Below are 55,459 nucleotides of genomic sequence, written 5' to 3'. Positions count from 1 at the left end.
AGTGGAGATGTGTTTTAGGGGAGGACAATAAAGCTGCTACAGAACTTTTTCATATCCATCTAGCAGTTTCTGGCTAAAAAGGGAGTTTTTAATATCCTGGCAAACAAAAGCCTATAAGGAGAGTTAGAGGGCACACATTTAGACACAAAACTTCGATGAAGAGAGAGCACAGGCTGTGCAAAATGCAGAAACCAAAAACTGTGTTATGGGGGCTGGGGTTGTGGCTCAGCAGTAGAGAGCTCATCTAGCATGTGCGAGGCACTGGGTTCAATCCTCAGCACCACATAAAAATAAATAAAATAAAGGCATTGTGTTCAACTACAACTAAAAAAAATATTTAAAACAAAAGAACAAACAAAAAACTGTGTTATGTGTATAGTTGTGGGGTGGGGAGGAGGGTGCAGAAAGGGAATACTGTAATCAGAATGATCTTGCAAGGTGGAAATGGAGGCTGAGTCTCCGTTTTCCACTTGCGCAAATATAGGAGAGAGAAGGAAGTGTATCTGTGGATGTGTTGGTGGATAGAATGGTCTAATATGACTAGAAAGACAAGCTGATCTGATTTAGGGCTTCAGACCTAGCAGCTCATTTTGTCTAGAATAAGGCAGCATCGATCGATCGATCCATCTCACTTTGCCTCAGCAGCTGGGAGCTCTGCTCTATTTAGGAATACCTGCCATGAAGACAAGACTGCTTTATGGGGCAGTGGCCAGTGTGGTGAAGGCCTCAAATCCCTGCCACAGAGATGGGGGAATAGTCCTGGGAAAGAGAAATCTGAGGAGTATGACAGCTCTTTAGGGCCATCTGAAGGGATGCAGTGTGGAAGAGGACTGGCTTGTAGCATCTGACTTCAGAAGGCAGACACTAGCAGAGAACAGACACTAGCAGAGAAACTGTTCAGCTTAGTATTAGGAAGAATGTTTCACCAAGTTATCTACAGTCAGAATGAGTTGCCTGGCTATGACTCTGAAAGTTACGTTGCTTTGGTTGTAAGCAACAGAAACTGACTGGTCAACCTAAGAAAAACAAAAGTTTGTTAGAAAGAAGTGGGAAAGTCACATGGTTTTAAAAAAATGACTGAAGAACAAGGTATGGCCAAGTGCTGTGGTGCATACCTGTAATCCCAGCAATTTAGGAAGCTGAGGCAGAAATATCACAAGTTCAAGGCCAGCCCTTCAACAGGTTAGCGAGGCTCTCAGCAACTTAATGAGACCCTGTCTCAAAATAAAAATATAAAAATGGCTGGGGATATATTAGGTAAGAGGTAAAGCACCCCTGGTTTCAACCTCTGGTATCAGAGAGAAAGAGAAAAGGGAGTGGAGGGGGGAGAGAAAGAGAGAGAGAAGAAGAAGAAGTGGGTGGAGAGGAGGAGGAGGAAGGGAGGGAGGCAGGCATGAAGAGGCATCCTTGGTTGTTATTCAGTATGGTAAAGTACAGAACAGAAGTAGTTCTAAAGACTGAACTTTGTCTCATGTCTGTCCCTTGGCAGAAAGGTCAAGACACCTTGAAGGTAGGCCCAAGGGTATCCCCCAAGACAAATAAACAATTAATAGTGGGAGGGCCAAACCACCACTGTCCTCCACCATGTCCCTTTTCTCTGCCACTCAGGAGATCAAATAGCATTGTGGGTTTTTTGTTTTTGCTTTTTTATTTTAAGAGACCAGGTCTCACTCTGTTGCCTAGGCTGGCCTTGAACTCCAGGCTTCAGCCATCTTCGTGTCTCATCCTCCAAGTAGCTGGGACTACAGGCATTCCAGCGCCCCAGCTGGAGAAGCATTATGATAGTAACAGTCTTCAATGTATTCTAATTTGTCTTTACAAGTGAAAAACGCGCCCATCTGGTTGCTTAATGTTTTTACTAGTAGAACATGTGACAGTCATGACTGAGTGATGAAATGCCAAATGGTGTGAGAACAGGCTTCTCCTAGGCGACAGACAAGCTGATGGACTTGTGCATTCAACAAACAGGTATCAGATGCCTACTATGTGTCGAGCCCTGTTCTAGACACCAAGACTCATTAAGCCGGTGCAAAAATGGAAAGGTTAAATATTTGCGGGTGTAGACGCAAAGGGCATGTGCATTGCATCTGGGTTGCAGTGGGTGGAGCCGGCCAGGGAGGGATTCATTTCAGGCCAAGGCCCGCCCTAGTCCCAGCCGCGAGTCATCTGGCACTCCAGCTGTCCAATCCCTACCACCCCATCCCACGAGGCTCCGCCCTGGGTCCCCAATGCCTGGGTTGTTTGCAGTCCAGTGGCAGGTGGCGCCCCCGTGGTAAGGACATTTCTGTTCGGGGCCAGCAGCTGTCACCTGAGAAAGATTAAGATTCTCCCAACCAGGCGACAAGGCCTGTTGTGCCCCAGACAGGCACAGCTCAGATTCCCTCCCTGAGGCAATTAACCCGGGAAAAAATGTGACAAATCTCCCGGGGCATCCGCCCTCCAGTCCAATGCCGCTCGCTCTGGCCTTTCCTAGACTGGAGCGGAATCTGGAAGAATTTCTGAAAATCGAACTTGGTGGGGGCGTCTCCCCTTTTTTTCCTGGGGTCAGGAGGGAGAATTTAAGATGGGCCCAAGCGGGGGACGACCCGGGGCCCCCAGTCCCTGCCACCCCTGCCCTGGCTAAAAGCAAAAAGCTAAGGTCGCTGCAGAAAGTGGGCACCCACAGCAGGGGTGCGCTGGCCACCACACTCCCGAGGTACTGCGCCCTGAGGTCACCGCTCCGCGTCCGGGGCGGGGCGGGAGGCTGGGTCCCGCTGATCCCAGGAGACGTAGCAGCACGGAGACACTAATCCGATGTTTTTACACATAATCACTTCACACGCGAAGATCACCTACCTCAGATTGCTCTCATAGCTGAAGGGATCTGTCAGTTTTAAAGGCTTTCAGCTCACGTTCTCCAGGTCGATCAGGACAGAGTCTCCCAGGGCGGGACCAGCGGCCTCTCAGAGCCTCTCAGGTTCTAATCTCCCCGTGGCCACTAGCCCTGGATCAGGGCATCTCTTTGGATCTCACCTGTTCAGTGGGTTAAACTGAACCCTATGCATCTCTTTTTTTTTGGGGGGGGGGCTTACTAGGGTTTATTTATTTTGAATACATAAGCTGGAAAACATTCTCAGTCTCTTTGGACACATTTTAGATTCCATAGAACCAGAGAGAAGGATAAATACAAGTGTCTGAAGAGCCATTTTATATTTGGCTTTTGCTGCATATTGGTTCTATGATCAGGAAGAGACATGCCAATCCTTCTGTCTTGACTGTCCCACACCCTCTACTTCCTTACCCATCTGGCTATTTCATCTATTCATCTTTCAAACACAAGCCCAGATGCCCCCTCCTGTGGGAAACAAGTCTTCAGAGTCAGTGAATCACCCTTCCTGGGTGTCTAGTATATCATGTATAGATTCTCAAAATTACCATGGCCAGACTATCCAGAGCTAAGTCTCACCAGCTCTGCTGGCATTATCTGTGTGACCTTGGACAATGTCCTACACCTCTCTGGGCTTCATTATTCTTACCTATAAATAGAAAGAACATATGTACTAACTTCACGAGGGTGTTGTGAAGCTCAGGACGACAGTTCTCATTCAACAGTTCTCACTCTATTAGTATTTAAAAATTAAAATATGGCCCTATGCATCTCTTGAAAGAGAAAAGAGACTTCAAAGTGTGTTTGGAAAGTTAAAGCCTGCCAGGAGTGGAGGGGTCTCTTTGAGCTAGGAATCTCACACCCCTCTCTGGCATGTGAGTTTGCTCACCAAGGGATGCTGATTTCATTTAAAAAAAAATGTTTATAATTGACTAGAAGGAAACCAACCTAATTGCTTATGGGCTGGGGAACGACCACATGGAAGGGCTGCTTATTGGCAGGGATTCCCTCAGGAAATGAAGGAGTGGGAAGGCCTGAGGCCTAGGGGCGACTTCTGTAAAACTTCCTGTGATCAGAACCATCAAATTTGATGATTAGAGAAGGAGATTGGGACTCATTTTGAGCCAACCCCTCTTTTCACAGATAAGGAAACAGGCCCACACAGGGGCAAGTGACCTGCCCAAGGGTATGTTGCTATTGGCCAGAGGCGGCTCTGGAATTTCTTTGAAGCATATTGAACCCAGTTTCCCTGACCTGGACCTCAATCCTGGCTCCCCAAAGCCTCACCCCACATGAAAACAGGTTTAGGGATTCTTGTTTTTCCCCCAGAGAGTTAACAGGATTGTTTCCTGCTTCTAGTGAAGGCACTCTCTGAGATCATTTCTCTCAAGTTGGAGGAGCCAGGGGTTTCAGGGGTTAAAGAGTATTTCACTGGTGTGGGATTTAGCAGAGGTGAGATTTTCATGAGCACTGTGTACTCTATCAGTTTACAACATGCTGTTAATAGAGGCCATTAATCATAGCCAACTGCAGCTGGCTCAGCCTGGTTGGACAAGGACAGCCCGCCATCTTTGGGACAAGTACTGAAGGAAGAGCCTCCTACAGTTACCCCTGACGCCTGAAAATCTGTCCCAGGAGAGAAGAAACATGATGACACTGGCACATATATAGCTGGTGTCTCATTCACTCCTTCCCAGTCCTCCCCTAATGTCCCAACCTGGGTAAAATGCCCAACACGGCGCCGAGTACACATTAGGTGATTAATGAATACTTGAAAAGAGACTAGATTTTGGAAGGCTCTTCCCCCAGACATCAGCAAAGAGGGAGGGAGAGGTTTTGACTGCCAGCTGCTGGGCAGAAACCCAATGCGACTAGTACCCCAACAAAGTAGAATCTGCAACTGGGCATTTAGAGGCAGATCTTTGCTTGCAGGGGGGCAGTGGTGTAGGGGCAGCGGCCAGGTCAGTGGGTTTCAGATGTCAGCTTCATATCTGAGAACTTGCTTCTCTTTCTTTGGTGTCTGATGGGCCCACACTCTCTCAGTCTTGGCTATCCATAATACCTCCAACTTCAGACCCCTGGTTCTCTTGGATCTGTTATGGTCAAGACCATATGGTCAAGATTCTGGTGGACTAACTAGGCTGGTAGGCTTCCAGCAAAATCCTAGACAGCCTATTGCTAAGGAGATTGAAGTCCAGCCACCATGTCTCAGAATATCCCACCCAACATAGTATTGTACTCTCCAGCCGAACGCGGACCATCTGGACCCAACATGCTGTTAGATACCAGAGGAATTATATGTTGTCCTTAGCCATCTCCTTATTTAATCTTGAGCTTAGAGCAAGAGAAAATGAATATAAATTAGGAGGAAAGGTTTAATCACTTGGATGAGTTTAGCAGCCATCATGTATGTGGAACTTACCATCTATCAGCCTCTTTGACATATTATTCAAATATTATCTCATTTAGGACTCAACAACACTATGAAGCAAATATTCTTTTATCCCCATTTTATAAGTATGGAAACAGAAGTGCAGACAGGTTAAGTTCTTTGACTAAAGTCATAAAGCAAGGAAGTGTCAGATCTGTGTTTGCAACCCAGGTCATCTGGTTCCAGTCCATGCTCTAAGCCACCCAGAAAGGATGGGCCTGGGAAGAACTTTTTAATAGTATGGTGTCAGTCTCAGGCTCCCATGCAAAGATGCCCCTCCCTCCAACCAGGTGTGTGCAGCCTTCCTGGAGAAGGGGTGATGCAGTGGACCTTTATAGGCCCTATTAGTTGACAATCCGCCAATTCCCTTGGAGGATTCCCTGCTCTCAGACTTTATTCACTTGCTTCTCTTTCTGCACCATCCAACAGGCTGTTCTGAGCTGCTTGGTTGAGTTCAGCTGTTGCTGAGGAACAAGTAATGTACAAACCCTGAAGGATTACGGTGCTGATGAGGCAGCCATCAGAAAATATCACTTGACAGGGCCTCTCTATTTCACAAGTCACGGGGCTGAGCATGGAGCCCTCTTCTTGTCCTCTAGCAGCCCTGGCCTCTCACAGCCCAGCCCTTCTTATTTCCACCTGAGCCTTCTCCCACAGCTGCTTTGGGTTCATAATATTTGTTAGACCTTCAAAGCCACCCCTCCCTGGTCCCATGTCAGACACTTGATATAGAGACCCGGGAATAAGGGGTCAGCTTCCTTTGCTCTGCAAGGTGCCCCTTGGAGTGCCCACCTGGCAGCTCTTTCTACACAGCTCCACAGGAGGGGTTCTTTGTGTTGCTTGTCCAAAATATCTCAGAGAGGACAATTCATGAAGCCAGTGAGATGGAGTTTCTGGGGGCAAGTTTTCAGGAATTAATTGGGGCCCTCATGAGAATTCAAAGTACACAGTTTAACTGGCCTGTCGTTCTGCAGATTTCTCCTGTGCATGCCCAGATGGTGAATGCTGTACACAGACCACACTCATTTCTGCTGTTGTAACACAAAAGATGCCATTCATGAAACATAAATGAATAGCTATGGAACAGATTTGGCCTATGGGCCACAGTTTGCTAGGCCCTGAGAGAAGCTGGTTTAGGGCTGGGGCCTGGGTGGGAACTCTAGCAGGCAGAGCTGTGCAGCAGGTTCTGTGTAATACCCCAGATGACTGAGGTGCACCCTGACCTGCACAGACAGGGGACACTGACCTGACCCATCCCAGTTCAAGTCATTAGTGGACAGAGGTCTCTGGGAAGCACTGGATAAGGGTGAGGACTGCTCTTGTGGAATGGGGTTGTGGGGTGCTGCCTCAAGAGTGCGTTCAGTCCTCCTCTCCACTCAGACAGCTACCTTGCTAGGGAGGGAGCTCCACACAAAGTTTATCATGGACAAACACCTTCTCTTTGGCTGCTGGGCCATATCAGCTCTCTGTACCCTTTCTAGCAGAGGCAGGAAGGAACCCCAAAGCAAATTCCCACTAGATTGTGTGTTTATTGGATGCTTTTTTGGTCTGGTGCTGATGTTCAGCAGCATCTGGGAAGTCCTATCCTGGGAGTGGGGAGACCTCCAGGAATCATCTCAGATGTTATAGACCTACCTCATTTCCTTGGGGACACCCCTCTCTCTTCTATCCCTAAGCCTCTGCTTATGCTGTTCCTTCTGCCTCTTCCTTCATCTTCTTCTCTTAGCTGAATTCTCCTCATCCTTCCAACTCCTCCAGGAAGCCTCCTAACATTTCTACCCTCCCCATAGTCTTGGCTAATGTCACCATGGGCTCCTATTATGTCCTAATAGTCCTCAACCATAGCCCTTGTTTTGCTTTGTTGTAATACTTATTTGGACTGTACCTCTGCAAAAATGTAAGTTAGATTGAAAACTCCATGAGGAAAAGGACCCCAGTAACTCACAAAAGATTTGGCACACAGAAGTTGCTCAATAAATGGTTATTAAAAGAAGAATTCATCCCATTTACGTCACCAGGCAGAACATTCCTTAACTATTGCAGGAATGAATGTGTCCATCATGTTCCCTATAAATTTCCCAAGATGTTTGAAGAACAAAAGCCTTTCCCTGTGGTTTTATATACAATTTTTCCCTTTCAGCTTTGGATTCTGTTCATTGAAGTACAAGCACACATGTATCATGGGTCCCTAGAGGTGTCTGAATGGAGGCCAAGTTCTTGTCTTAGTGGACTTCATTTAGGGAGGAAAGTGGTAAGAGGAACGTTTTCCTGGACTCCTTCTGGAAGGGAAACTGACTATCCCCCTCTATGCTTGGGTACCTTATTATTTCTCTGTGACTTAGTTTCCCCCTTTAAAAACAGGAAGGTACAGTGTGTGTGGTATGTGTGGGGTGTGTGTGAATGGAACCTCTGTAGAGTGAACATTTCCCTCTCGAGTTTGAGCAGGTTTTCTCTGGAAAGGAGTTTTCTAGCTCTTTGGTGTTCTTTGGAAAACTCCAATTGTAGTTGGGATTAGAATTTCCACACCATGGCAATTTACCTGCACCCCTGCCTGCCACCAGCTCGGGGAACATGGGTCAAGCTCAAGCTTGTGGCCTAGAGATCCTGATAACACCCCTCAGATTCAGCAACTGCATCCCAAAGAGCAAGAAAAACCTTCCAGATACCTCACTGACCTTCCTAATTTCCCCAGAAAGGAAAGGAGGAACAGAGATGGGTCCTGTAGAGCCAGGGACATTGAAGTACAAGTTGAAGTTACCACTGAGAATTTGAATTTGGACAGCGGCCACCTGTGCTGATCTCTGTTCACCCTTTTCTTTGGGGCCTGATGTAAATGGCCAGTTACAGCCCGTGGATGGTACCGGGTCTGTTACTGAGGAGCTGTTGCCTCTTGACTTCAGGGTTTTGTGCCTTTGATGGAGAAACCCTTAAGGTATTCTTGGGGGGCAACTGGAATGAGCCTGCCTGGCAGGCAGTGGGGGCTGCTAGTAAGGAGCAAAGCAGTTCCTAGTCACGAGTACAGTATGTTTATGGGGTAGTAAAAGCAGATTGCAAACAAATATATCATTGTCTTTCTATTCTTGCCTCTGTGCCTGTGACCTGTTGCCCCCTTGGGTGGTCCTTGGGACAGGGACTTATTCACCCTCGTTCCCTTTGACTTCAGATTCCCCGCCTAGGAGATCTGCCTGATAGTTCTAGGTTCTTCTCCCTTCTTTCCTCACCGGAGAGTATCCCTGGTAGAAAAGCTGACAAAGCAACTAACAGACCGGGCAGCTCATTCATTGCTAGGGTAAGAAGTGCTAAATCTTCTCCAACCTGTCAAGGGCAACTGCTTGTAGGTCATTCAGTAGGCAGGTCCCTCTCAAGTTCTGAGACTGGCATCGCTGGGCGAGGAGCTTAACCCCAGCACCTGTAGTTCTGAGCAGCCACTCTCTTACCCCCCTGCCCACCCCCTCCATTCCTTGCACAGCTATTTGATAATCATGTGATGTGCTTAGTGTGTCCCCATCTCTGCCCTTAAAGTTCCTGTCTCCTGGCAAAACACTCTGGGCTGAGTAATTCCTGGACAGAATCCAGGCTGAGGTGCTGTAGGGATAGCAGAGGATGAAGGAGACACTGTCCTCTCCTTGGGGAGCTCATGAATGTTGTGGATGAATTGGGGCAGGGGTGAGGCACACAGGTCCAATCCCCGGGCATCTTCTGTGCATGTGTATAATGCAGGAATGGCAGCAGGTGGAGGGGAAGGAGGAAGAAGATGCTGGGGGCGGGGGGAGCCGAGTCAAGAGATCCTAGCCAGGCAAGGTTTCTGGCAGAGACAGGCTTTCCATAAACTGTCAAGAATGTTGCTTGACAGGAAGAAAGAGATCCAGGTTCAGAGCAGAATAAGTGTCTTAAAAACAGGGCTCAGAGGTAGGAAAGGAGGCATTCTGCAGAAGGACTAGAATAAAGTCCTTGTAGGTATGTCAGGCTAGAATACAGATCCAGCCTCACCAGATTTTTCTCTCTCTAGATCAGACATTTCAGGAGAAGGATGAGATGAGAGAGGCTTCACATTCCAGGGAAGGACTCAAGATCTCAGACTAAATCTTTGAACAGTCAAGGGTGCCGAGTCTGGTACCCAGGTATGTATGCATACGCATTTATGCATGCTAGACAGTCAATATGTGGGGTTTGAGTGAGCGAGCAGCAGGTAAAGCAAGGCGTGTGTGCACTGGTGTGTGAGCAGTGTGTGGGGATGGGGTGAGCTTCAGCAACAGCTGTGGCAGCCCATGAGCATGTGTGAACCCCTGCTGAGGACAGGGGTCGCCAGTGGAGATTGTAGTTTGGTGTAAAAAGATCACTGGCTTAAAAATAGGAAAGAATGGCAAGTCTGTAAGAAGAGCGGCAGCTCTGTTCCTCTTCCCTGTGACCCATGTCTTCTTATTTCTTCAGCCCCAGCAGTGACCCTCTCCCTGGTTCTCCCTGCAGCATATCTGCAGCCCTCCCTTCTCCTCCTCCACCCCTGCTGTCTCACTCATAATCCTCTCCATGCACCCACATCCACTTCTACCCTGTCTTAGAACCTCCAAGCTACAAAAGAGACAGGAAGTCTGATGTAGACTTTTGACCATTAGTGCCCAGAGAAGAGCACAGACCCCTAGCTCCACAGCTTCCAGGGTTTCTGATGTCAAGTCCACCAACACTGTGCCAGTGAAGGATGTCACAGGTGGGCTCATCTCAAGGAAGCATCTGGACCATTAATCATGGTGCTACTATGTAGAAAAGCCCAGACCCCATTTTCTTCTCCTTTGGTCCCAACCCCATCTCCCCGTGACTTGCTCTCCATCGTTTCTCCCTGTCTTTGACTCTTTGGTTCTTTGGGCTTTCTGCTCTGCTTCCATTTCTACTTTCCCACCATTCCCAGAACCCCTCTCTATCTGAGTATGCAACTCTGACCCAGCGTCAGCTCCAGCAAGCTGGAACCTACTGTGGCGTCTGAGAGCTGCTGGATACGGGAGGTAGGCAAGAGGTCTCAGGTTTAGGGACAGCAGACACAACACATCAAGGAGATACTCAGGTTCATTTCTTCCTTCGCTATGATTGTTGAACTGGGCTGAGTGCAGGAAATTCATCAGTGAATAAGATAAACACACTATTCTTGCTTCATAGAGCTCTCAGTCTAATGGAATAGGTAATACTACAAAAAAAATTATCCACTCTCTTTTTTTGTGAGTGTGTGTGTGTTTGTGTATGTGTACTGGGGATTGAACTCAGGGACACTCAACCACTGAGCCACATCCCCAGCCCTATTTTGTATTTTATTTAGAGACAAGATCTCATCGAGTTGCTTAGTGCCTCGCTGTTGCTGAGGTTGGCTTTGAAACTGCAATCCTCCTGCCTCAGTCTCCCCAGCCGCTGGAATTACAGGTATGTACCATGTGCCTGGCTACCACTCATATTTAAAGCAGCACAATTCACAACAGCCAAACTATGGGACCAGCCTAGGTGTCCATCAGTGGATAAATGGATAAAAAGAATGTGGCATATATACACAATGAAGTGTTATAGAGTCATAAAAAAATGAAATTATGTCATCTGAAAGAAAATGGATGAAACTAGAGATCATTATGTGAAGTGAAATAAGACAAGCTCAGAAGTTCAAGGGTCATATGTTTTCTCTCATATGTGGCAGCTGGAGAGGGAAAAGGATAAGAAAGTTGGGGTGGATCTCATGGAAATCAAAGGGAGATAATTAGAGGAAAGGGATCAAGTGGTAGGAAGTGAGGAGGGAGGCGGAAAGTGCTGGGGAGTGAAACTGGCCAAATTATATTGCTATATTGTGTGCATGTAGGCATATGTAATAGCAAATCCAATTAATATGTACACTATAATGCACCAATAAAAATGTGGAAAGAGAAAAAAATAATTACCTAATTATGTAATGATAAACTGTGACATGCCAGCAAATCCTGCAAACTCTAATGGCACACACATCTAGAATCCAATCTTCTCACCATCTCCACTGTGGTCCCTGGTGTCATCCTCTCCCACCTAGATTATTGCAGGGGCTCCTTGTGTGGTCTTCTTCCTTCTACGCATCCTTTCCCCTAGCCCAGCAGCCAGAGTGGTCCTGTAGCAACCTGACTGAGGTCTCGTGACCTGTGCTCAAAACACTACAATGGTTTTCCATACTTTTCAGAGAAAAAGCTGAAGTCAATGCCATAGCCTATGATCCTATGTAACAAGTCCCTTACCTCTCCCTTATAATATCCCTTCACACCCCCTCTGCTCGCAGCCTCACAGTCTCCAGATAGAAAATGTGGAATTTAAACCTGGTTCAGTCTTGTTCCAAAGTCTATGCCCCTTTCACTGATAATATTATCATTCCTTTTCACATAGGAGGTAATAGATGTTCAAGGAGTTTAAGTCACATGGCTAGGAAATGCCACAGCTAAAACTTGAACATAGGTCTGCATAGTTGTAACTCCTGAAGTAGACTCCTTACCACTTCTAGAGGGCCCAAAGGTCCTCTGATATAGATCAAGGACAGTGTCATTGACAGTTCAAGGCACTTCCAACATACCAAGCCCTCCATCATTTGCAATTCTACTTAGCTTGTAATTTGGGTCCGTTTTAGCCCAAGGTGGTTTCACCTGATCTCAGAAAGTCAGTCAGGAAATGAAATTTTTTTCTTTCTTTAAATTCTCATGCTACCCAGAATGGAAGGGCAGTTTTATATCCGCACGTTTTTGTGGCATGGCTCCAGGAGATCTGCTCCCAGACTCCTACAGAGAAGGCACCCAGGGTTAGGGTGAGGAGAAGCCAGTGAGAGAAGTCATCTTATCCTCAGGGAAGCATCATGAGGGGACAGAAGAAAGGCCATCAAGGCAGATTATTCTGGGAGAGAACCATCAGGCTCAGGGCACCATGCCCCACCCTCATGTATCCCATTACACCCATGCATTGAGAGGAAACAGAGAAGGGGGTCCCAGAGAATCTTCTCTCGCATGGAGATGAACACCAGAGTTCCTAATTCTAAGAGGGACACGAGGCTGGAAAATGAATGGACCTCAGGTCTTCAGGTTCTCAATGTCATGTAGTCTGGTGCACTGTCAAGTGGTTCCTGATTGAGTTCCTCTGGGGGGGCGTGTCACCAATCAGGTCACCAGACAGCAAAGCCCTTTTTCACCATGGGCATTAATGAGATCCAGCCGGCTCTGTCAATCTCTCAGGAGCAAGCATCTAATGACCTAGGCTGACAGTGGTCCCCTGGGACATGCTCTGAGTTAGATCAGGGACTGCCTGGGGCACTTTCCAGAATTAACTGCAGGAAGGTGGGAAGCATAGGAAACAAGGACCAAGGAAGAGAGGAAGGAGCACCCTGTGGATTCCTGAAATCACTCACTAATGCAGGCCGGGAATTTGGACAGAATAGTGCCAAACACTGTCATAGAGCTAAACAAACCAAAGGGTTTGTCACTGGTCCCGATAACTTGCACTGATAATATTCTTCCAGTGGTGGAATTTTCAATCTTTTTGTTTTTAAGCACTCATTCTCTTTTTGTTAAATTTTTTTGGGGTACTGTGGATTGAACCCAGAAGTGCTCTACTACTGAGTCACATTCCCAGCCCTTTTTATCTTTTATGTTGAGACAGGGTCTCGCTAAGTTGTCCAGGCTGACCTTGAACTTGAGATCCTCCTGCCTCAACTAACAAAATTGATGGGTTTAGAGATGCACATCACAGCACCTGGCTCTTTTCTTTTTCTTTGATCTTTTCTGGTTCCATAGGAGAAAGTTCTCTAAGGGACCTGAACCAGGTCGCGGGTGAGCAGGCCTGGATTTCATGTGTTTTATAAATGGCAACTGGACAGATTTGGAGAGAAGAGAGTTGTCTTCCCGGCTCCATTCCCAGCTCTGCACCTGCATCAGTCAGGGCAGCTGTCGCCCACATTCACATCCCCTCTGTTGTCTTAAGTTCCCTCTCTTGCAGAAAACAGATAAGAATCTCACCCCACAGGGTGATTGTCACACCTGTAAGAGGCCAGGGAGGCAGCAGCCGCTCAGCCAGGACACTTAGTTCCTGACCTGGCAAAAAGCTTCATGTCCATCTGACCTTGCTGTCATTCACTGGACTCTGACAATGGCACACACTTTCCAGAATGTTAAATTTAAGTTTTGGAAAAGAAACTCAAAATGTATTTGGGCCCATGTTTGAGAAATTAAATAATCAATTACAGTAAAGACATTGGGGAGGGGGGTCAAAGGAAAGCTGTGAACTTAAAACAATAAGACTCACCAGGCCCTTTCTAACAATTTGGCTTCCAGGTTGTGTAATTCTCAGTGAGTCCTATTCCCACCCCAAATCTCCTTGGTCCCTTTTGTGAGGACCCCCTTCCTAACCAGTCTTGCGGTTTCATTGTGCAGAGCCATGATAGACATCTTCTCCACTGTCTTCTAGACATTATAGTTACATATGAGTATCCAAATGTCTCCAGCCATACAATCAAGTAGTGGTGGAGAAACTGTCTTTGTCCCTGCCCCAAATAGTAGTCAGATAACCCGTGTGCAGGTTCTCTCAGACCCTATTCATTCAACAGATAAACGCCAAGTACTATTCTCAACCCAGTGAGCAAAATGTAATTCCTATCTCATGAGCTTACATATTTAAGTGGAGGGAGAACCAATCAACAAACACATCCCTGAGATAGATAAGATCATTTTAGTGACCATAAGACAATTTCAATGACAAGAAGCACAGTTACTAGGTAACTGGATAGTCTAAGGTCACATGGAACCAACATGAAAAGGAGTCATCTAGGCAGAGGCAACTGGAGTACAAATTCCTCCCTATAAACCATGTGGAAATGGTATAATGAAAGGAGATGATTACAGGAGATAATAATACCAGGTGCCTCGAATGCACTGTCAATTTGGGGGTGGGAACAGGACCCACTGGAATTACACAACCTGGAAGCCAAATTGTTAGAAAAGGTCCTGTGGGCTCTTGGTGTTTTAAGTTCACAGTTTTTCTTTGACCACCCGCCTCCCCACATGTCTTTACCATAGTTGATTATTTAATTTCAATCATTTAATTTCTCAAACATGATGCCAAATAAATTTTGAGTTTCTTTTCCAAAAATTAAACTTGACCCACTGCCAGTTTTTAATACATGCTCGTTCCCCTCTCTCTGTGCTATAGAGTAGCTGTCGGAGCTAACCACAGCAGTGAGGGACACTGTTTACTGGACACCTGACAGTGGAGATCATGTCTCCCCAGTCAGCCAGCAGCTCCCTGAGGGCTCTCTGCTTCTGATACCACACATGCAAGGCAGGGGCTGTGTCCCCCATCAGAGGAGGAGCCTCCTGAGGCTAGGCACTGTCTCCTCCCCAGCCCTCAGAGGTCCTGACTTTGGAATTTTAGGCAGAGGATTTTCCTCCCAGTGCAGAGGCTTCCCAAGGACATAAGGGGTCCAGTAAGCCCCAGCCAGCTCCCTGCTCAGCCCTCAGCCTGGCTCCTGTCTGTGGTGGCCTGCAGTGACTGCGTGTTCCAGGGCCACACCACTGGTCAGGGATGGGATTTCAGCCTGATCTTTACCACCAGCTGCATGTGGCTAGGCTGCTGGGAATTTGGAAAGTTGGTGCCAGGGGGAGGCTAGCTGATCCCAGGGAAGGAGCCATGCTGGAGGCAGGGGATTGTCACAGGGTCTCATTCCCAGGATCCTGTTTTCAGTGGGCCAGAGGACTGAAATGTCCCAGGGACAAGTCATATTCTATTTAGGCCTCAATTTCCACCTCAACTGGATCTGTCCACAGCATCGAGCTCTCCCTGGGTTCACATTCAGGTTTCTACACAGAGGTTGCTAGCACCTGCCCCTCCTTTAGGAGCCCCCAGTCTGCTGTGGGAGACACAGCCCCTGCTCTTGGGTGTGCTAGTCTGATGGAAGAAGACGGAGTCCTGCTTTGGATTATTTTTCTGCTCCAATTTAATCAATATACAATACCTCAGGGCTGTTTCTAAAACACACATATTATTTCTCTGCCTGAAAACCTCCCACAGTTCCACATCGACTCCAAAACAAATACGGAACTCCACAGCAAGGTACAAAAGACACTTTATAACCTTGCTGGTGTGAGGCCCACGGGGTGGGTGGGCCTGTTGATGAAGAGCTGTTTCCTGCCTTGGCAAGGAATCTGACCTGCTTGAGGCTCCTTTATGAGAATCTGTGTGTTTGACCGGGACTCTGCTTAAAGGGAACTCCCTCTCGCAGACTCAGGGGAGGGAAAGGGTAGGTACAGCTTCTGACCACCCTCACCTTGGGCACTGTGGGCTCGGGAGAAGCCGCCTTGAGATGAAGATGCACTCTAAGAGTCCTGTCCCAGGGTGTCAGAGCCCCAGAAAGGCGTAAGGGAAGGAGAGGCACATTCTGGCACTAGGACAATTCCTAGGATGTGGAGGAAGATGAAGCATGTCTCTGGGACAGGTTGCTGTCACCGAGGTGAATTAATGCTGTCAGATGAAAATGCCACTTAGTCTGGGGATGATAGGAGGGCAAGGGAAGTTAGCTTTCTAGACTGGAGAGAGAATGAAGCCCGGGGCAGAGGCCAGGTTGCTGAGTGGAAGAGAACTAGGCAAGGAGGTCAGGTGGGAGGGCGCTGGTCGGTGGAAAGGCTTTTCGTGCGTGAAGGTTTAGGTTTACTGTGTGCAGGCTCCTTGCATGAGCCAGATAGTGGCCTCTTGACCCTGGAGGAAAAGATTTCACTCCAAACCCAGCCAGAGGGAACCGATTTCTAACCTGAGTCTGAGTGAGGCTGGTCTGCTGGGGCTTCCGGGGACCAGTTCGTGGACTCAGGGTTCCTGGTTCTCCCACCCCAGTCTGCCTGCAGTGCCCTTTTGGTTCTCCTGGGTCCTCCAGACTGCCTCACTTCTACATATTCAGCATCCCCAGCTTCTTCTGGAGTTTCTCCACCTGAGAAAGCAGCTTTCAATCTTGGGTGCTTGGAGTCACTCGAGCCCCGACTCAGTTGAAGGCTGGGTGAGGATTCCAGAAGACTGTCTAGGTGGTTTCTCCAGCTCCCTCCCCATCTCCTGTCAGAAGAAACCTCTTGCTGCTGTGCTGCCAGGAGAGATGGCAGCAGCATGGTTGCCAGGGTACGCAGCATGACTGCCACGAGGCCAAGGTGGGCTCCACGCCCAACCTCATCACAGCTCTCAGGAGAGATGGGCGGGAGGACGTCTTCTTCCCAAGTGGCTTGCTTCCTTCTTGTTCTGGCCATAAGAGGGGAGAGACCCCCTCCTCAGAACCCCTGGAGACCCTCTGCCCTCCTGGCTTCTGTCTAAGGTGTAGACAACCCAGGGGTGGAAAGGGCATGCTCCTTAAAGGGCTTTAACATCATGTCCCAGTGAATGATCCACAGCATCACTGAAAATCCACTGATGGGAATGGGAGAAGGGGACACATGGCTTGGACATTTATGAATAATGTTCCTTCTCATGCCATGCCACTGGCAGACACCGGGAATTAACCACCATATAAATCCTGTCACCATCTACCAATGCATGATGACTACCGGGCGTTTTGTCCCTATGAACTAAAGTGTTGAGTGGTTTAATGTAAATATTTAAAATAAAGTATCCCATGTTTCATCTCTCATTCTCAAAATTGCAAGTGGTCAGGTCCCTTTCAACTTCTGATAAATCCTAACACATCTTTTGACAATAAGGTTTATGACCAAAATAATGCAGCCACGAAGGTTGCAAAATGGTAGTCCCTTTCTATTTTATTTTTAAGATTCTGAATATCTGGGCCATGAGACACAAGCGTAGTAGAATCAAACTGCCTGCCACTTCCTGCTCCATCATTTACCAGCTGGGTCACAGCAGGGGTGGTACCCATCACTCTTAGCCTCTGCTTCCTTCTCTGCAAAACGGAGACAACATGTTTCTACTTCACAGGTGTTATGTGGGCTGAATGAAGTCACCCATGCAAAGACTGTCACACAGTAGCTGGAGTCCTAGTTAAGTGCTGCAATTTGCTGGGATTATGATGATGAGGCAAGTGTGTGTAAAACAACCAACTACACAAAATGTGACCTTGGCAATTAGAGTAGGTTTGAGCCTGGAGGGGACCATTCACCTCCTTACCCCTTCATAGAGACCTCAAGGGAGCAGATTTCTGGAAGGACTTGGCATTCCAGAATGACCTAGAGAGGTGAATCTGCCTGCTTACCACATCAGTGGGCCTTCCAGCAGGTCTCTGTTCCTTACCAGCTCCCTGCCCATCTTGGAAAAGGAGGGAGCTACATTAGATCCACAGGATACTAGTCATTAAGAGCAAAGGCTTGGCATGGAACTGTTTGGGTCAACATTTTTCCTGTGCCACACACTAGCTGTGTGACCTTGGGCAAGTTGCAAAAATCTCTCTCAGTTTCCCCTTTTGTAAAGTGAAGCTAGTAATCAATTTTACCTTAAGGATTCACTGAGGGATTAAATGGATTAATAAATATAAAGACTTACTCCTCACACTTCAGATAGAGCCCTAATATCCAGAGTATACAAAGAACTCAAAAAAATTAGACAATAAGATAACAAATAACCCAATCAACAAATGGGCCAAGGACCTGAACAGACACTTCTCAGAGGAGGACATACAATCAATCAACAAGTACATGAAAAAATGCTCACCATCTCTAGCAGTCAGAGAAATGCAAATCAAAACCACCCTAAGATACCATCTCACTCCAGTAAGATTAGCAGCCATTATGAAGTCAAACAACAATAAGTGCTGGCGAGGATGTGGGGAAAAGGGTACTCTTGCACATTGCTGGTGGGACTGCAAATTGGTGCGGCCAATTTGGAAAGCAGTATGGAGATTCCTGGGAAAGCTGGGAATGGAACCACCATTTGACCCAGCTATTGCCCTTCTCGGACTATTCCCTGAAGACCTTAAAAGAGCATGCTACAGGGATACTGCCACATCGATGTTCATAGCAGCACAATTCACAATAGCTAGACTGTGGAACCAACCCAGATGCCCTTCAATAGATGAATGGATAAAAAAATGTGGCATTTATACACCATGGAGTATTACGCAGCACTAAAAAATGACAAATCATGGAATTTGCAGGGAAATGGATGGCACTAGAGCAGATTATGCTAAGTGAAGCTAGCCAATCCCTAAAAAACAAATGCCAAATGTCTTCTTTGATATAATGAGAGCAACTAAGAACAGAGCAGGGAGGAAGAGCAGGAGGAAAAGATTAACATTAAACAGAGACATGAGGTGGGAGGGAAAGGGAGAGAAAAGGGAAATTGCATGGAAATGGAAGGAGACCCTCATTGTTATACAAAATTACATATAAGAGGTTGTGAGGGGAATGGGAAAATAAACAAGGAGAGAAATGAATTACAGTAGATGGGGTAGAGAGAGAAGATGGGAGGGGAGGGGAGGGGGGATAGTTGAGGATAGGAAAGGTAGCAGAATACAACAGTCACTAATATGGCATTATGTAAAAATGTGGATGTGTAACCGATGTGATTCTGCAATCTGTATTTGGGGTAAAAATGGGAGTTCACAACCCACTTGAATCTAATGTATGAAATATGATATGTCAAGAGCTTTGTAATGTTTTGAACAATCAATAAAAAATAAATATAAAGACTTATAAGAATGTCTTTGGAACAAGAGCTCTATTAAGGTCAAGTACTATTTTCTTATTTTTTATATTTTATTGTTATTGTGAGATGATCTCAGAGGTCCTGCTCTGCTCTGGTCACCTGTAAAGATCTATACTGCTTTAATAAATCATGCATATGTGGCCTCAGACCTCTTCAAACTGAGGTGGGGCATTCTCCCCAGCCTCTCCTCCCTTGGGGTCCAGAGGACCCTTTCTGTAGCCCTGGGGCTAGCTGGCCTGCTGGCCAAGCCCTCTTCAGATTAGAGGATGGACTCCTGACTCAAGTTTCTCTGTGGCTGAAAGCTGGCTTTGCAAGCATGAAATTGCCCTTGGGGTCTTCAAGGTCTTCATTCCTATGAGGCCACATGGGATTCATTACACTGCAGGTGGGGTGAGAAAGATGTGAGCTAATGCTGGCTGCAGGCTGGACTGGAGACAGGCAGGCACACTAGCCAGGCAGGCAGCTGGGGCGGCAGATGGGTGGATGGTTCTAGCAGGCAGACCTGAGGGCCGCCCTGACAATGGCCCGGGAGAGGGTGCTGTCAACCCCCACCACCCCTCACCACTCAGTCTTCCTGGGTGAGGCTGCTGTTAGAATAGTCTTATGACCTAACCCAGATGTCTGAAGCCAGTTCCAAAGGGCAGCACGTGATTTTCTATCTTTCAGGAGAGTCCAGCTCTTTTGGTAGCAGGGTATGTGTATGTGTGTGTTTGCACGTCTCTGGTTAGACCCGCACTTTACCAACCCATTTCCCCAGGCACAAGGAAATACTATCCCATGGAGAGCTGGAGCAGGGCCATTTTCAAAGGCAATGGTAGCCTGCAAATGAATTCAGACTCTCTCCTTAAACTCCACATTTCTTGCTTTTCAATCTGTGGGACTCAAGAAGTCACAGGATTGTAAGATGTTAATGAGGGCCAGGATCTTGGAGACCCTCCCATCCACCCCATTCGATGGAGAGCAAGGAGGCCCCAGAGGAAGACTTCATGGGGCCTGAGCCTCTTGCTCCCTATCATAAAATACATTTCCTCTTGTGCAAAAGGGAGAGTTTTAACATATAGTAACCATCTCTCCCCAAAGTCACTGAGCCCTTGCTGTCAGGCTTTGAGGAAGAATGAATAACGCAAATCTCCTGCTCTGAGCTCTGTCCAGAACTTGCTTTTTATATGCCAAAGGAAAAGTCTAACAGATGTTATAAGGCTTTGCTCACGTGGAGAGGTGACAGAGAAATTTGACCACTGGTTAAACTCTGGGCACCAGGAAAGATCACTGGGAGAGGGTCACAATGCCTCATCTGTTGGCTTGAGGGCTAGCCAGGAAATTCTCAGCAGGGACTGGGCACCGCCTTCCACCCCTTTCTCACTGCCAATCACAGTAATCACCACCAGTGGCTAGGACAGGACCTTCTGAACCAAAGATTCTCACCCTCACGTGGATGCTGGATACCCAGGCATAGCTACATATGATTGGGCATTGCATCTGATAGAGGATAAAGGCAGTGAAAAGTATCTCCCCATCTCTGTTCCTTGGAATCCTAAGATTTCTATCTTATTGCAATGAGAGAGATCCAAGTGTGATATGCAGTGATATCCAAGTGCAGAGATGAGAATCACCCCAAACTTTGCTCCTCTTAAAACCTGGGAAATAGAGACCAGGCTATAGTGGACTCTCTGACTCATAGGTCTATTGTTCATTCCCATCTACTCCCTGGGGTCCAAGAGAGGGTCTAAGTTGCTATAGGCCCTCTGTATTTGGCCACACCTGCAGCTTCCCTCTCCCCCATCCCCAAATGCTGCAGCACTGTGGCTCCTGAGATTCCCTGGAGCACAGTGCTTGCCATAAGCAAGAGTACCTCGGGGTAAATGGACTGCCCTCCTGGGAGCCAGACTCCTGCCTCTCATGGCCACCATTCTCCAGTCCCTTCTTCTGCCACCAGAGCAAGCTTTTAAAAATTGCAAATTGAATCCTGTCACCCTTCCTGAGTACACAAACCTCAACAGCCCTTACCAGAGAGAACAAAATGCCCCAATGGTTTCCAAAGCCTACCTGTCCAAACTCACTTGGTGCTGCTCTCTCCCTGGTTTCCAAGCTTCCGCTCCCTGACTCTCTAGGTCCTTCAGAGCCTCTAGTGCAGTTGGTAATGGGGAACCTAGCATCTGTCTGTCCCACTGAATGGTAAACTTCATGAAGGGAGGGCCCTGGAGTTTGCTTCCCCTTGAGTTCCCAGGGCCAAACCTGACCCAGGGCCCAACACCACGTAGGTGTTCAACACATATTTGTTGAGTAATGCAAGACTGGCCCGACACTCAGAAACACACAGAGGGGAAACACACACACAAATGCACGTCACAAAGAGGTTGAAACTTCCCCTCTCAGATCTCAGGCAGAGGGAGCTCCTGTGGAATTAGCAAGGTACTAAGGAATGTGTGGGAATATCCAGTGACACTCCCCATCCCCGTGATGGAAACATACACCCACTTCTCTTCTACTTCACCCAAACCCACCTTTTTTTGCAGTGCTGGAGATGGAACCAGATCTCATGCCTGCTAGGCAAATGCACTGCCGCCTCCCCACTCCTCCAATCCTCTCACCCACCCACTTTTTATGGAGATGGTTCTCAGGTCTTATGATGTTGCCCTGGCTAGGCAAACTTGACTGAAGCAGTCTCCCTGCCTTAGTCTCCCAAGTAGCTGGGATGACAGGCACCAGCTGGATAGGAACAGTCTCCCGCTGCTCACCTGAATCCTTGACCACACCTTGCTTGTAGGAGCCAATAAACCAGCTTTCTGTCCTTAAGGTAAGAGCAGGTGGCTCTTCCAAAGCAGACCTCATCCCCTCATCTCCTGGGCCTTGCCTATCCTCCTGATGCCCGAGAACATCTACTGCCAGTGAGCCTGTTTCCAATTTTCACTTTTCATCCATGCATCCTTCAACTCATTCATCTCGCCCCAGGGGTGGAGCAAGCCTGTAACCCCAGCTATGAAGGAGGCTGAGGCAGAAGAATCGCAAGTTCAAGGGCAGCCTGGGAAATTTAGCAAGACATTTTAAAATAATAATAATAATAATAATAGTAAAAAAGGACTGGGGATATAGTTCAATTGTAAAGAGGCCCTGGGTTCAATACCAAAAAACAAAACAAAACCCATCCATTTGCCCCACTGGCTTCTGCCTCCATCCAGCTGGGCAGGCCTCCTCTTCAATTCCTTAAAAACATCCTGGGCAAGCTCACCTTCTCTGGAAGATCTCCTGGCTTTATGGTTCTCAGGTGTCCCCTTTCCCTTCTGCTCTCAGGTGGAGCCTTCAGGATGGCCCCTTCTGCCTATTTGGGACAGCAACTAGTTTGCAAAGTTTGTCAACTGTTTGATTCCACTTTAGGGTGTGATTCTCAAAAGGACAGCAGCTTTTTATATCTGTGTGACTTATGATGTCAAGGGTTCCAAGGGATGAGTTTAGCTGAAAATTTAAGGATTTGGACTGAAGACACCCCTGCTAACAGGGATCAGATAAACCAGGTACTGTGGGGGCAAACATGCTCAGGCAATCTGGTTAAGGGCTAAAAGTGCTGCAAAACCAGGAGCTGGATGGGCACATGTCACAGGACCCTTCCATCTCTGACCTCCTCCCAGGCAAGAGTGTTAGCTCCAGGGTCAGGAGTAGGGGGCCCGGCCCTGCCAAGCCTGGCCAGAGGAGGAGGGAGGCGGGGTGAGTGGGAGGGGCGAGGGAGCCCAGGCGCCTGCAGTGACCTACATCTGCTCCAGCACTGTCTGTCCAGCACCAGAAGGTTCAGAGGCTCTGGTGAGGAGCAGCAGCTGGAAACAGGGAGGAGGGAGTGGACAGAAGGAGGAAGGCCAGTGGTGCACCCAGGTAAGTGGGCTCTGCACATCTGGCTGTTCACCCAGTCCAGGGACAGTAGAGGTGCTGACAGTGGCCTGTCCTCTAACTTTTCTACTTAGAAAGGGTCAGACAGTGGGCATGAGATCAGCCCCAGCAACATTCTCTGGCTTATGGATCAAACACTGGGGTGCATACACATTGCCTTCAGTCAACCCCAGGATATTTGGAAGAAAGAATTTCAGTGAGTCCTGACTGGGTGATTCTGCCCTGGCTCTGATTTTCTGGGCACTGCTTGGTTTAGAGTATGAAATGACAGCCAGATTAAAATCTCACCAGCAGTCCAGAATGGGGACCTTGGGGCTGGGACTTGTAACATCTTAATTAATAACATGGTCAAGAAGTTGAGAGAAACTGTCTGGCTCTTCCTGCCCGTGGAGAAGTTGGAGGTGGCAGGAACCTGGATCTGCAGAATGGAATAGCAGCTGGGGCAGAGGGTGGGAGAGTGTGGGTCCTGGGGACAGGCCAGGGAGACACAGCCCCGGGGGACCAGGCTGAGAGCCTTGTTGTTCTGAAGTGAGGGCACAAGTCACTGCTTTTGCTCAGGAGAATTAGGATTTTTCTCAAAAGTGGGATTGAATCATGGAGGGAAGACTTCCTTTCCTTCTCTGTTCCCTCCAACTGAGTCAACATTCCCCTGATCTCCAACCACACAGATGTCTTACCCACGTGTCATTGACCTTGTACCTGATCTAACTTATTCCTGAAGAGGACAGTGATCTAGCAGGCGGGGTGGTTTACCCTCAGACCCCTAAGCTCCCCAGGGTCTTGCTTCTCTGATTTTCCACTAAACCTGTAGCCAGGAGACTAAGGGAGGGGGGCCGGCACCTGCATGATAATTCATGTGTGACAAATAGCCAAGTAATCAGCTGATAGATGGTGGTGGTGATGATGAAGATGGTGACGAAGATAGCTGTGTTGAACTCAGACTACTCCAGTGTGGGGGTCATGGGCAGGTGCCAGTGCACGCACCTCTACAAGACAGCTGTCCTGGGGAAAGGGTGGTATAGAGGCCCAGGCACCCCACAGTGAGGCCTGGCCTGCTGGGTCCTCCTCATTGGCGGCTCTCTCCCCGCCCTCCCTCATGATTCCCCTCTGAGCTGCGACTGTGATGTGACGGCGCCTGTGGTGCCTGTGACCGCTCCAGAACGCGCGCACTTGGCGCACCGTGGCATTCCAGCACACTGGGGGACAGCGGCCGGACTGCAGAGTTGAAGCTGAGGCCAGAAGTGCCAGTGGGTGGGCATTCGTGAAATGGAAATGAGGAGTTTGCTGTCATGGGCAATTCCAGATGGATGGCTCTTTGGGCAGGAAATGGAATTTCCAAAAGGGAACCGCTTGTTAGCCAACCACCCAGGAGGTGGGCTTGCTGGAGAATTCTTTGAAGACTCCCCCAATTCACTCATCGCTCCACCCCATCCCAGAATCAACCCACCCCTTCCCCTGTGTGGAACACGGCATTGGCCTTAACAGATGGATTCAGTGGAGAGGAAATCAGAGGAATTGTGGTGGTGGAGGTTGGGAGAGGCTGGGAAACACTTGTGATCACATGACACTATAATTCATGGCCTCAGAGGGGAGCAGATGGATTTATGGCGATCCCACTGGCTGGGCATAGAAGAAGCTTAAGACTCGCCAAGTCAGGGACACTCCTCGGCAGACCTTGAAGGATTCCAGATTGGTTGAGGGTGGGAGGTAAAGGGCTGCTGGACTCTTAGAAAATCTCAGAATTGGGGGAGAAACCTGGAGGCTGGAGAATGTCCTGGAGGATTCACATTCCAAAGTCAAGAGAGAAAGGCCATTGCCATTAAACAGATGGTAGAATCTCAGATAAGTGTGATTCTTCAGGTTTGGGAAAGTGTGTCTCACCCTCTCAGAGGTCATGGGTCTAGACCCCACCACGGTAGGCAGGTTCAGTGTTGTGCTTTCCTTTACCTGGGAAAGGTACTGATTGGGCAGCAATCTGTCCTCCCTGGTGTCTCAGAAGTTAGTTTGCTAGAGACAGAATTGGACAAAACCAAACAGCAGCTGGGCACGGTAGCACATGCCTATAATCCCAGCAATTTGGGTGGCTGAGGCAGGAGGACCACAAGTTCAAGGCGAGCCTCAGCAACTTGTGAGGTCTAAGCAACTTAGAGAGACCCTGTCTCAAAGTGAAAGATAAAAAGGCCTGGCGATTGGCTCAGTGATAAAGTGCCCTGGGTTCAATCTTCACGTACCAAAAAAGAAAAGAAAACCAAATGGCATCTAGTTGGGGTTAGACTAACTCTTGGGGGTGGCAGCTTCTCCTAACTTCCTCCCCAGATATGGGTTGATGTACTGATGGTGTGAGATGGGCTGAGGTGAGACCAGCCTGGGCCTCTGATAAGTAATTCATCTTCTACCCTCAGATATCAATTTCTACCCTCAGAAGAACCTAAAAGGAGCCAGAGCTATGGCAGGTGAGAGAACTTACCTCCCCACCTCCCCTCCCAGCCCCAACCCCTGGTTGGCACTCCTCAGGGCAGAGGCGGGAAGGAAGAGAGGCAGGAGATTTGGGGAACTCTCCTGTCTCTTTGCTTTTTTCAGTGTTGGCTTGGCTTTGCTTTCCTGAGTGAAGGGTGCAGAGCCTCCCACATGAGCCCTTGCTTCCTAAGAAGGAACCCTTCCCATTCTCCCTTCCCCAGCTTTTCTCTAGTGACATGCTTGGGACCTTCTTAGGGTACTCCGAGCCACATTCTAGGGGCTGGAGGGCCACCACTGTATTTCCACTAGAAAGTTAAAAAGCACTGGTCACAGGGAGGTGGGCCACACAACCGTGCCCAAGATGGAAGGGAGAAGGGGCCTTGTTCCTTGTCTGAGAGGTTGGATGTTTCAGTCTGCTGAAGGGCACCTGAGAACGGGAAAGGGCAGGCCCATCTCCCCCTCTCCTACCTTCTCCAGGGAAGCTCGTGAAGAAGTCCTCCATCCCCGGGGTGAGCATCCGGCAGCTGGTGGAGGAGATCCCTGAAGGTTGCAGCACACCGGACTTTGAGCGGAAGCCCATCACCTTGGCTCTGCAGGAGGGTGAGGCCCGAGGGTGCTGCCCAGGGGAGGCACGATGCCTGCTCTTCCACCTCTCATCATGCACAGGGGAGAAGACTTGGGTGCCCACTTTCCTGAGCACCCAGTCCCTGTGTCTGTCACCAGGCCATCTGTCTCCCTCCTGTACTCGAGGGATGTCTGCCTGCCTGGATTCCCTAGAAGGGACAAAGAGTCTTGGGGAGAAGAGTGGGTAAAGGGAATAAATTGAGGCCATCCTGTGCTGATGGAGAAGCTGCAGCCTCATTTTCCTCTTCCCCTTCTGGCCTTGAAGTCACTGCTGCAGAGAGTCAGTGTCAAAACCCCTCTACCCAACAATTGTCTCCTGACAGCCATGTGCCCTCTGGCTCTCAGGCTAGGCTCAGGAAAGCCATGCTAGAAGACCACAGGAGAAAAATGCCCAAGAAGGTGGTGGGAAGGGGTGGGAATGGCACTGTCCCCAGCACAGTTCCCTGCCATGGATTTCAGTTCGTGAGATTCTGGCGTGAGGGCGGGTCTTCTGCTCTCTCGCTTCCTTTTCCTCTCTTGGCCGCGTTCTTTCTACTACACAAAGGATGTTTTGTACAAGCCTACGTCAGGGATGACAGACAGACAACACAAAGGGCACATCCTATCTCAGACAGGTTTTATTTGGCGGGCATGGCACTTGAAGTTTTCGGAATTAGTTGCCAGCTTGTAGTAATTGCAAGTTAGATGCTTGTTGAGAAAGCTGATCTAGTCCCTCCGTTAGTTATGCTTATAATTGGTTTGCCAGAAATTCTTACCAAGAGCCGCCCAAGGAACAATGGTACCATGCTTAATATTTCTAGATCCAAAACAAGGTGGTGAGAAACTGGGGAGGGCCCTGGGGGCTTCAGTCAGAATGCTTTTCCCTGAGATGTTCCGGGGGGGAGGCCTAGGGGATGGTTAGACTCTCTTGCTTCCCAGGCTCTCTTGCCTGCCATAGAGGTTGGGTCTTTTCTGAGGCTGGGGTCCTGTGTCTTAGGTCTGGCTCCTCTGGGCACCAAACAAACAGCCACTTCTTTCTAATTCTTTTCTGAAACACTCAGAATTTCATCTCCTTCCCAGTCTTGTGGGGATCCTTACACATCCACTCTCAAACAGCCCTGCTCGCCTTCCCTTCTCACCATGGACAGTCCAGTTGCCTCTTTCCTTCATGAAGCACAGGCCAGCACTGCTCTGGGTGCCTGGAAATTGCTGCTTTCCACCTGACATCCTGGGTCCTGGGTCATAGGGACCAAGGCCTGGCACCCTTCTTGCAACAGGCAGTTGAAATACCTAGAGTGGGGAGGATGATATAAATTAAAATCTCAACAAACTCTCCTGTCATTCCACCCCAAATTATCAGTCTCCCTACTGGCCTTTTCCTGCCACAGGGAAAAATGCCATCTTTCGGGCTGTGGTCTGTGGAGAGCCCAGACCCGAGGTGCGTTGGCAGAGCACCAAAGGAGACCTCAGCAACTCTAGCAAGTACCAGATCTCCTCCACCCCTGGCAGCAAGGAGCACGTGCTGCAGGTAAGCACCACAGTTCTCCTCTGACCAGAGTCTATGCCATATTCCTGTCCCCTTTGTGGCTGCAATCTCCAAACAAGTAAAAGATGAATTACTAGTCGAACTTGGGTCCATTCAATTCATTCCATGGCTCAAGGCTTCCTGAGCCACGGATATCTCTGCTGACAGCCTTGGCTGGAGCGGAAGTCTCAAACCATGGGGTCAAACTACCTGGGTAAAAATCTCAGGCCTACCACCTTGGCTTTGGGAAGTTACCACTTTCCACCTCTGTTTTCTCATCTGTGCAATGGGATAATCATAATACCTACTTTAAGTTGTTAATGAGGATGAAAGGTTTACATAAAGGTCTAGCCAGAGTCTTGCCTGAAGTGAGTACACAATCTTTGGCTTATGATTTGACTTATGATTTTTTTTTTACTTCATCATGATAAACTGCAAAAGTGATGTGCAATTTAAGTAGAGGCTAGACTTCAAAATTTGTCCTTTGCATTTTGATCTTTTCCTGGGCTACTAATGTGCAGTACTGTACTCTTGTCCTAGGCAGAGGCAGAGAACCACACCTCCCCTACACCTGTGTGACTCCCATTGGGAGTGGGCAAACAGCTCATAATGTATATTGTATTGTAGTCAATGAATTACATGATATATCCAACACTGTACAATAAAATAGGCTTGAGTTAGATAATTTTGCCTGACTGTAGGCTAATTTCAGTGTTCTAAGCACACATAAGGTGATCTAGGCTAAGCTAGGATGCTCCATAGGTTAAGTGTATTGAATGCATTTTCTTTATTTTGCGGGGTGTATGTACTGGGGATTGAACTCAGGAGCACTCAATCACTAAGCCACATCCCCAGCTCTATTTTGTATTTTATTTAGAGACAGGGTGTCACTGAGTTGCTTAGCACCTTGCTTTTGCTGAGGCTGGCTTTGAACTCACAATCCTCCTGCCTCAGACTACCAGGCCGCTGGGATGACAACCATGTACCACCAGGTCTGGCTGAATGCGTTTTTAATTTGTGATATTTTCAATTTAGAGTGTGCTTATTGGGATGTAACTACGGTAAGTCAGGGGATATCTGTGCTCAATCAACCTTGGTTAGTATTAGTACTACTATAGACATTAACCATGGCACACCTACTATGTGCCAGGCCCTGAGCTAAACATATGATATTGATTAGATGATTTAATCCTGACCATTCATTACTTTTTGAGGTATTATGATCTCTATTTTACAAGTAAAGAAACTGAAGTTCAGAGAGATTAGGTAACTTGCCCAAGGTTCCACAGCTAGTAACATAGGACAAGATGGTTTTCAACCCCAGATCTATCTGACCTCCGAAGTGAGTTTTTCTGCTATTTCACATTTTTTTTCTGATGGCAAAGACATCTACCCGCTGAACAGGTTTTTGTTTTGATGTCTATATTTTCTGATAAAGACTGAGCTCCATGAGGACAAAGACTGTGTCCTATCCATCTTTCTACACCCAACATACTGTCACGTCTAGGCCATGGAGGAAGAGAAGTGATAGTCCTGTTCCCCTGCCCTTGGTTCTCTGCAGATCAACAAGCTGACAGGCGAGGACACGGACCTGTACCGCTGCATAGCAGTGAACACGTATGGAGAGGCCACATGCTCAGCAAGGCTCACTGTCATTGAAGGTGGGCTTGACCCCAGAGCCACTTCCACACTAAATCTGCATGCAAGTAAAATCTGTACTCTTGGCAGTAGACAGCCTGCTGTGGTTGCTCGGAAAGATGCCCTTTTTGTCCAGTGGAACCAGGCCACGACCTGGAATTTGGTTTCTAGTCCTGGGTCTTCTGCTCATTCACTTCCTTTTCCTCTCTGGGTCTCAGTTTCTCCACTGTACAAAGAATGTTTTGTTCAGGCCTACATCAGGGGTGACTGGCAATCCAGAGGGCAAATTCTATCTCAGACAGGTTTTGTTTGATGTGCATGGTGCTTGAATTTTTTGAAATCAATTGTTCATTTGTAATAATTGGAAGGTAATTGAGAAAGCTGATCTAGCCTCTTGATTAATCATGCTTACCATTGGTTGGCCTACAAGTACCAGAAATTCTTATTAAGAACAGCCCAAGAAATAAAGGTCATTACTTCACACAGTTAGAAGTCCTGAGATGGGAGTCCAGGGCTCACTGCACAGCGCAGCTGGAGAGCTGGATTCCTCTGTCTCACTGCTCTCCATCCCTAGCAGGTTGGTTTATCACCTTGTAGTCACAGATGGCTGCTGCAGGTCCAAACTTAATCCATGTCCAAGGCAGGAAGAAGGGGAAGGAAGTGGTCCCAGGTACACCTGACTCTCTTATCAAGGAAGCAAAAGGTTTCTCAAGAACTTCTGAGTCTTTTGCTTCCATTTCATTGACCAGAATGGTGTCCTGTAGCCACACTGCTAGTTGCAAAGAAAGCTGGGAAGGCAAGTATTTAGCTTTTCCAGGCTCTCCAATGGAAGCAGATGAAGAGGCTAATGGATGACTATGGAGCAGTGTCTGACATTTGGCTATTGGGCCCATACCTTGAAATGGCAACTCTCAGACACGAACACCAGCTGACCCTTTAGATGCCCAGTTTACTGTTGTTGTCTGTGGTCACTTCACTCATTTATGCCACCTCCTTGACCATGTGGACATGTGAGCAAGCTTCCCTGCCTGAGGAAGTACTCAGGCAGGCCTTCCCAGGTCAGGTTAAGGTTCTGGGTTCAAAGCTCATGCAAGATGGATCTCCACCTGCTCCATGCCTCAAGCTGGGATGTTGCTATGCTTTAGAGGACAGCAGGGTGTTGGTGGTCAGGGCTTTTGGACTGAGCAGTTTATTAGGAAGACCATAAATGTGTCTTGCCTTTCTCTGCCTGTCTACATCGATGCCCTCCATTTCTCCCTGGATGGTCCAGTTGGCTTTCGGAAGAACCGGAAAAGGCAAAAGGAACCACAGGAGGGTAGGTGGATTTGATAGAAATCGTCTTGGAGGCTCAAATCCCCACGCACACCTGTGGGTTATCACCAATCCCCAGGAGAGCCTCTTCTAAAAGCTTGGTTGTCAGCCCTGGACCACATAGACAAGCCTAGTCCCTTGGCCTCTCACCTGGGAGTGGAGTCTCATCCTTTCTACTTTTATAGACCTCAGGAAGGAGTTGATGGACTTCCGGAACATGCTGAAAAAGAGGTGGGTCTGGGCCTGCCCAGGGGGATTCAGAAGCTCCCATGGTACCCACCCCCTTCTCCCTTCTATCACAAGCTGGGCTCAGCCTCTGCCTGCACCTTCAGCAGGCAGCTAGACTGCTGCTACCAGTGAGAGGCTAGAAAGAGCACTGCACTGGAAATTCTGGGTATAGCTTGGTCCTTGCCTACATCCTTGAGTTAGTCATCTCTCCTCGCTGGGTCCTAGCCTCCTCACTTGCAAAATGGGGTAGCTTACTAAAACTATAATTTTCTAAAATGTTTACAGCAAAAGAATGATTCTACCCCACCCTGACCCCACCCAATGACATCTTACTCAGAAATCAACAATACAAGTAGTTAGAAGCTGAGTTTCTCTGAAAGCTAGAGCTACTGAGTGTAGCTCAGCCCTTCTGGGTCCTTCTAGCCCAGACAGCAATCAGTCTCAGAGATTTGAATCCCTTTGCTGTTTCCTCAAGTGCACGTAGGGAAGCTTCTCTGGACCTCTCTGAGTGCCAGGACCAGGTGGTCAACACCCAGGGCTCCTCCAACCTCTGACCTGCTGGCTCTGCTCCCCAGGGCCCCTCCTCCAGCTCCAGAAAAAAAGATGGAGACTGAGCAGGTGTGGCAGCTGCTGATGACAGCAGACCGGAAGGACTACGAGAAGATCTGCATGAAGTATGGCATCGTTGACTTCCGGGGCATGCTGCGCAAACTGCAGGAGATGAAGAAAGAGCGGGAGGACAAGATGGCCCAGGTACCCTCACCCTGCCCCACTCTACACAGATAGAGCACAGGGGCCTAGAGGGGCCTCACGCCTGGAATTGGGCTTGGAGGTGGGCCTTGGGAAACCCAATATTATCAAGGGCCTGCCTCCATCTGGTTCCCAATAAAGTATCCTGCTAAGGACCCGAGCTCCAAGCTGGTACCCAGGCTGTAAAATCCAATACTTGCTAAACTGGAGTTTTGAAAAAGTGGGGCCCTCTGTGACTTGGTGTCCTCATGGGAATCATAGTTATAACTACTGTCAAGGGCACAGCTCAGCTCTGCCATGGCAGTGGCATAGGTTGCTGAGAGACCAAAGAAAACACCCAGAGGCAGTATAGGGGGCATAAGGCTTCCTTGAGAAATGCTTATGAGGGAAGGTCCAGTACTATAGGCTGACAGAGAGCACCGCCATCCTTCAGGGTGCTTCTCCAAGCAGTGTCCCCTCCCCCTCATGATGTTTTGTCCAGTGGCAGCCTGCTGGACAAGTGACACCTATTCTTTCCACAATGTCCTCAGTCACCACTGAGGACACAGGTACAGTGTGTACACTGTACACATTCTGTACACACTGTTTCCACAATGTACCAGTCACCACTGAGAGGCGGGGTTTATATATTAGGCTGCAGAAAAAGTGACATTATCAGCTTGAACTTGCTTACTTTGCTTGTATGACCAGAATTATAAGGAGCACCTGTCCTGGTGTACATGCAAGAGGTAGTTTTCTACAGATAACAAAAACTTCCCCTAATTCCCAGCGTACACGAGAGAGAGTCAGTGTCCTAGTTTATCTAGCATTCCTGGCCCAAGCCTGCTCTTTCTTCCCTTGACTTGACCAGGTTAGGGCATTTCAGGGATATGGTATCTTACTGTCCTCTTTTTCTTTAAGGATGATGTACCTACCTCATGGGGTTATTGAAAGCATGAAATAAGAGGTTGTATTTAAAGCAATTAGTCTAGTGCCTGGTGCATGGTAAAGACCTAGTGTCAGCTGTCATCATCATCACCAGACATGGGGAACCTGCCTTTTTAAAAAAGATTTCCAGGGAAGGGAATTTATCAGTTGCCATTAGCACTCTGATTCCAGCATCTTATAAACTATGTAGAAAGTTTTTTTTTTTCCTGCAGCTAACTTAACTGTAGTATATGTCTAATTTTTCTTTTGGAAGTGGAAATCAAGTACTTTTAGTTATCATGAAAATAGTATTTCATCACTTGGAAAATGGTATTTTATCACTTAAACATCCCACCTGGGACTTCAGCTTTCTCTCCTCCAAGCTTTCCCATCTGCTTTAACACAGGACTCAGCACAGAGATTTGCATGCAGCAGATGCTCAACGGATGTTGATTAGCTGGAAGAACAGATAAATGGAAAAGCCCTAGAATGTTTTTAGAGCACCTGAACACCTTGTTTGCCTTTCTGACCTGATTTCTTGGAGATTTTCCTTCCTTGAGGACTTAAGTCTCCCCACTTAAAAAATGAGCAAATGCTTTCTCAACTGGGGCATTGTGGGCCAGGGATGGAATCAGGGATTATAAGGGTTGGAAGTGCTCCGAAGATTGAGTTTGAGACATTCTCCTGATTGATTTGTCTCCCCTTTAGTACATCAATGCCATCTCCAACTTGAGACACATCAAGGTCTCCAAGGATGGGGTCGCTTCATTTGCCCTGGAGCTGGATCTCAAGGACTTTGAGAGCAAGATTTACTTGTATAAGGTGAGGCTGGAGGGCCCATGGCAGAGGAAACTGGCAGAGATGTCACAGGTCCTGGGAAGGGAAGCAATTGATCCCATGGGGCCCCTGTGGGAACAACCAGAGCACACAAGTGGTAAAACCCTCATCCCTTGGAGTTCCTGGTTAGGGTTAGGTCAAATCCTGGTGTAGACAGCCCACAGCCAGGCTCTCCACAGACACTCCTAGCTGTGTCTAATTCCACAGCAGGGGGTGAGCAGAGAGATCTGAGAGAGGGCACTCTTCTCCATCTGACCCCTGCCCCAGAGACTTGCCACATCCTTACAGGGGCTCCAAAAGAAATAACCTATCAACGCACTAGAGATTGGGGCGGAAGTGTGTGGTTTGGGGAGCATAACATTACTTCTGTAGCCAAATTCATTCCGGCTCCATCACATCACTCAGACAAGGTACATTTTATCTTCCTAGAGACTCAGTTTCCTAATTGGTGAAATGAGTGTGATACAGGGCTGTCTTATGCACAATGAAATGCCCCTCCCCCATCTCTCCCCTTCCTCCTGCCCCTCTTCCCCTGCTGCTGTGCCAGTTTGCTCTCTGGACTAGTCCATTCCTTTGCTCCAGCTGCTCCCTGTGCCTGGTCTGCTCTTCCCCAACATCTATAGGCTAACTCCCTTCCCTGCAGGGACACTTCTCTTGACCCTAACCACCTCATGTACCCCCTAATGTTCCACCCAGTATCTTTTATTTTCCTCTGTTTTTCCTAGTTCTGTTTTATTTTTCCTAACATGAATAATTACTTATTTATACTGTTTATTATTTGTATCCTTCAGGATTTTAGCACTCTGAGGGCAGAAATCTTTTTTTTTTTTTTTTAATTGATGTGTCCCAAACATCATTGTGTGCTTGGCACACAATGGGCATCTGTTAAGTGCTATTATTAATATTCAGCAAATAGCAAATCTATGGAAGGCTTAGTAAAAGGAGGTGTATGTATGTAAATTACTTGGTTTTATAGAGCCTTAAAGATGTTCCTTAATGTTCCCCTTGATGAATGGAGGCATTCCCTGCCCTGGGGCCCCAAGTCTGCCTGAATGCCTCCCCTGCTAACCATGGGGCTGTTTTGGTAGTAACTCTCCTCCCAGCTTGAGCTGGGTCAGCAGTCTAGTGCCTCTGCATCCTCTTGTCAATCTCCCTTCTGTGGTAAGGAGTGTAGCATTCCTAGCCTGGTATTCCCATCTGCTTGTTTAATGCCCTCCAGGCCCATCATGCCCTTTATAGCTTCAGGACCAGGTTTTCTGTGGCCTGGGCCAGAAGGAGAAAACTGCTAGTTGTAGCCGAGTGGAGCAGGAGGTTCTGGGGACCTACTGAGTCCCTGAACCACCCCCTTCCTTTTCTGGTGGCAGGATGGTGAGATGATCCCCTATGGCTTTGACAACCAGACCAAGCACTGTCTGCGGCGGCTGGGGAAGCGCTACCAATTCCAGATCCTGGACCTGCGGCCTGAGGACGCTGGCCTTTACCAGGTCAAGGTGGAGGATGCCGTGGTCTTCTCAACAGAACTGGAGGCCAGTGGTGAGTTGTCTACACTGCAGAAATTTGAATAGGGGACATCATTTAAGAATGGGCTCCATTTCAGGGCCCTTGGTGAGGGGATAGATGTGACAGGGCCTAATGCAAAGACAATTGGGGAGTGGGATGCAGAGTCAGGTACCTAAATGATGATGCTCAGCCTTGGTCCATGCTGTCCTCTGTTGGTACTGAGCTGGCTCTACCAAGTTACAGTCATGGACACAGAACAGAAGTGTCATGCCCCTAACTACAAACCTTCTACCACAGTTGATTATTTTCAGATTACACCCAAACTGATTTCACATCCTCTTGCCATAACTTTACTTCAGTGGGATGCATGTCCTCATCTCTCACAATTCCCTAGCAAGAATCTCCACCTGGGGTAGGTGCCCTTGTGTCCTACATAGATCTCTTCCTTTCCTGCTTCCCATACCCCCACCCCCACAATCTGGGTGCTGCCCCACCTTCCTCATTAAACCTTGTTCCATACCTGCGAGGACTCATGTCCCTATCACTGCATAGCACCTAGCAGCTCTGGAGGGCTCTTGGAAGGACAAACAGGCCTGGGGAAGGAAGCTTTGGGTAGATAGACCATAAAGAACATGGCTGAAAAAAGGCCAAGGAAAGAGAAGGAAGTGAGGCACCACTTCTGAAAACAGCCTCAGAGGATCCCAATCTAATTATATCCCCATATTTTATGTGTGTGGAGGGCTGATTCCATGGGTAAGGAAGTGACCCATCCCAAGGTGTCACAGGAGTTTGTAGCCAAACTGGTCTGAACCTGGGTTCTGAACTCCCAGGTTTGTAGCCAAGCTGGTCTGAACTTGGGTTTCTGAACTCCCAGCCACTCTGTATCAGGTCACACCATGTCATGCTGCCAAGCTGACACTCCAACTCCTGTTTCCTCTGTAGCCATCCCCCCCAGAGTGGTGGTCCCACTGGCCGAGGCCCGCTGTGAAGAACACGGTGATGCAGTCTTTGAATGTACTCTCTCCAACCCCTGTCCCAATGCTGCCTGGCATTTCAAGCACCGGCCCCTCCGACTCAGTGACAAATATGAAGTATCTGTGTCCCCTGATGGTCTGACCCACCGGCTGGTGGTGAGAGGGGCCCGGTTCTCAGACAGGGGCCTCTATTCGCTGGATACCGGGCTCCATGCTTCTAGCGCCTGGCTGGTGGTTGAAGGTGAGTGGTCATACCTCTGTCTTTCCCTGCCTCCACCAAGGCAAGGACTCACGGTCAGGGTCAGGGCAACGGGGTTTCCTTTGGTCAGTCATTTACTTTCGAATCATTCCCTCACTCACAATAAGGAAGGGTCCTTAGAGCTCTTCTTTTTAAAAATTGATTTGCCTAAAGCAACTGTTTTAGGTCCATCCCTCACCCACCATGTCTACTAATGCCAGATGTAGTCTATCCTGTGTCTGTGTGGGCGTGCGCATGCATGCATGTTTCCCTACTGGGGATCAAACCCAGGCACATTTTACCACTGAGCTACATACATCCCCAGTCATTTTTATTTTAGGGCAGTGTCTTGCTAAGTTTGCTTGGAGCCTTACCACGTTGCTAAGACTGTCTTCAAATTTGCAATTCTTCTGCCTCAGCCTCCTGAGTTGCTGGAATTATAGGCATGTGCCACCACACTGTGGGGTACAATCTACTGCTTTATTTTTTCTTTCCCTTCTTCCTCCTCCTCCTTCACCTTTTTTTTTTTTTTTTTTTTTTTGGTGCTGGGGATGGAATCCATGGCCTCCTACACGCTTAGTGAGCACTCTGCCACTGAGCCACCCACACCCCAGCCCTCTTTAGATCCATTCTTGCTCCACTGCAATACAGTCTTCTCATGGCCATTCCTGTTCTCCTCCACGGCCTCTGTCCTACTGGCTCTCTTGGAACTACTCTGGTAACAGAGATCCAAAATGGCCCTAGGGCTCTACATAGGGCTTGAAATATTGGCCCAGGTTCAGTGTAGATAAGGAGACTCTAGGCCAGGCCAGAGAGAACTCTTATATCTCCCTTGGAACTGGAATCTGGAAAATTATAAATCGGACAGATGTAAGGCAGGGGATAGGGCAAGGGAATCTTTTAAATATCATGCAACTTCTTCTGGCAGTTTGATAAGCAAATGACTTTGGCTTATGTACTTATGTGTCAAAATCCTCCTGAAGCATGTGGGGTGGAATGTGGGTACAGGGTGGGGGAAATGGAGATGGGATTTAGCCACCAATCTCTGGAACATCTTGGCTTCCTTCTTAGATGGGCAGCTTGTTTTCTACTGGGGAAACTGAAAGTCAGGCAAAAGAGTTGGGTCAGGCAGGTGCTTTGGTCTGATTTAACAGAAGTTTTGGTCTTTCCTCTTGTCTCTCTATGGGCCCATTGACCTCCCATGTACATAATATCTCACAGAAGCTGGGAAGGATAAAGGCCTGCAGACTACAAGAGCTGACCACCAGCTGCAGACACCAGGAGCTCAAGCCTCAGATGCAGAAGACTCCAGGGACATCAGTGGCCAGGGAGGGAAGCCCAGGGAACTGGGCACCATGGGTGACTTCCTAGAAGGGGCAGGGCCTGCTTCTGGGCTCCAGCTCACAGCAGGCCCAGACAGGGATGGCCTTGGTAGGCAGGGCTACTCCTTGATGGGAGATAAAGGGACAGGTGACTCAGCCTGGGGCCTTGGACAGGACAGGAAGGGCTTTCTAGAAGCAGAGGAAGGCAGAGTCACTCTTCTCAGGGACAGTCAGCCCCATTTAGAGGGAGACTGGGGCAGAAGCTTTCCAGGGAGATCTCATCTACAGGGAGAAGGCCCAGAATCAGGGTTGTACTTCATGGAAAGACAAATTGAAGGTCATGGCAGAGATGGTGATGGGGACAGAAACTGGAGAACAGCAGGAGGCTGGGAGGCTGGGTCCACTCATTCTCAGGCTGGAGGACTGGGGAGCATCGGGGGAGGAAAGGAGCCCAGAGAGGTCAATGGCAGTCAGCTGGACATACATGGCCAAGAACAACTCTGGGACACTCATCAGGGACCTGGAACAGGAAAGAAGGCCCTGTGGGGACCCCAATCTGATCATGAGGGGTCTTGGCTAAAAGGGGAGGGAAGGGAGAAAATTTTGGCTGGAGATTACCTGGATGAGATGGAGGGAGGAGATGGTTTGAGTAGGGAAAGGGGGACAGCAGCAGCCAGGGCAGCGTGGGCTGGCAGAACTGGCCTGGGGGATGCTGGAGACAATGGGACAGGAGGCCCTGGTGCCCTAGAATTTCCTGGAGGAAGAAGTTTTAGCTCCAAGGCAGGCATGGGCCCTGAATCTTGGGGCTCCCAGGGAAGTGGAGATGCTGACCATCAGGAAGCTGGGGGCTATTGGGAGTCAGGGGAGTATCCAGGAAAGATATCCGGTGACAAGCACCCCCAAGAACCATCACTACCTGGAGGCAGAAAATCTATTCTGGGGGGCAGGAGTCCTGAGGCCAAAGCTGAGGGCTCACTATGGGAGGCAGGTGATCCAAGGCTAGGGAGGACTGGGGATGTGGGAAGGAGCTACCGAACTGGCCCTGGAGGCCCAGGAGATCTTGGAGACTGGGAAAGTAGCCAACATGAACTCCAGGGAAGGGGTGGCCAGTTCACAGATGGGGCCTTGAGCAGGGCAGGGGATGGCTCCAGAAGGTCCCAGTCTCCCCATAGCTGGACAGAAGGGCAGAAGGAAGCAGGGGACCCCAGCAGAACACAGTCTGAGGGCACAGGTTTCTGGGATGACACAGGGTCCAGTCTCAGAAAGACTGGGACCCACCTTGGACCTAAAGTAGTGGGGTCCAGTGGAGGGGAAAAGGGTATGGTTGGTGCCTGGGGAGCTGGGCCAACTGAGTCTGGTCAGGGGATAGGTGGCAGAAGCCACAGGTTACTTAGGTCTCCAGGCCTGGGTATGTCAAAGTCCGGGGGAACACAAGGAGATACAGAAGGATTAAGAGATCCCAGAGCAATAGGGCCTGAATCAGAATTCTGGAATGGATCAGGTAGCTACGGAGAAAAAGGAGCCAGAGGTGAGATGGGCTATAAGTATGGCCCAGGAGGTAGCAGGGGGGAGGAATCTAGGAATGGGGATGGCTCAGGGTATTTTAAGGGAATAGATCCTAGAAATAGGGCTGCTTATAGAGATGGCTCAGAAGTGCCAGGAGAAATGGGGTCTGCTCCTGGTGATGGTTTTAGAGTCACCTCTGGAGCGCCTGTGAGAACAGAGTCTGAGGAAGGGGGTACTTACAGGCGTGGCTCAGGGGGACCTGGGGGGATGTGGACTGGAAATAAAGATCATCGTGGTCCTACAGGATATGGGTCTGGGAGCAGTGTTGGTCTTAGGAATGGCTCAGGTGGCCCTGATGGAATGCTCATTGATGAAGACCAGAATTGGGGTACACCCCAGGGCCAGGGGAAAATAGGCTCTGCAGAAGGGTACTGTCCTGATGGTAGCTTAGGGAATCCTGGAACAGTGGGGCCTGTGGGTAGAGGTGGCCCCAAGGCCCCTGGAACAGTGCAGACTATTGGGGAGGGATATGCAGAAGCAGAACCAGGGGGGTCTGGAACAATAAGGCCTTGGGGTCAGACTAGAGATTTGGGGGGTTTCAGAGCCTCAGGGGCCCTGGGGACCTTTGGAGAAGGGAGTTTTGAAGATGGGACAGGGGGTCCAGGAGCCATGGAGCCAGGGTCTCTGAGGGCAGGGGGAAAAGAGGCTGATGGAGATAGGACTAGGTGCCTTGGTTCCAGGGCCTCTGGAACTGGAACAGGGTTTGGGGACAATACCAGGCATCCTGAGACATTAGCTTCTCATGCTGGGGCTGGTTCTAAGAGCCTATGGGCTCATGGACCTGGTGATGTGTTGGGTTATGGGGATGGGTCTAAAATTCCCAAGTCTCAGGGCATTGGGAGCAGAACAGCTTATGGAGTAGGGCCAAAGGATCTTGGTCCTAGAAGAATAGGGCCAGGGGATGAGGCAGATTTTGGAGATGGCTTAGGAGGCCTCAGAGGAATGGCAGCAGCAGATAAGGCAGGATATAGGGGTGGTGTTGGAGGTGCTGGGGATATGAGGTCAGGGGGTGAGGCAGGTTATAGCAGTGGTATTAGAGGTTCTGAGGATAAGGGGTTGGAGGGTGAAGCAGGTTTTATGGGTGGTATTGGAGGTTCTGGGGACATGGGGTCAAGAGGTGAGGCAGGTTATAGGAGTGGTATTAGAGGTTCTGGAGCTAAGGAGTTAGGGGATGAGACAGGTTATAGGAGTGTTATTGGAGGTTCTGGGGGTATGGGGTCAGGGGGTGAGGTAGGTTATAGGGGTGATATTGGGGACATGGGGTCAGGGGAAAAGACAGGTTATAGGGGTGGTATTGGAGGTCCTGGAGATATGAGGTCAGGGGGTGAGGCAGGTTATAGAAGTGGTATTAGAGGTTCTGGGTATAAGGCATTGGGGGATAAAGCAGGTAATAGGGATGATATTAGAGGTTCTGGAGATAAGGGGTCAGAGGGTGAGGCAGGTTATAGGGGTGGTATTGGAGATCCTGAGGACATGGGGTCAGGGGGTAAAGCAGGTTATAGAGGTGGTATTAGAGGTCCTGGGGATATGAGTTCAGGGGGTGAGGCAGGTTATAGGGGTGGTATTAGAGGTCCTGGGGATATGAGTTCAGGGGGTGAGGCAGGTTATAGGGGTGGTGTTGGAGGTCCTGGAGACATGGGGTCAGGGGGTAAAGCAGGTTACAGAGGTGGTATTGGAGGTTCTGGGGACATGGGGGCAGGGAGCAAGGCAGGTTGTAGGGGTGATTTGGAACATTCTGGGGATGCTTTGCCATGGAGTGAGGCAGGTTTTAGGGGAGCTGGAAGAATGGGGTCAGGGGATGAGGTTGGTTTTAGAGGAGGCTCAGGAGGATCTGGGGCAATGGGGCCTGAGGGCAAGATGCACTATGGAGAAGGTTCTGGGAAGTTTGGAACACCAGGCTCACTGATGGGAATGAGACATGATGCAGGACCCAGAGACCACAAAGCCATGGGGGAGGGGGCAGGATACGGGGTAGCATCAGAAGGTGGCACAGGCTCCTATGATGGTCCAGAAAAGGGCAGAGGAATGGGGCTTGCACATGGTGCAGGTCCTGGGATAGCTGGAATGCTGGGGACTGCAGATGATGCTGCAAACAGGGACAGCCTCGGGAGCCCAGGGATGCTGGGGTCACAGGAAGTGCCACAGACTCTTTCAGATGGAAGGGGCTCCAAGACCAGTCTTGGGGGCAATGGAACCTCAGGGATTCCTGAAGCCTCGGGGGCTGTTTGTTCCAAGGGAAAATCAAGTGTTGGAGAGTGGCAAGATGGTTCTGGGATTCCAGGGTCTCCTAGGGACAGAGGAGCTCCTAGGGGGGAGGGTGAATCTCCAGGCCAAGCAGGGGATTTGGGGGCTTTTAGGTTTCTTGATGGTAGGAAGGCAGTAGAAGGCGAGACCTGGGCGGGGACAGCTGCTCTGGAGTCTGGACGTGAACAGGACTTAAGGAAAGCAGGGTCAGGGACCATGGACAAGGGCAGAATGGCTGGCCCATGGGGAGAGGCACCCCAGGGAGGGAGGGACTCACTACCAGGAGGCAGAAGGATGGGAGCAGGTTCTGGTAGCCCAGCCTGGCAAGATCAGGAGTTTGGCCAAAGCAGCACACATGCTGGGAACCGCGTCCCAGGCTCTGTGGCCCATGGTTCTCGGCAGGAGAAAGATTCCACTTTCAGGGGAACCCATGAGGGGCCAGGGGACTCTAGAGGCAGGGAACATGCACCAGGCTACGGGGCTGCTGGTGGACGTCAAGGCCCATGGTCCCCGGAAAGCAAAGGTTCAAGCTCTAGAAGGGGCAGGTCTGGTGGTACAGAGGACTCAGGTGGCCTAGGCACAGGGAATTCCACAGAGTGGGAGGATGGTCTTGCCCCCAAACCTGGGGAGTCCAGACTGCAGGGATCCAGGAATGGCTTAGACGATTCCTTTGGCAGAAAAGGCTCTGGAGGTAGATCAGGGAGGATCCAGGGCCCAGGCTCTCAATTAGGGCAAGGACAAGGAGGAGAAAGGGGGTCTTTTGGGGAGCAGGGGTTTTTGGAGGCTGAGAATGAAAGCAGGACCCTAAAGGAGTATGAAGAATGGGAGGTAGGAGAGTCTGGCAGGTCGGGCAGGAGGCCAGGTCCCCATTGGAGCAGGTATCAGGCACAGTCTGGGGTTGAGGCAGCGAAGAGAGGGGGCACAGAGGAGGCCAGAGGCCGGAGGCAGCTACCTGGCAGTGATAATGGAGAGCACCTGGGGGAGACTCAGAGTGGAGATGTGAGCCAGGGCACCCCCAGACATCTTGGCAGCAGGAAAAGTGCCAAAGACTGCAGGTTGGACATCCTTGATGAGGGGCAGAGTGCCATGCAGAGTTCCAGGTTTGGATACAAGCCCGGCACTGGCAGTGTCTCCCCGACGGCCCGAGGTAGGTATTCCTGGCTGGGCTATTTGGGGTGGGGTGCAGCAAAGCAGAAGTGTCCTGAACACTGGGATGCCTGGGCCATTCCCATCCGTGCCAGCACCCCCATTTTCAGGAGCCTCTTGCAAATTCAGTAAACAACTACTTCCTCTTTGTGTAGACTGATTCCAGGCTGTGTGAGACTCAGAGGCCCCCTGGGTACCTGGTCTTAAAATCCTATGACTGAAATACCAGAGTTGTGAAGCAGGCCAGAGATCCCCCTTCCCCCAGAAGACCCTGGGGACTTCCTATCTGTGTGACTCAGGGGCCCCTCTGCCAGCCTAGGTCCTGCTGAGAAAAGTGGAGGCTTGTCTGTGCTGACACTGGGGGATCCCAATGGGCAGGACCGTGGTGGCCATCCCCAGGGTGCAGTGCAGGCTATGACCTGGGAGGCTGGGCCTTGAGGACTCCTTTGTATATCTCCAGGCCCCAGGGGCTACTTCTCTCAGGGCTTGGCTGACACAGAGGTGCAGCAGGGGAAGGCCGCCACGCTTTCCTGTACCCTCACCAGGGACCTGGGACCTGGTGCCTGGTTCAAGGATGGCGTCAAGGTATTGTCCCCTCACTCTTTCTTTTTACCAACAAATATGGGTGCCTGTGGGGGTGGGGGCAGGGACAAAGCATAGGGATAGAGGGTAGAAGGTTGGCTAAAAAAATTGTTTATTACTCTTAATTTTACTTATGTACCCACCTTGAGAGAAGCTTAAATAGCCAGCAACTTGGTGTGTTTAAAATAAAAAACATCATAAATGAATGTGGTGCCAGCCAATCCCGTGGCATACCCCTTGTTCTTCCACCACCCCCAATGTCTTCTCTACACCTGCACCTGCCAAGGTCCACCCACCCTTCAAGGCATCATACAAATGCACCTTCCCATCCCAACCAGGGGCCTCTTTCATCAGTCTTGCAGCTCCTCTGTGCTCCCTCATAGCTCTCACATCAGGAGGAGATAGCATAGGGGTTCAGAGCACATGGCATCCGGGAGATCTGATTCCAGATATCCAGTTATGTGACTTTGGACAAGTTCCTTGCCTATAAAATGGAACTAACAATACTACCTTTTTTTTTTTTTTGTACTGGAGATTTAACACAGAAGGGATGTTACCACTGAGCCACATCCCCAGCCCTTTTAATTTTTGAGACAATTTAGCAACTAAGTTGCTTAGGGCCTTGCTAACTTGCTAAAACTCAACTCAAACTTGTGATCCTCTTGCCTCAGCCTCCCGAGTCGCTGGGATTACAGGCATGCGCCACTGAGCCCTGCTAATACTACCTATCTGATAAGGTGGTTGTCACAGTTAAATGAGGTATGAAGCAAGGAGTGCCTGTGCAGGCACAAAGCTATCAGATCCCATAGCAACTGCACCAGCAGAGGGCGCTGGAGGAGCCAGGTGAGCATGGGAGTGACTGTCTCTTGCTTTGGCCCTTGTCTCCAGCTCACTGCCCAGGATGGGGTCGTCTTTGAGCAAGACGGCCTGGTGCACAGACTCCTCATCGACTGCGTGCAGGGCACCCAGGCTGGGAGGTACACCTTTGTGGCCGGCAACCAGCAGAGCGAGGCCACCCTGACCGTCCAGGGTGAGGTCCAGCCCTGTCCTTACCTGTCTGGCAGTCTCTGCAAAAGTTGATAAGCTTTACTTTGAAACCCCTTAATTTTTTTGTAGCCAGTCTTCAGCTTTTCAGTCTGAGAAGATGACTTATAAAATCAACCCAAGGTCTTCCCCTTCTAGTGTCTTATCTCCTTCCTTGCTAGGAAGTCCTTGGTGAGGTCCTTGGTGAGGTCTAACCCTGGTCCCTCCTGCTTTAAAGTTCATTTCCCTTATATGTCCTCATGAGGTGGGGTGTGGGGTTCCTTACTCTTAGCCCAATCTCCCTTCTGGATTCTTCTTTCAGTGTTCCCAGGGACCTGGTGCCTGTCTTCTTTGACTCCCTTGTCCTGTTTTTCCTCCAGATCCCCCTGTAATTGCTCCAGATGTGACAGAGAAACTGAGAGAGCCACTGGTGGTCAAGGCTGGGAAGCCGGTGACAATGAAGATCCCCTTCCAGAGCCACTTCCCTGTTCAGGCCACCTGGAGGAAGGACGGGGCCAAGGTGGTGGGCAGCAGCCACAGAGGGGCCCAGGTGGCCCTGGGGGATGGCTACACACGACTGTGCCTTCCCAGCACGAGCAGGAAGGACGGTGGCCAGTACAGCGTGATGCTAAGGAGCGAGGGAGGCTCTGTGCAGGCTGAGCTCACCCTGCAAGTCATAGGTGCCAACCCCAGCCTTCGCCCCATCCAAGGCCTGAGGGTCCGTGGGATTCCAGGTCCTCCCTGACAGTAGGGGCAGGTCTGGGGTGCAGTCTCTGCGGGCTCTGATCCTTTTTTGCATGCTGTTTTGCATCCAAAGCCACCCCTGTCAGTCCTCTGTCTGCTCCCTATACTGAGCAGGAAGATGCAGTTTGGATGAACAAGGCCGGGGCTCCTGCTGGGAGGATGTGGTTATTCTCCCACAAGCCCCAAAGCACAGGGTGCTAGGGAAGTTTCTGGAGTGAGATTGAGGCCCCCAGCTTCATAGGACTGCTGTGTCCAGGAGGCTGAGCTGGTCCCATGCACCCACCCAAGGGGGCTGGTATGGGTTAAAGCATTCCATGGTACATCTGTGTGTGTGTGTGTGTGTGTGTGTGTGTGTGTGTGTGTGTGTGTGTATGAGTGTGTTGGGGAAGTAGAGACCAGGGACATCTGTCTGTCTCAGGAAACCTGTGAACCTCTGGGTAATGCCCAAGGCTCTCTGGGTAGTCCACCCCATTGCAGGCTTGCCCACTATTGAGGGAAGGCCAACATGGCTTCTTTCTAACTTCTCTGACCCCTTTCTCCTCCTGCTCCTCTCCGTGGATCCTCAGACAAACCTCAGCCACCACAGGGCCCCTTGGAGGTGCAGGATGGCCACAGGGCTGGTGTCTGCCTCCGCTGGCGGCCCCCGAAGGATGATGGGGGCCGGGCTGTAGAGCACTACGTGGTGGAGAGGCGACAGGCTGGCAGGAGCACTTGGCTGAAGGTGGGCGAACCCCCCACTGACAGCACTACCTTCACCGATGCCAGCGTGGAGCAGGGCAGAAAGTACACTTTTCGTGTGCGAGCTGTGACCTCGGAGGGGGCTGGGGAGGCCCTGGAGTCTGAGGAGGTGTTGGTGGCTCCTGACGGTGAGAGAAAGGGCTGGGGCTGGCGGTTGGAACACTCTTAAATCCACATTGGGCCAGAGGGCAAGCAGGTCTGCCCCTGCAGCTAAAGGCCACTGGCTTCTGCCTGGGGCCTTGAAGTCCTTCTAAAGCCCAATGGAGACTCCTTGCCTCAGCTTGATTTGGGATCTGGCAACCAGGACAGGAAATAAGATTGATGGTGTCTGTGGGAGTGAAGGGACCGGCACACAACCTGCTCTCAGGGCCCAAGTAGAGGCCAGCATCTTTCTCTATCATATCCTCCTAGTTTGGGATTTCCTAACAGGGGACTTAAGGCTGAAAGATTTTGAACCTATCATGCCTGAATCTGAACAGTGTCCCAGAGCAGTCTAGCCAATCCCTACAGTCCCAGGAAAGAGTAGGGTGCCAGATGTCCCGTGCCTTCTACCCCAGAATCTCCTCATGAGCCTTAGCCTCTGGCTGACCTTCACCTTCTTTGCTCCCAGCAATCCCAGGGCCCCCTTCCACCCCGGCCATTCTATCAGCCTCCAGCCAGGGCATCACTCTCACATGGACGGCACCTCGGGGCCCTGGCAGTGCCCACATCCTGGGTTACCTGATTGAGAAGCGCAAGAAGGGGAGCAACACCTGGATAGCAGTGAACGATCAGCCCATGTCAGGTGAGCAGGCCTGAGGGATGCTGCTCATTGCCCTGGCTCCAAGTTGCTTAGACCTCCTCTTGGCATAGGAGCGTTGCCAGTCCAAATTGGTTTAATAGAATAGGTCTCATCCGGGATGATTTTGTCTCGAGGGGACATTGGCAATATGTGGAGCCATTTTTGATTGTCACAACTGGGTGTGGAGTAGATGATACCGGTACATGATATGAAGGAGCCAGGGTTATGCTGACTATCCTACAATACACAAGAGCTCCCCTACTCCCAAAAAAACCAAAGAATTATCTGGCAAGAAACATCAACAGTGCTGAGGTTGAGGAACCCTGGTTTACAGAAGTCCTGGGTTGGAGCCAGAGATGAAGGTGTGAGTCCTGGGCCCTCTACTTCTGACCTTGTCTTTGGGTAGCCCTCTTCTTCTCTAGATCTATTTCCTCATCCACAAGTAGAGAGAATAGAACAATCCTCATGGTTCTGCCTCATTAAGTAGATTCCTAAGAACCAGCTGCTTTCTGAGATCAGAAAGAACTTGAAAAAGCCAAAGCATTGGGCATATGCTAAGGTATCCCATGACCCTTTGCATTTCTGTGTTTTGCATGCTGTGGAAGCCAGGTTTGTGGAGGAAAGAAGGGACCAGAGCAGACAGTCAGGAGACTGGCTTCTAGTTGTGGCTGAACTACTTAGGAGCAGAACCCTCTCAGGGCCTTGTAACTCCACCTCCAGAAAGACGGAGATGAAGGAAGGGCACCACCCTCCCAACTCCACTACTGATTCAGCTTCATTTAAATGAACAGCTCTGTAAGGTAGCATAATCTGGAGAGATTAAGGCACTTCAGCAAATTGGTGGCAGAACCAGATAGGGATTTGGGACCCCAGCATCTTTTCACCTTGGAGAGAACTGAGTCACACGTGGATGGCCAGAGAAGGGAAGTATTAGGGCCCAGCCTTGTTCTTCTTTGAACTTGGAAGTACCAAGATGTCTGTTCATCTCCTGGTCCCCCAGTGTGGGATTAATGTAGGATGTCTCTTCACAGAGAGGAAGTGCACTGTGGAAGATGTGCGGCAGGGCTGTCAGTATGAGTTCCGGGTCACAGCAGTGGCCCCCTCAGGCCTTGGAGAGCCTGGGCCCCCATCTGATGCTGTCCTTGCCCGAGACCCCATGAGTGAGTAGGACATCAACCCAAGGGATGGTGGTGGGATGGGTGGTGAGTATGGGATGGTTCTGAAGCCCAGTGGGACAGGACAGGAGGTCACAGGTAGGAGAAAGTGGCCAGGAGGGCTGGAGGATACCGGTTAAAAGGCCACTGGGGGTGAGGCATATCTTAGGGGCCCTAAATTGAAATCAATCAGAATTAGAAGACTCCTTCCTGACCATGTCACTTGTTCTCTGGCTTCTGGGCAGGTCAGTCCCCAAGTTTAGCCAGGCGGCAGTCTATTTGAATGAATACACTGGGAATAGAATATTTTATAAATTTAATTGTTCAAAGGGGCATCTAAATTTCAGTCCTAGGAAGGGCAAAGTGTGGAATGGAGGGATGAGGGAGGAGAACTGGCTGTGCACCTTTTCTTGGCAAGGAAAATCTCTCTTGACTACTCTATAATCAGTGATGAAAATGGAGATAGCAAATAGGGTAGGCAGTGTTGGGGTAGTAGTCACAAGGGTGACTACATTTCCCTAGATTTTTTTGAGGGGGGTTGCTGGGATTGTACCCAAGGCCTCACACATGCTGGACCAGTGCTCTACCACCGAGCTACACCCCCCACCCTATGTTTCTTAGATTCTTGCTACTGAGCAAAGTCTGGGCAGCATCACCAGGGAACTTATTAGAGTTCGCTCAGGCCTCACCTCCGACCTACTGAATCAGATCTGTGTTTAACCACATTCCCTGGTGATTTGTATACAGAAAGCACTGCCCTAGACCAACACTTTCCAAACTTCACTGGGAATTTATTTAGAGACACCCAGGAGCTCTTCCTGCCCTGTTGCTCAGGATGCACCCAAATCAGAATCTCCGGGGCTGCCCATATTTTTAAGCTCCCGGGTGGGTCCAACATTCAGCACTTTCCAAAGCCCTTCTACATGTACCCTGCCTTTCCTGTGTTCCAGATAGCCCCCTCCTGGGGTAGGGAGCGCTGTTATTGTTTCTGTTTAACAGATGTGTCTGCTCTGCGTGCCCAGAGGCAGTTCTAACTCAGCACTTACAGTTCAGAAAAAAGACACAGTTCTAGTCTTCAGGGATAAAGGATCCTAAGAGGTCATCCACTAAAGTCCCCATTTTCAAGAATTAGAGAGGGTGGTTAGGTACTGGACAGAGGCAGAGTTTGGTTCAGGTAGGTGCTTCAGGGGCCACGAAGTGAAAGGACCCCAAGAGAAAGAAACTGTCTCCCATGGGAAGGCTAATCAATGTCCACCTGAGTGACCTCCACCAAGAGAGGCTGATGCCATTTCTGATATTTCCACTGTGCTTGACCAGGACCCCCTGGGCCTGTGCGGGATCTTCAAGTCACAGACACATCACACACCAGCATCACCCTGAGCTGGGTGGGGCCAGATGCCCAGGATGGGGACAAAGCTCAGGGATATGTGGTGGAGCTGTGTGGCTCAGACAGTCTCCAGTGGAACCCATGCCACGTGGGCACTGTGCCAGGGACCTCCTTCACAGTCAAGGGGCTTTGGCCTCGAGAGGGCTACTTTGTGCGGGTGACAGCAGTTAACGACGGGGGCCACGGCCAGCCCACTGCCCTGGACACCGTAGTGCACACCGTGCCTGTTACTGGTGAGTGCCACCTCTTTCCCACACTGAGCCCTGCAGGCTCTTCCTGAGAGGGGCTGCTGAGCAGCCACCATGCACGTGCTGAGCCAGGATCCCCTTCCCCAGCCTAACAAAGTAACATGTGTTGACACTTCCCATGTGCAAGGTGCTGGGCTGGGCAGGCCTAGTTGGAAATGGTTTCTCATGGCAACTCATTACAAAGTTGATATTATTTTTATGCCCAACATACAGAGAAGGAAACTGAGATCCCAGGTCCTTTTCCCAATGTCTCACCCTTGGTATGAGGCAGAGCCAGGATTTGAAACAGGTGACTCCAAGGCACAAGGGCCGCTCAGCTCAGGCAGTTCCTGGTCAGGATGGAGCATGCCCCAGACCCCGTTACCAAAAGGCGGACTGTCTTTCCCTTTGGGTCTTAATTACTAGAACCAGCTGACCTGTCTTTGACCCAAGTTGACACTGGGCCAGCCCAGCTGACCCTAGTCATCACGTGAAAATAAGGAGAAAAGCACACAGCACCTGGAGTCCAAAATCTCAGAATCTTGTCCTGGCTCTGTTCCTAACTCAGTGTGACCCCAGGCAAGTCACCTCCTGTCTCAGATTGGTGGTTATGTCACCTGCAGAACCAAAGAGATGGACTGTTTGTCACTTCCTTCTTCCAGGCTAACCCTAACCCTCTGCCTTCCCTACCCCAACTCCTGTCCCTCTCCTCCAGCATGTCCCCACCACTCCTGGGGCTCCCCTCCCCACTTTCTTCTGCCCAGTGCCTCTCCTTTGAGGTTCTTCAGCCAGATGGGATTTTCGCAGCAATTAGACTGGCCTGGCCTCCCCTTCTGCTTTGCTGCGTTGGTGACCGGGGGCTGGGGTCCAACCGTGGAGGGAGGTGACGAGCCATTTTGTGTGTTCCAGGCTGTCCCAAGTTCCTCATGGACTCCAATGCAAAGGACTCACTGATGGTCAGAGTTGGGGACACCATTCGTGTGCCTGTCTCCTTTGAAGTGAGTGGGTCTAGAAGGTGTGGGGAAGGGAATCCAGAGTGGCCGAGGGAGCCAGAGAGCTCTGTGGTTCTCTTGCCTTCGTTGTTGTTGTTGTTGTTGTTGTTTTGGGGGGTGGGGGTCTGTAGTCAGTGAAGTCAGGCCACAGGTGAGGAAGGAGGGAGGAGGGTCCTCTTTAGTGGCATAGCACATCCCTGGTGGCTGGGTGGCCTTTCTGCTCCCTGTACAGTATACACAACCCTCTAATGGTACCTTCTGGTACTGCACCTCCAAATTAGGGCTCTCACTTTTCCTCACCACTTTCGTCTGCGAATTCAGAGGGTCTCAGGATGATCCTCCACCGATGCTAACACCTCCCGGCTCTAGGGACACCATACCACTAGCAAAGTGATTAAAAGCACAGATTGCCTGGGTTCAAATTCCAATGTCATCACTGACTTTGGACAAATACCTTAACCTCTCTGTTTCAACTTCCTCCTCTTTCAATGGGGATAAATAGAACCTAGCTGAAAGGGTTGTTTTCAGAAGGAATCAATCCCCTGAAAGCACATGAACAGCCTGGTGTATGGCCAGCATTCAATAAGTGTTACTTTTATTATTATCATATTTATTGTTATCAAAATAATTATTACCTGTGTGGGAGGCTCAGCAATGGCAGAGCCATAATGCATCTCTGCCTTAATCTAAATGACATGTTTTTAGCTATTAAACACTGGAGGACAATGGCAGCGATGACATGTTAAACACGTACTGAGTGTTCTCTACGTCCTCAGCCCTGCTCTCTGTGCGTTCCAAGTATTGGTAACTCCGTGAGTCCTTGGATTGTTAGTCCAGGTGCTAACAATCAGTTACTGTTAGCTTCCCCAGTGTGCCTGCCACTGAGGTTCCCACAGGCGGTTGGCAGTATGGTCATCAAGCAGCTGGACCGGTCTCCCCAGTCAGTCAGGGTCACCACAGTTCTAGACCAGACCACTATAATCGCCCTCCTGTATTCTCTCCCTATCGCAGGGATTCCCAAGTCACCCCCTGCCTGGTCCTTCTCACTCCCATCCAGCACCAGGTGAATCCAGATTCAGTGATGTTTTCTTGCTCTTAGAGCAGCAGCTCAGTGCTTAGAGAATAAGACCTGGATGTCTGCATGGGCGGGGTGCGGGGGTATTGCCTAGCCTACCTGGCCAGCTTCCTTTCCTATTCCACCACCCCCACCTACCAGCCCCACACTTCATCACCGCCTCTCTACTGGCCTGCTTCTGAACGGCACTTGCCCACCTCTGAGTTTGCACAGACATTTTCCCTCCCAGAATGCTCTTCTCACCACTTCTACCCTAGGCCCAGCTTGAATAGCTCCACTTCCACACCACCACCAAAGCTCCCACTTCTCAACCCTTTCTTCCTCTCATTTTCCTCCAGGCTGGCCCCATGCCTGAGGTGACCTGGTGGAAGGATGGCTTGACTTTGTCCAAGAGAAGTGTGACCACCATCAAGGATGGCCTTACCCAGCTTCTGATTCCTACAGCTGGCCTCTCAGACAGTGGTCGCTACACCGTGGTGCTGAGGAACCTTCAGGGGAAGGAGGCTGCCTACGACTTCCTCATCAGGGTGGCAGGTGAGGTGGCATGGCTCTGGGCTCCAAGCACTGGCTGGGCCACTCACTGAAGCATGGAGTCTTCACCTGCCTGGGCACAGGTCTCAGCCATTCTACTGGCCTGTGTGTGCAAGGTGGCACATTGTCTACTTTTCCTCTGTGCTTGAAGACAGGAAGAAGGGCAGGGGGAGGGTCCCTTATGGGCTTTAATTATTCTTCTGACTCAGGACCTTAGGGACAATTCAGCCACATCCCCTCCCTAGACCCCAGTTAGTCTTGGTTTGGAGCCCATGGGCAATGGTGGTCACCACCATTACAGCACTGGAAAGACACCATGGAAAGAAGTGTCTGGGTCCCTTGTACAGGATAAAGGTTGCCCTCCCCTGAAGTAACTCCCAGGCAGTCCCTTATCCTGGAGAAGTCCCTGGATATTCAGACAAGATGAAACAGATGAATGGAGGGAGTCTGTACCTTGATTTTGTGAAAACCTCTGTCCATGTCCTATGTCATTTTCCCTAAAAACTCAAGTGAATTAAAACGTATTCTTTTGGGAAAGGTTTTTCTACCCTCTACAGATAGCTGTGCACCCCTGACCAAGTGCCCTCCAGTTACCTGCCTTCCAAGATTGCAACCCCCAGAAGACTCAGGGGCTCTGGAGGGGACCATACCAGAAGCCCTGCTGGGCCCCCTGCAGTGCATGCTCCCTCTACCCTGTCTCCTGCAGCATGCCCACAGGCTCCTGGGCCCATCCGCCTGCAGGAGAATGTGCCCAGGACAGTGACAGTCCAGTGGGAGCCCTCTCCAGACGAGGTCCAGGGTCCCCCTCTGCACTACACGGTGCTGATGCGCTCCTCGTCACACTGCTCCTGGCGCGAGGTGGCTGACCACATCCACACCAACCACTTCACCTTCCTGGGCATCCTTCCTGGCATTGAGTACCATTTCCGAGTAGTGGCCAAGAATGAGCTGGGGACCAGCAGACCCTCAGACACCAGTGAACCCTGGTGCCTCCCCAGGCAGCGAGGTGAGGGTCCCCTGGAGGGGGAGAACTTAGCTGACTATGCTCTGTGCTTAGGCCACCTATTCTAGGGTGGTGGGATGTGCAGGGTGGGGCAGAGTGGCAGCTATGGCAGAGATGGCGGGGAGCCTGTCCAATGAACTGGACCCTGGGTCCAGCCAGAACCAGAGCCATGGCTTGGTCTTCCCAGCTCCTGCCTGACCCCTCCTCTACTGATGTTCCTTGTGTTCTGACTCAGGGTGGGTCCTCTCTGCAGGGAGAACAAGTTGGCCTGTGGGTGTTTGGGTGGATTGTATATTGGGGGGACCACGACAGAAGCCCTGCTGGGTCTTCAGGGAGCCCACCAGGGCTGTCCCCTCTAGAGTGTCTTGGCTAGGGATCAGGAAACAGACTTCTCTACCTGGCTCTGTGTGAACTGTCGTTTAACTTGCCAACATGGGCCCTCCTTGGACTTGACTTGCCCATTTGGGTGAGATGAACAACTCTTGACTTCAGTGGCTACATGCTGCCCACTTGAGCATCCCAGAATGGCCTTTCGCATGCTTCTAGATGAGAGAGGGCTATAAATTTAGCCATAAATTTAGAAGTTAACATGTTTCTGAAAACAAAGTGTATGTTACTATCAAATAGATGTGGACCTTTAAAGAGGTCACTAGAAAAAGCAGATTATAAAATCAGATGGGTGATTTAATGTCTATAAAATGCAAAAATATCTAGAAGTTTCTATCAAAATATTAGCTGCAGTCATTTATATATATGTGGGTAGAGAGATCATGATTGGTTCTTACTCTTATCCTTTGGATTCTGGGTTCTAATCTGTGCGCAGTGAATGTGTGTTAGGCAATGGGCGTCAGCACCGTGAACTTTCTATAGACTTGGCCCAGACAGGTCTTCTCGCTTTCTGACCCTCCTCCCTGTCGCCCTGGTTTCCATGCAGGCAGATTCACAGTGAGGGCTCCCAGCTACCGGGAACCAGACCTGAGCCAGAAGCCCCGGTTCCTGGTGGGCCTGCGGACCCACCTGCTGCCTCCAGGATGCGAGTGTCGCATGACCTGTGCGGTGCAGGGCTCACCCCGGCCTCATGTCACCTGGTTTAAGAATGATCAGAGCCTGGAAGGACACCCCACAGCATACAGCACTGATATGCTGGGCGTGTGCTCCCTCGTCATCCCCAGTGTCTCCCCTAAGGACAGTGGCAAGTACAAGGCTGTGGCTGAGAACCCGCTGGGCCAGGCTGTCAGCACTGCCACCCTCATCGTCACAGGTAAGGGTGGCTGTCCTGGCAATGGGCCACACTGGCAAGGGAGCAGGAAGAGAGCCAGAGGAACAGCCACCTGCCTGCCTTCAGGGAGCTGTCCCTCTAGAGTGTCTTGGCTGGAGGTCAGGAGACAGACTTCTCTACCTGGCTCTGTGTGAACTGTCATTTAACTTGCCACCATGGGCCCTCCGTGGCCTAAACTTGCCCAGCTGGGCGAGATGAGCAACTCTTAACTTCAGTGGCTACATGCTGCCCACCTGAGCATCACAGGGTGGCCTTCTGCATGCTTCTAGATGAGAGAGGAGCAGCTTCTTCTCTGTGACCACTCATAAATATGTCCAAATAGGGACATTTAGTACCTACAGGGCCATATTGACTCTTTCACTGTAATCTCCAGTAAAGCAAATAGTATTTATTGATAAGAAAACATTTCCCCCAATGGTACTGAAAATATATTGTATTTTGAATAGAAAAAAAAAAACAATAAATCCTAAACATTTTGGCCTTTGTGCAAAAATGACCCTTCAGCCCCAGGTCAGAGCATCTCTCATGGCATCTGTTCAGAGCCACTTAGGTGCTACCCTCAAATGCCCCAGCTTGTAGATACACATAGTTCCAGAAAGAATTAGGTATTTGGTGGTGGTTAGAGTTGCCCAGAGGGCTAGAGAAAGACTTTTCCCAAGCTCTGAGAGCATGTGGTGGCCGTGGATTTGAACCTGGGCCCACTGTGGCAGAGCCCGCAGAGCTAAGCTGTATTGCCTTCACCATGGATAGGTGTGGGAGGGGCAGCTGCCCCTTGTAGACCAGCTGGAATATCCTGTGTCTTGCAGAAACCAGCTCCTAGCCTCGCCCTACTCTGGGATGGCCCTGCCCGGCCCCCCAGCCACGGGATGGATGACAGAACTCTGAAGCTTCACTTCTGACACCCACGCCAGCCTGGGGAGCTGATCCCGAAGGATGGAGTCCATGCCTTGAGACTCAGGAGTGAGAGGGCTTCTGGGGATACTTGCCCAGCAAGACAGAGAGTCCTTGGGGAAGAAAAAGAAGGGTACAAGTGGTGGTCCCAGAATAGTCACTGAAAAGGATGACAGCAAACCTCCCAGGCCTGCCCACATGGATTTCTTTCTTCTCCACTTCAGGAGACCTGGAAAGAGCCCGCCTGCAGGGCTCCTTGTTTGCCTAGTCTGGGCCCCTTGGAGGGAGGGTGGGAGAAGCTGAGCCTCTGTGACAACAGGGAGGAAAGAAGAAGAAAAGTCAGAGGTCCTGGGTGAGAATAAGGGCATCAAGGGTGTGTGTTGGGGCATGGGGGATTGGGGGGGGGGCACCTTCTGGACTTTCCTTCATTAAAACATCTAAGAAATTTTTGCAAATCAACTTGGATTTTGTGTGTTGTAGGAAAGATTCCAAAGCAAAGGTTTATGTATACCAGGCTCCTGCTGGGAGACAGGGTGGGCTCTGGTTCAAGGGAAGAACAAGGACAGAGTTAGGCTCTCCTGCAGTACAGGCCTACGCAGTTAATAGCAAGGGCAGAAAAGTCCAGAAAGGTTAGAGGCTCTGTGTAGCAGAGGCCTCCCTTCCTCCCGGCGCATGCCTCCCGCATGCTTCCACCCTCAAGCATCCTCCAAGCAGCAGCTAGAGCCCTGTCTTGGGGGGTATACGTAAGGGGACCACAGAACTGGTTGCCTAGGACTGGCAAATGCCTGTCCCTCCCCAGAGACAGAAACAGTTTGGGCTGGCGAGAATCCTAGAGAGCAGGAACACAATCTGCTCTTCACTCCCTCTTTTTGGATCCTGGTCTCTGCTTTCCACAGTCTCCCTTTGCACCCCCTCCCCCAGTTCTGTGGCAGATTCAGGAAGAAAGGAACAAAAATCACAGGACAGGGGGTGGGG

General features: G+C 49.9%; 1 protein-coding gene across 6 annotated transcripts; it reads left to right on the top strand.

Moving 5' to 3' along the window:
* The first annotated feature begins 9,105 nt into the window (after positions 1–9,105).
* IGFN1 (immunoglobulin like and fibronectin type III domain containing 1) lies at positions 9,106–54,880 on the top strand. Of its 6 annotated transcripts, XM_081300235.1 has the most exons (26): positions 9,106–9,206; positions 9,307–9,418; positions 10,603–10,703; positions 25,235–25,285; positions 25,767–25,889; positions 27,281–27,420; positions 28,979–29,078; positions 30,326–30,370; positions 30,552–30,597; positions 31,170–31,347; positions 32,959–33,072; positions 34,452–34,620; positions 35,530–35,802; positions 37,021–42,078; positions 42,538–42,662; positions 43,548–43,689; positions 44,063–44,362; positions 44,993–45,292; positions 45,775–45,948; positions 46,977–47,105; positions 48,417–48,719; positions 49,623–49,711; positions 51,119–51,314; positions 52,018–52,317; positions 53,249–53,575; positions 54,400–54,880. In XM_081300235.1, the coding sequence occupies exons 4-26, from the start codon at positions 25,279–25,281 to the stop codon at positions 54,411–54,413; spliced, it is 8,652 nt and encodes a 2,883-aa protein (XP_081156361.1). In that variant the 5' UTR covers positions 9,106–9,206; positions 9,307–9,418; positions 10,603–10,703; positions 25,235–25,278; the 3' UTR covers positions 54,414–54,880. The 6 variants fall into 6 exon arrangements, with proteins under 6 accessions (XP_081156361.1, XP_081156363.1, XP_081156360.1 ...); XM_081300237.1 differs by lacking the exons at positions 9,106–9,206; positions 9,307–9,418; positions 10,603–10,703 and adding an exon at positions 22,734–22,817 and having other exon boundaries at positions 37,021–40,020; positions 40,399–42,078; XM_081300234.1 differs by lacking the exons at positions 9,106–9,206; positions 9,307–9,418; positions 10,603–10,703 and adding an exon at positions 22,734–22,817.
* The last annotated feature ends 579 nt before the right edge of the window (positions 54,881–55,459 follow it).

The sequence above is a fragment of the Spermophilus citellus genome, assembly GCF_964194105.1.
Source record: "Spermophilus citellus genome assembly, chromosome: 6".
In the NCBI taxonomy this organism is placed as follows: domain Eukaryota; kingdom Metazoa; phylum Chordata; class Mammalia; order Rodentia; family Sciuridae; genus Spermophilus; species Spermophilus citellus.
This window is presented reverse-complemented; position numbering and strand designations above follow the sequence as displayed.

Excerpts from the sequence above, each read along its gene's own strand:
- IGFN1 (XM_081300235.1), top strand. Across the intron at positions 47,106-48,416 it reads CCTTGCCCGAGACCCCATGA|GACCCCCTGGGCCTGTGCGG; the intron begins GTGAGTAGGACA and ends GTGCTTGACCAG. Across the intron at positions 49,712-51,118 it reads GTGTGCCTGTCTCCTTTGAA|GCTGGCCCCATGCCTGAGGT; the intron begins GTGAGTGGGTCT and ends ATTTTCCTCCAG.